We start from the raw sequence: 71,505 nt of genomic DNA on the forward strand, positions 1-71,505 counted from the left end.
ATTTGGCATTTGGGACCACACTCTCCTAAAGGGCATCAGGAAATTTAGATAGAGGCTGATGTTCCGGCCAGGGTGAGATGGACGTGGGCCTAGGCTGCAGGCCCCCACGTGCCGGGAGTCAACTCTGGATGCCGGGCTGTGGGGCGGCGTGGAGGGGCTGCTGGGGTGGGCACTAGGGGAGCTCAGGGCAGCAGCCATTCACCAACCTAGGAACTGTTTCTGTACAGTAGCAACTGATGCTGCCGTCCCAGTGCCAACTGCCTGAACAGCAGCTCTGCCTGCCACTTTCTATAAACGCAACTCAATAAAAACAGGACATTATGGGCACACTGTTTCATTAGTTTATTAGAAAAGAAAAACAGTTCCCACAGACACAATATACAACATTCTAATTTCTAAATCCTTTTGCATTGTTTTTTAATCTACTGAGACTAAACACCCTTCACAACCCCTCCCCATGGTTTGCTCTGTTCACACTAGAACCCAACTCCTTGCTCCTAGTTGCACAAGTCAGAGGTTCCAACAACCCGGACCACAGCCATCACAGTGGAACCGCTCTCTAAAGCGGTTGAGCCCTTTGATAAACTTAAACAGCTGCTAACTCATTCTAACTAAACAGTGGATGGATTGTGTCTGCCTGTAAGATTAAATGCCACACATCTGATGCTCACACTCAGATCTTCCTATTACCACTTGACACCGAGAAAGTATGGTGGAATATTCACCGATGTGTTAATCCTATGAGTGCTACTTGTGATCCAGAGTCAAAATAAATAGTCAGGGTGTCTTCTAAAAAGCCCATGATGGCCCTTTTGGCTGTGTTGCCAGTCAGTGCCTGGACACTGCTTATGTGCTCCAGGGCTGTTTTGACCATCTGGTCTCTTTCCTGGGGGCTGTGGGGTGCTCCAGTGTCATCTCCCTCTGCTCCTGACTTTAAAAACTGTAGGATATAGGACTGGATCATGTCCCCATTCAGTTCAAGGGTTTCTTTGATGGAGGGCAGGTCTGAGGTGCTGGCCAAGCTCAGGAGGTGAATCAGTGCCTGGCAGATTTGGGTCCGCAGGCTGGCACAGTACTTGAATTCCAGAAAGTCTGTGGTGTCTTCACTCTTCTGTAAGGCAGTGACCAATGCGTTCCAGATCTGAGCGTACTGGTCAACAGACCCATAATGCTCCCTCTTGCCCGGAATGGAAAGGGCAGTGGCAGATCTGATGCGCACTTTGAAGTTCTTGCATGATGTCACAACGGATGTCAGGGCGTTGTAGGCCTGGGAGGTCCACGGGGCTGTTCCTGGAAAGAATCCATAGTCATTAAAACAAATGAAGGCTTAGAAATAAGTGAGGGGTAGTGGGACAGAAGGAAACACGCATTTGTGCTCAAGTTAGAAAAATCTTATGTTTTCATTTAATACTCACAGTAATCCTGTCAGATCAGAGTGGTGAGTGACTAACTGCCAGATCCTAAGGAAGTGGCTGAGTCCTGACTCCCAAGCCTCCCTCTGTCCCCAGACAGGCCTGCTGCAGGCTCAGGGCCTCTGCTACCCTAAACAGGGACTCTGGCGACTTTGAAAGAAGCTTCTTCTCTGGGAGGATACTGTCTCGAGGGCTGAGGCTTGACGGGAGAAGCATGGACTGAACTGCAGCCACACCTGTCCCCTCAGTTGGGTGCTTCAGAGCAGTGCACAAACTGCACAACTGTGCGCCCAGCCCTGTTCATGCTGGCAAAAGAATATTTCCTCACCTGGCTTAGCATCTAGACCCTGCTCTGGCCACAGCATGTCATGGATTTTATTGCAAAGAAAAGGAAAACACTATCTAGGCAGTGACTGGGGAACAGCATACTCAGATTAACTGAAAGCTCAATTTGCTGATTCTGAGAAGATGGTGCCCAGATTTCTGTCTTCTCTCCCTTCCTGCTGGCCCCAGGAAATCAGCCTGCTGTCCTCCTTGTCAGAGCTACCACTACCCACCAGCCACTCCATTTGGGGGGGTTCTTATTCCTCAAGATGGGCAGCAGAGTAAAACGCAGCTTCCCTACTCTCCCAGCCCTTCCCAACTCTTTGCTGATTCCAGAGAGGAAGGAAGACGCCCACCTCAATGAGCGCCAACCCCAAAGGTCACCTTAGGCTATTCCCTCAGTGGAAAAAGCCACCAGGCTGCTTCTCCACCAGCTCCCGGCTGACTGGTCTGCGTGGACGCTCTTGACAAGAAAGGAGAGCACAGCCAGCTTCCTGCATGCTCTGCTGGTCCAGAATGATTTTTTCCCTCCAAGAACACAGGCTTATGTTTCAAATCTTGTCACAGAGACAAACGTGTAAGGCAAATGCTGGCAATTGAAGTGAAAGGGATTTGGAGGCTGTGATCCACACACCTAAGCAGCTGTCAGCCTCTGGTGACACACCAAGGTGCACGGCATGTGCCACTGCTCCGAGACAGCTGCCCTCCCCACGCACAGCGCGCCACTGCAGTTCAGGATTTCCAATGGCACCCTCCCTCTCCCACGCCAGTTTTCTCCTTTATTTTTTTCCTGATTGTTAAAACAACATATGCTTATTGTAGAAAATTTAGAAAATGAAAGCAGAAAAAATATCCTGCTATTCCTCCCATCCAGAGGCAACCACTGTTGACAATTAGGCTCCTTTCCTTTCAGTCTTTTTTCTACCTATTTACTGAGATCATACGGTAGAAACAATTTCATATCCTGTTAGAGTTTGCTTAACATCAGAAGCATTTTGCCACATTATCAAAACTTTTTGCAAACACAATTTTAAATGGCCACAAAATATCCATTGAATATATATACAAATCATGATTTCCCTCAGCACATCCTACACTTGGTGTTCTATATGTTTCCATTTTTTCTAACCTTGTGACGAACATCTTTAATAACAATGCAGACTGGCGTGTGCTGTCCAAGGAGGCCGTCCACCAGGGAGAAGAGGGGTGCTCTCTTACCTAACGGAAGAGCAGGATTTTTAAACACATTTCCCAGTGCGTAACAAGCATTCCAGCGGACTTTCATGGCAGCCTCAGTCAGAACAGTAGAAATCAAGGCCTGGAGAGACTCCTCAATGATTTCAGCAAATCTGGGTTTTTGTATATGAGACGGTTGCAGAAAATGAAGCAAATTTCCAAGGGCCCGGACTGCATTGCTTTTCACCTAGAATAACATGTAAAAGTATTAGAAATCTGTTTTGCCAAAGAGATGTGTCAGAAAGTATAATTTCAGCTTTAAAAGCCCAGGCAGTCCCAGACATCCTAAAGCAAGAGAGCTAATGAAAAACGTGGCCAGTAAAGGTGCAAGTCCTCGGATCTCCGCCAGGTCTGGTGTGGTTAACGTTCCGAGCCACCAGAGAGGTGAAGTTCCAGAGCTCCTCGCCATGATTTCTCAGTGAGACTGGACCTCAGAGACGTCCATCTTCACTGTTTCACAGAGATGGCGTCTAAGGCCCAGGGGCGGCAGGACATGGCTGGTTTGCACAAGGTAAGGAGGAGAAGCTGGGTTTCATGATTCCAGTCCAAAACTTTTCTGCTAGAGTCTCAACCTTTGCAGCATTAACAGAATCATCTGGGGAGCTTTCTTTTTCAAAACAAATTCCCAGGCCCTAACCCTGGAAATTCTGATTGAATTAGCCTGCAGTCGGGTTTCCCAGGTTTTCAGAGCCACTGTAGTAAATTAAGCACCTGGTGCAGGTCAGGTACTATGCCAGGCGCTTTAACATAAGGCATCTCAGAATCCAGTGAGGTATGTGTGATGACGTCCATGTTAGATGAGGAAACTCACCTTCAGAGAAGTTAAATCATGCACCAAAGGCTTCCCGGCTACTAAAGGGACAGCCAGGATGTGAACCGTGTCTGCCTGACCCTAAAGCTCGGGTCTACGCTTTTTAAACTTATTAGTGTAACAGGGGATATTCAAAGCCAAGCTGCTCATCTTTCTGACTGGTCAATTCTACTTAAGGATTTTTTACAAAAAAGCAAATTAACATTAAAACAAACATGGACATATCATGGGGTATTACAAATGGCACTGATATTTTTCGTGAGATGGGAGACAGGAAAGAAACTGCCCAAGAGCGGGCCACCTGATACTCTGCGCACACTCTCCATCTCCTCTGAACAGGGATATACTTAGTGGCATAAAACGATAATACGCGAAGCAGCTAACTGAGGAACACTGGGTTTGCTGTCTGTCTACCTTGTCTTTGTCCTTCGATGCCTCTATGGCTGACCGCAACATCTTCAAGAGCAGGAGACCAGAGAACTCTTCCTGGAAACTTGGGTCCGGTGTTTCCCTATTCCACCCAAAGGAGGCAAAACATGTTGAAAGGTAAAACCCTTTAAATATACACCTATATGAATATATTCACCTAGTATAACTAAAAACACTTTAGGAAAACAGCTCCACAACTCTGTTCAGAGAATACCAAGGACTTACAGTTTACACCTAGCCCACATCTAGGAATGTAACCCAAAGGAGTATATCAAAATGGAGATGTCATGCGTAAAAACGTTCAGGGCATGTGAATGCCTCAAACAACAGAAACGTTCAACAGCAGGGCAAGGGTTAAATGATCATCACATAGTGATGACTGGGTAATAATAAAAAACGATTTATAAGAGTCAGGAGAAGTCAGCAGAATGCTCATACATGTCACATGTTAGAGTTAAGTGACAAAAAGCAAGACACTTGTGTATGAATAGCAACAGTTGCCTCTGGGGAGGGGCCCTAGGGGATTAAGGCAGGAGAAAGGCTTTACACCGAGCACGCTTTGTACTGTCTGAATTTTCTTTTTACCTGTGAATATATTACTTAAAAAAATACAAATACGATATTTAAAAAGTAGGGCAACCATTACTAAGGTTTTGGACTTCTACTTTTCTACTTCCCACATTTTCTATAATGTGGATGTATTACTTATATCAGCATACAGTATTTTTTATACATACATGATAAGAACAGCTTACGAATCTTCTTACTTCAAGAAATAAAAAATAAAACAAAGCAGGAAGATTGACTACATAATTTAGGGGAATTACTGCTAATTCTTGGGATCAAAGATACCCTCTTGGGACCTCAGCCTCAGAAGCAACCCGGGGAAACGAGCTGTGACACCTACATGTTGACAATCAGGGTGTCTGTCAGGTTGCCCAGGGACCAGGCTGCTTTGGCGCGGACATTTAGAGACTTGTCCTGAAGTGACATCAATATTGCATTTGCTGTGTCTGCAACAAATATGACATCCTGTAAGAGAAACAAAACAAAACACTGTAGTTACTTTACGAGTTCACGCTGCTACCCTGGAAATTCTGAAATTTGTTTTCCGATAAAAGCGATATGCCTTTACTATGAATTTCTATTTGGAAATAAAAATTCATTTATTCAGTCAATTTACTATTCTTCTTACATGTTACAATTTGGACACTCAAAGTCTAGGGGAAGGTCCCCCGAGATTCTGGTGTGTGCCAGGCACCCCTGAGGAGCCTGGGGAGTCTGCCTGTGCGAACAGCTTAGAACCCGGCCTGCGACGGTTATCTGTGAACTCTGGGCTTGGACTATTTCCACCTCAGGAAATGATGCTGACAATGAAGCGCATTTCCAAAATACCTCCTATTCACTTACACACCTCTCAGTGAGAGAAGTGTCACAAGCAAGAGTGAAGGAGAAATACATTTCCTTCATAGTAAACACTCTCAGTTTTCTAAATTATTACTATTACATGGTAATGTCCCGTTTAATTTTTTTTCAATTATCCATTAATTTAAACATTTACTGGGCAAGCAGGATCCTAGGCAGTGTGCTAAGTAACTAAAAGTAAATGAACTACAAGCATGACCATATTTTAGTAGCAATTAAGGAAACCAGATTACAGAGCAATTTAATTTCCTTTACTGTCCAACCCTACAGCTCGACAGCCACCACGGGCTCTCCGAGAGGCACGGAGCAGCTCCGCGGGCCACCCTCACCTGTCTGAGACAGGGAAAGAGCACGTAGACTCCCAGGGCCCGCGAGGTCGCAGCTTTCACTAAACGGTTCTTGCTGTCGTTCAGCCCAAGCAGCAGAGTGATGCACAGGATCTGCCTGTCGCTCTGCAACGAGAAAGGATGGCAAGGGACAGTGAGGATGGAATAACTTCGCCACCATCTGCGCCAAGGGACTGTGACGTGTCACGTGCTTGAGTCCACATTCAGGAGTTGAACACAACTGGGACCTGGAGGCCCCCGTGGTAGAGAGCAGAGGGTCTCTGCTCAGACGCAGCTACTACCTGAGGGCCAGCTGGCGCAGGGCGCACACAGCATCTGGGATCACATTTAACCCTTACCACTGTGTGAAGTAGGTCATTTTATTCTCCTACTTTATTAAAGATGCCTTCTTTATAAAACCTAATTTACATAAATAAGAGCAGATGCAAACGCCATTGAGGCCTAAAGGAGCGGAGGGCTCTGAACACTGTATGTGTTGGGCACCAGCTAAGTATTTTCACTGACTTCGTGTTATTACTCACATCACTCCCACTTGTAGACGAGAAAACTCAGTTTTGCAGAAGATAATCAAAGAGCTAGAACACGGAACAGCTGGGATTTAAAGGCGGGTTTTTCTAACGCTGGGTTTGAAATCTCTCTGACGTCAAACCCTCCGCTACCCCTACTTCTCCCACCTGCTTTCTAAGCACAGGGAGGAAAGCTCTCCAAAGACACTGAGATTTTAAGTTTCCTACTGCCCTCGCCCCACACTCAGGGAGAATAAGCACCTTCTCCTCAGAGATGATGGGAAATGCTGGTTCAAAATGAAAAAGAATCAAAATCAAACTCAAGCTCTGATGCTCAGGGGCACGACTTAAGGATGAGAAAACGCCCCAGGTTACCGGCAGGCTGCTGAAGGCTGCCGGCAAGATGGAAGACAGGGCATCGCAGGCGCTCGCCTGGAGGGTCGGGTGCTCTGAATTCTGCAGGGCTCTCGGCAAAGGACCGTTCAGCATCATAGTCCAGAACATCACCACCTGGAAGAGGGGCGCAGTTAAAACCACGGCCGGAGGGACGACAGCGGAACCAACCGATGCTAAGCTACGAGAAGTGACCATGGTAATGAAACATTTTTCTTTAAAGTAGTGGCCTTTTGTAAATACTTTCACTGGTTCTTCTTCCAGAGATGAAAGAACTTTAGAAAACTACTAACTGAATCCTTCCATTTTATCGATTAGAAAACTACAGTCTGCTCCAGTCAAGCAGCAATAGTGATGAGGAAGAGGAAGAAGGTGATGATGACAGTAACAGCAGTAGCAGTAGCAGCTAACGTTCTTCAGAGAGCTTATATGCCAGGCGCTGCTCTCAGTGCTTTACACATAGCAACCCAGTTTAATCCTCAGCAGAGCTGAATTAAATATATCATTATCTCCATTTTCACACAAGGAAACTGAGGCATGAAGAGAGAATGTAACTTGCTAGCAGGCAGCAGAGCTGGACTCGAGTTCAGATCAACTGACACCCAGCTAGGGCTCTTTCCCCTGATCCCTTGTGGGCTCAGGGTCCTGGGGTAGCCGGGAGGCTGTGTGCCGGTGTCCAAAGAGCACAGGATCTGGAGGCAGAGCTGGGACTGTCTTTCGGCTGCTACTTCCTGTCTCTCCAGCCTCGGGTGAGTCACTGGACCTGTCTAAGCTTTGGGTCCTCTTCAGTAAAATAGGACAAAGACATCTGTTTGGCAGAGTTTGTGTGATAATGCACTGTAACGCTGTGTGTAAAGTTCCTAGCACGGTGCCTGGTGCACAGTGGAGACTCTTAAATTGGGCAGTCGGCTCTGTTTTAAGCACTTTGAAGGATTATCTCACTTCAAAGCCCCTTAAGGTGGCATCTGAAGAGTACCCTTAACAGTTTCCTTCCCATGCTTTATAAAAATCCTGGGATTTCACATGCATTTGCAGATCTGCCTGGGGTTTTGGTGTCTTCACTTTCTGCTCCCTGGACTGGGTCCTGAGTTGGGCCGTGTATCCCATGCATCAGTTCTGTCCTCCCCACAGTCCTAGCTCCTGGAAACCCAGTCTGGGTTCTCCCTGCTCCAAACCAGAAGACTGTGGACAAGGGTGAAAGCCAGCCTCCAAGATGGCCCATGATGATTCTTGCCTCTTAATGTTTAGGAGGCAGCCCCCTCCCACACTGACTCGGGCTGACCTGTGTAACTAATAGGATATTGTGGAAATGACAGTGTGAAACTTCCGAAGCTGGGTCATAAAAACCCCGCAGCTCTGTCTTGCTCTCTCTCTCGACTCACTTGCTGTGGGGGAAGCCAGCTGCCATGTCAAGAGAATACTCAAGCAGCCCTCTGGAGAGGTCCTCTGGGGAGGAACTGAGTGAGACTTGCTGCCAACAGCCAGCACTAACTTGCTGGGCACACGAGTGGCCAGGTGGGAAGAGCCTCCAACCCCTGTCAAGTCTGGCTGACTGAACCTCACGAGAGACTTGAGCCAGAACCACCCAGCTAAGGTGCTCTCAATTCTCGACTCACGGAAAATATATGAGAATAAATGAATATTGTTTTAAACTGCTAAGTGTTTAGGATAATTTATTACTCAACAAGAGATAAGTAATACAGAAAAGTATATCCCTTTCTAAAAGATGAAACAATACCTGAGTGTGAACAGTTAAGACTTGCCTAAAGTCACTTGATGAGTAAGGGGAGAAGTTTGGATTCAAAACCAGGTCTGTGATAGCAAAGCTCAACTCATCTCCCTGCGAATGGAGACATTTCAGCTTTCGTGGCAGTCTAAGAAAGGAAGTAGAGCTAGACATTCTTAACTCACTGCAAGGATGATGGAAATTATGAAGGGAAAAGAATAGGGAGAATGAGGAGGGCAGAGGGAGAAAACACCATGAACGTTGAGCTAATTTTGCTTTTGGCACTAAGCAGAGCCTTTTTTAGTGAGGTCATGTGTTCCTCTTTCAAAGAACTGGCACAGTGTAAGGGCAACAGAAACAACCTAAGACCACAGGAATTTAATAGGAATCGGGGGGTGGGGTGTGGCGGTGAGGGAGCTAAGGGAATTAACATTCATTGACCATTTACTATTTGTCAGTATCTTTACATTTCATTCAATCTTACAATAGCTCTATGAGTTAAGAATTTTTATTTCTCTTTACAAGAAGAAACTATGCTCAAAATCACATCCATTAAGTGGTGATCCCTAGATTTGATCTCCTGCCTTCTAACTCCAAGTACTTGGCTTTTCCCACCATTCTAGGGTGAGTAACCAAACTAGGTTTTATGCAAAATAAATACTGGTTTTTCCATTGCTGACTGTATGTTACACATAATCCTACCACATACTCAACTGCAAATAAACTGAAATGCAAATAATACTTATTTATGCAAGTATCAAATCATCCTAGATTATAAACCATAATTTTTGACATTGGAAGAAACCATATTACTCCACTTTATCACTGAGCCTCAAAATAAAAATGACTGAAGCACTAAGAAAAGAGCAAACTATGAACTGACGTTTGCTTACCAAGGTGACGGGCACTCTCTGATCAGGTGCGACGCTGGAATCTCGTTTATACTGTTGTATTAAGCCTGTACCCACTTCTTCCAGAAGCTGCCAAGATAAATAGCCTATCAAAGCAGAGTATTAGAACCATGGAGGAGGTAAAAAAACCACTTTGGTCTGGAGATGATCTCAAATCAAGAGGAAAAATAATTTCCAAATGATTTCCCTTCTTTTCTCAGTAACTCCTATGTCAGAGGCATTCTTTCCAGGAGCAAAATCACCAGCTATATATTGTTCATTTATTACCAAGTCAATTCTTTGGGCTTATACGTAGAGCTGAAAATAGAGGAATGTATGACTTCCCTATCTGAAACCTCTCAAAGAAACCTCAGAACTGATGGACATGCAGCAGAGGGAAGAACATAAAGGGAAGAGAAGAAAAAAGCATGTGGCTTTTGAGGAAAATTACCTTGGCTCCATGAAGCTGAATGGATGGATCTGCTTCGCCCATGCACTTGCAAATCACCTCTCCAAGCTCCATCAGGTAGACCTGAGCCATTGAGAAGTAGCCTCTTGCCAAATGAGCCAACACCTGCAAGGAGAACAGAGGATCAACCCCCGACCCGAATGCAGGGCTGCAATATCCAGAAAGCGCTTCGGTATTTCAGAAATCGCTCACACTTTGCAAGGGCTGAAATCTGACGTGGAATGAAATGGAAAACAACCATTATCTTTCTTTTATGACTAAAATAAACTATATCACACAATTTTATAGCGCTTTATAGTTTATGAAATGTGTTTCATTAAGATTATCAGTATCATCTCCTTTAAGCCTAGGAACCATTTTTTGAGGTAGGTATTAACTGAACATTTCAACTGAAGAAAATAGGGCTGAAAAAGTGAAAGGTTAAAGAGGTTAAAGGACATGTGTAATATTAACCAGACAATTAGCAGCAGACGCCAGGAGCAAACCCAGGTCTTAGATCATATTTGAGTACAGAAAAAGAAAATACTTTAACCTAGGGTTGCTTTCTTCCTTTGTAGCAGCAATTATTTTGTCTCTAACCAAAGAGAAGTCTATGGAAAATTAAACATTTATTTAACTTTAAGTTGCAGAAATCAAAGATCAGCTCTATAATTTCTTTCAGAATTATTACAGAATTTAGTATACCCACCTGTCATCTAATAACTGAGGTGACTAAAATGGCTTGCAACACAAAGGCCTGAACCTGACATTTTATAAGCAGGTTTTCCATGATTTTCATGGACTCACTCCTCGCATCATTGTATAAAGGAAGAACGATTACTGCCACTTCAGAGATGAGCCAATGAAACCTCCTACCTGTAAGGCCTCCAATCGCATGGGGGACGGTTCATAGGTGCTTCCTGCTGCAGACGCAGCATCACCACCTGAGCAGGAATCCTCCTTGGGCAGCACAACAATGGAAATGCAAAGTCGAATGAGCCAGCAGGGCTCTGAAGAGCCCTTAGGGGAGCTAACTGATGCCTCTTCCAGAAAGGGTCCCGAGCTGCCTTTCTTCCACCAGTCAGCAGGGCTGAGGTGAGGAGTCGCTGAATTGCTATTGCTGAGTCCAGAAGAACAGGGCTGTTGTAAAAGTAGCTGGACTTCAGGTAAAGGTGCGTGAGTGGAAACTACGGCTCCCAGGAGAGTGAGGCTTGACACTCGAACATTAACATCTGTCACAGGAAACAATAAGAACCTGTCACTGTGGGAACAGCTATCGTAAGGATCATAATTATCGCTGCAGGCAATTAAGAATTATGGTGTCTCGTTTAACTTGAATCTAACGAAACCTCTAGACCTAACTTCCAGTTTATAGGAAATACATGGGACAGAAATACAAGTTACCACCATAAAGAAACGACCCAACAAACTGAGAATGTGAGACATGCTACAAGACAACTGGCTTGGACTCTCCCAAAAATCAGTATGGTGAAAGAGAAAAAAAAGGGTGGGGAGACTATTCTAGATTAAAAAAGACTAAAGAGACATATAATAACTAAATGCAGTGCATGAACCTTGAATGAACCCCAGTTTTTTTAAAAAAAAGCTATAAAAGACTTTTTGGGACACATGGGGAAATTTGAACACGAATTAATATCAGACAATATTATGGAATTAATTCAATTTTTTTAGGTACAAGAATAATATTTTGTTTTTTAGGAGATTATCTAATCTTAGGAGATGAATACTGAGGTATTTAGGGTAAAATATCATGTCCGTAATTTACTTTCAAATGGTTCAAGGGAAAAAAATCTATATAAATACATATACATACACAAAAATATACATATGCACACATATGCATACATACATGCACAGACACACATATGTAGAAAGAGAGACAGAAAGCAAACATGACAAATGTTAACTGTTAAGTCTAGGTAGAGGCATACAGGTGTGCAGTGTATAATTCTTTCAAGTTTCCTATGGATTTGAACATTTTAATAATAAAAAGTTGCTGGAGGACAAAGCCAGACACTTGAAAGGGACCTCTGAGATATGGTCCACTCCCCTCGGTTTGCAGCTGAAGAAAAGCCAGTGCAGTGGAACGAGCAGGGGACTGAGCCAGGAGACCTGGGTTGTTTTAATCTTACTTCTCCCACTAACGTGATGAGACACCTTAAGGCAAGATTTATCTTTCTGGGTTCCGTTTCATACACTGGTGAAAGGAGTGAACTGACTTAGTTTACACATCATTATCTCCTGTAAGCCTCAAAAATCTTATGCGGTAGGTATAATTCCTCTTGTTAGGAGGAAATTAGGGTTCAGGGAGAGCATGACTATGAGGTGGCAGAAATGAGAGAAAAAAGAGTGGGCTGCAGACCCTGGACTGGCTCCGGGTCCAGTATCCCTTCCATGATGTCACAAAAAACATCCACGCCTCCTTCAACTTCTTTAATTCTGACTGAAAAACTCGACTTGTCAGAAAGTGGTCTGATCCTAAAGCTTGCAAACAAAAGAAAACAAATGTCTACAGCACATATATATGATGTGTGGGCATAAGTTAGGAAATAAACAATAAGACTCTGTAGTGAGTGGGGATTTGAGGTTCTGGAATATTCAGAGGAGATAATGCTAAAGAAGTTAGGTTTTATATTCCAGTTTTTCTTTCCAAAAAGAGATGATGTCTGTCTATCTGACTGTCCAACCAGCCTCTCCTTATGCCTAGAGACGGACTATTATATACTAGAGGGGGACCTCTTGTGCCTGGCTCAGTCCTAATTCTAAAGGAATACTCTGGCTACTGCACAGAAGCACTGAAGGGGCATTCAACTACACTGCTGCCCAGCTCACTTTCTTCCGATGGTGCCCACTGGGGCTGCAGGGGGCAAACTGGGGTTCTAGCAGTTGTTAGTTCACCCAGAAACTTGAGGAGAATAAGTAGAGATATCTTTGAGCCATAAAAATGCTCTGAATATTGCTTTAACTAATAATCTAGATTTGATATAGAGAACAATCAGTTTTAAATGACCACCAACCTCTGTGGCGGAGATAAGGCTTTATCTGGTTCCAGACTTTGGTCAGCAGGCTGAGTTTCAGACGGTTGTAAGGCGAATTGGATACTAAATTTGCAAGGCACTGCAAAACACAAGAACAGCTCATCAACATGCCTGATTAAGTCACAGCACAGAGACGAAATTTTATAGCATTTAATTAACAAGAAAAGTCTTTACACCTATTTGAAAGTCAGTCTTTTTCTTTTTTGTCTTCTTTTTTAGGTTGGGGGGCGGGAACAGCACTTGTATTCTCATGGTACAACTAAGATAAAGGAGTATTTTTAGTAAATCATTTATTTGGACCTACAGAGATTATAAGTAAGATCACACAAGTAGGTATAGACTTCCAAATAGGACATATTTAAATAAAATTACTACTTGGTTATATTCTTAAGTCAAGTTACTTTTGGGAAACGTAAAGCATTACACAAAATTGAAACAGAAACCCTCTGTGGAACCTACGGATCACTTGGCATATTTACCTTAATTATCTGAGTAAGGGTCTGTGAGGATGACTCAGCCACCAAAGCTAACAACAGACATCTGTGCAACTCTCTAATGCTGGAAGCAATCATCACAGAGAAGGGGGTGAAAGCCCTTCTGTGGTCGCTGGTATCTTCAGCAACAGAAAGAAACTGCTTTGAGCCTTCTAAGATGGCCGATAAAACTTGCAGAGCACAGGCACGCGTCTGAAATTTCAGGACGATTTGCATCAGTTAGTTAAAAATCAGGAGTCGGATCCCCTTCTTCCCATATATATTCTTAATTTTCAAAGTACTTAGGATCATTTTAATTAAAAGAATAAAAGCAATGGGATTATCTAACAGTCCTAAGAGTAGCCATGAATTAGGCTACTTGCACCCCACACTTAAAATCTTAAATCACATTGCTGTTAGGTTTTCCTACAGTAAGGAATAAGTCTAAGCTACACCATAGTACAAAAACCTGAAATCGTGGGCATGAGAATAATTTAGAGATTAGACGCCTAGTTTATTCAAGCACAAGGCCAACTGAAAAGAGAGAGCTACACAGCCCATATGTATGCGTCTAGAGTCTGTTTCATATCAAAGTTCCCAAGGACATTCTGCTGTATACTCCACCCTGAAGCATCTACCAGTGCTCAATGTTAATGAAACGGGATATGAGGAACTCTGCAAATTCAACTTGGCAGGCACCATTAGCGATCCAACTTTTTACAAACACTCGTAGGTGGTGGAAATAACATTGCCTGCAGGGAAAGTCTTCGATAATCAAAGAAAGAAATACCATGAAAAATAACTTCCTGGGTGGAAGGAAACCCGTGCACCTTTGTCAGTGGACTGCTGCATCTGTCAGGAAAAGTGTCACTGCATCAAGATTTTCTTTACACGATTGAAAGACTACTTCCAACTGATACTGTGATGATTTTGTGGTATTAAAAATCAGAAAAGAAAAAAAAAAAAGACAAGAAAGCCAATTTAACCAAAATGGAATGTGGGTGATAAATGCAGGACTAGTAACATGAAACAATACTGTACCCCCTTTGTCCAGCACACCCAAAAATGCCAAGTAAACACTTTCAGTCAAAAAGCAGAGAATCAATATTATAATTCTAGGATCTAATCTAAATATTTACTCAAAGCATATCTGGGTTTGGTGCGAAAAAGGTTTTCCAGAAAGTCTTCAACTACGTTATCTCCAAGTAAGCAAAGAACAAAGCAGTCCTCCACGCTTTGTGTAGAATGGAATCATACACAAAAAACTAAAGAGTTATTGCTTTGAGAACAAACTTGTAGTATAGCAGTATGCTTCTTTGGAAGTAAGCATAATCACTCAAGTTAGGAAGTTGATAATGTACTAGGAAACTGTGTGTGTGTGTGAGAGAGAGAGACACAGAGAGAGAGAGAGGGAGAACGTGCACTCATGCAGTCAGCTGATGCTAGAAGAACTTAGATCAAGGGCTAGCAGTACATAATTTATATTTTAGACTTTTTTTTTTTTAAAGATTTTTTATTTTTTCCTTTTTCTCCCCAAAGCCCCCAGGTACATAGTTGTATATTCTTTGTTGTGGGTCCTTCTAGTTGTGGCATGTGGGACGCTGCCTCAGCGTGGTTTGATGAGCAGTGTCATGTCCGCGCCCAGGATTCGAACCAACGAAACACTGGGCCGCCTGGAGAGGAGCGCGAGAACTTAACCGCTCGGCCACGGGGCCAGCCCCTTATATTTTAGACTTTGTAGGCGACAGTCTCTGGCACAACCGCTGAACTCTGCCATGGTAGCACAGACACTATATAAAGAAATAAATGTGACTGTGTTCCAACAAAATTTTACTTATGGACAATGAAATCTGAATTTCATGTAATTTTCACATGTATTGAAATCTTCTTCTTTTGATTTAAAAAAAAAAACATTTAAAAGCATAAAAGCCAATCTTAGCTTATGGGTCATAGAAAAACAAATAGTGGGCCAAATTTGGCCCAGAGGCCGTAGTCTGCCAACACCTGATTAGACAGCTGGCTGGTCTGAACTGAAAAAGGCAGATGTTACGCTAAACCTCCATTTCTTTAGAAGGCTATTAAAAATCACAATTCCCAAAGCTCACAAACCAAATAAAATTAAAAACTAAGTTGTGGAAAGAAATGAACTGATATTTAAAAATTTCCAGCTCATTTAACTTTGGTACCCTAACACAGAAAAAGCACCCATGACTATCACAGATGAAAACAAAAGGAAAGTCATTGAAATTGGTTATTTTTCACCACTGAGGTATAAAATCTATACAGAAATATGATACTATATCAAATTATACCTCATAGTTCTGATTTAATTTCCCTTAAATCCTGTTTAATACATCTGTTGTAAAAATGCTATTTATGACACTAAATCTAATCAAAGTTCTGCTTCACTTATTCTTATATCAATATTTAATATACTGTTTACCAGTTCTAATCAGCACTTTAAGCAGAAATTACTGAAATTATGGTTTGTGCAAGCAAACCATAAGAGGTGCAGCTCTCCAGAGAGCTCATTTAGTTGATTCAGTTTCTGTTGTCTGAATATTTCCAATGATAGATGACTTTTCAATCCTATAAACATCAGTGTGCTCAGTTTCACTGGCGGGTAGTTCCCCCTCCTTGGACATGAACACTTGTTCTAAGGTAATGAAACAGGAAAGCACTTTTCCTTTTTTGCTACTTAACAAGGTAGCAGAAATGTTTGCTGAGGTAGCTCGCTCAATCCCTATTTTCCCCTTTTTTATGCATGTTTGGTCTCAGAATATTTCTGGGAGGGGGATGAAGAAGTCACTGCCGGGAGAGGGTGCCACTGAGGTTTCGATGCAGGGCCCCCGGCTGTTGTCTTCTTTGGCTCTAAGTACTGATTCTTCTTCACACACGTTCACCGTTAATCCCTTGCTCACACTCCTAAAGCTAGCTGTATTTTGGGTGGAGGCATTTGAACACTGGGTCAGGGTCTCCAGATTCGGAGACACCCCAGCAAAGGTCATCTGTTCTTCACCACAGAATTCGAAAGTCAGCATAATTCTCAAGGTACGAAGAGGAAAGTTTGTCATATAGTTTGATCAAATCTTGTGGATATATCTACATAATCTACCTTTGTAACACCTGAGGAAATCATATACAAGAAATCTGTAAATTAGTCACGCTATTTTTATTGATAATTTGCTCCATGCCCCCTGGAAACATAAAGGATGTGCTTTCTGAAGCACAATTCCAACACGTAACCACGTCACAATTTCCTAAGTACTGCCACACTGCCAAATCCTAGAGGAAATTTCTAAGTTTCCTCCTTCACAAGGAACCATTCTAGCATTTTATATTTCAATTTCCTGGAAGTGATCTCTGTCTACTGTTGGTGTTCTGAATGGAAGAGTCCACTCACCTCCCTTCTGCCCATTTCTGTTTGGAAAATTTCTCAGTATGTCAATGAAAACTGTGCTTCCAGCTGAATCTACCACAGGGCATATCAGAGCTGCCATGAACTCAAAACTATCATCACTGTGCACTTCGATGACAAGATGCTCTATTGTTGTCTTGTCATGTTTCATCCTAAGAGAAACTTCAGTCATCCAACTCTACACTCACAGTGAGCACCTGAGATGACCACTCAGCCTTTACACATTCTATGCCTTTTAATCTACCTCTGATCATTCCAGAATCCTGTTCCATTCCATTTACATAAACCAGCACTTTTAATTTTTGCACATAACTTTCTGGAAGTCTTTATAAAAAGCCTCTCTCGCTGACATCATCTACCAAACGCTTTCTTCTAGTGTGTGTCTTGGTGAACAATTAATTATACTATGGACAGTCTGCAGAGGTGTGCTCCAAGCCTCGTGGGGGACAATACTCACCACACTTATTTACACCCTTCTAAACCAAGCATCTGCTAAGAATCTATTGAGTATAATCATTTCACTTGCCACTGCACTGAAATGATGAATTTTGATCATTATTTTGATCTTTTTCAATCCTCTTTAAGAATGGTGACTGGTTTCCCATGTCTCCAGGCCCTTCATGCAGCTTTTGTCCAGGATGTAAGACATCTCCAGAGGGAAGGTCTGTATTTTTTCACTCATCACATTTCTTGCATTCACTGAAGTTAAACAACAGGAACATATCTAAAAGGTACCCAAATCAAGGAGGACCACTTTGCAATATGTAAAATCTCTTTTGGCACTCTAAGCCAAATGTAAACATTTAAAAAATATAAAGATGAAAACATAAAATTATTTCAATCGCCTTCCCTCAGATATGACTTCATAACCTCTCTGTCTTCATATCCCAAACTCACACGTCCCACATCCCCTTCGCTGGGCAGCTGCAGTGCTGGGCAGCTGGCCCGCTACTTGCTCCAAAGCACCATCTCCGTGGCTACTTAGGGCAGCTCCTCTCAGGTGGAGGGTCTTCAAATGTGTGTGTGCGTGCGTGTGTGTGTATATTTTTTAACTTTTATAGTTTTCCTTTCAATTACTAGAAGAGCTTCATTACTGATTTATTTGCCACCATTCATTTTCCATTTTTCTCTCAGATTCTTACTCGCTATTGAGTCAGTCAACCTGAAAAATTTCTACTGGTTTAACTACTCGGGATACTGGGTATTTGAAATATGCTAGAAGACATTTTTTGTGTATAATTGAGGCTATTTTATTTTTCTTTATCCTGTAAAGCTTTTGAAGGGTCATTTAGAAGTTTTCTTATATAGCCATTAGCCATCAAGGAGATGATCACACGGAGTTCCAATGTATTGTGGATTACTAGGGCTCCTCCTTATTTTTAAGGGAAAATAGAAAAGGAATAATACTGTTGGCCTCATCAACCCTCTTCACTGTGAGAGGGTAGTTGGCTACCTAAGGACACCCAGACGGCATTCAGCATAACTTTGTAATGTTACTGTAAGGGGAATCTAAGCAGCAGACCAGTTTCCTGACTGGGCAAGAGGTGAACTTCTGGAGAGGAGGTTAACATATTCAAGAAGAGGCAAATATCTGATCAGCCAGAGCTACCTTGCTGTAGCTATCCATGACTGCCAAGTTATTTTTTTCTTTTTTAAAAATAAGTTATTCTCACTAAACTATGTAAATATTTATTACATGTGATTTGAAAGATATGAAAAAGTTGAAAGAAAAAAACATCGTTGGGATCATTTAATTCTATATCCTGTACTTTCATAAAACAGCATAAGCATTTTTCTAAGCCATACACATCCCTCATAACCACGATGTACCATGATATTCCAGAGTACTTAAGCCATTTTTAAATTTTTTCCTATTATAAATATCAGGGCAATAAACATTTTCATAAAAGAGAGCGAAACACAGCTTTTTCAATGGAGCTCAAAGGGGACACTGAAGCAGTAACTCAGCATGCTGAGGCTTCAAGCAAGCCTGGGGCAGGAGGTGCCCTCAGTGTGGCTCTCGACCTGTTACTCACATAAGCCCGTTTCCTACTCCTGCCCATCTCGTGGTTCTCAAGTCAGGACTCGGGTCAGTACTAACAAGAGCTGGGTTCGGATATGATCCAACAGGGCAGAGAAAACAACACAGACTCATAAAGCTTTTCTTCCTAGCGTAACTAAGCAGAATTCAAATGCTCTTACCTTTGGAGAAGGATCTTTTAATGTAAGAGTCATCAAGGACACAGACTGTGGGCTTCCGAGTTCAGGGGTATCAGGAACAAAGGCTGACCAGTAGCCATAAAGAACTTTTTTTTCTATCGATTTTATAGTAGAAAGAAAACAAGCTAATGCTCCCTGGCGAACTTTGGCTTGGTAAGACCTTTAATAACCAAGAGAAGGAAGAAAAAGTCTTTTAATACGAAATGCTATTTATTACAGCCAACTCAAATGATACACTGAAAAAGTCAACATTCTAAGTAAGTCCTAAAGATGCCAACATGATATCAAAAAAGTTATTTTTCAAAATATGATCAAAACATGTTAAAGCAATTTGTTTATATAACAAGTTAATAAAATTGACAATTAAAAAAACCCAACTAGATAAAGAATAAGAGGGCAACACGCTGATGTTAGGAAACTAGTGTTAGATATGAGACACTGAGAGAATCCATTCATCCAACTGACAGGTCCTGAGTGTCCTCATGCACGTGCCAGGCGTGTGCCAAGGCTGGAAGATGTAAACTAAGCCCGTGCTGTTGACGAGCTTATTAATGGCAGAGACAGCCAGTTAAAGAGATAACTGCAGCAAGTTATGATCACCCTAAGGCAGAGACAGGTGAAAGGGCCACACAGGACAGGTACCTAAGCCAGAATGGGGGGTCAGAAAAGGCTCCTCAGAGGATATGATTGCTGAGCTCATACTGAAGATGAGTAGTGGTTAACAAGGAGAAAAAAGTGAAAGAAGGAATATTCCAGGCACGGGAACCACATGTACAAAGACAGATTTAGAGAACAAGGCAAAATGCAGAGTAACGCAAAGTCCCACATAAATCAGAATCTTCAAGTTAAATCACATGCAGTAGAAGGGTTTTTAAGCAAAGTTATAAACTTACATGCAACTTAGAATACAAGGCATAAAAACACAACAAAATACTACTACCTCATTTTACTCTGCATGCCTCCTTCAGCATCAGAATAGTCTGACTCACTACTGCTGACCCTTTTCCAGCTGGAAGAGCTGAGGGGTGAGGAGGCTCGCTCTTTTCCTGCAGCACCACTTCCATTGAACGGCAAACTCTGGACACCCGCGGAGGGGGGACACTGAGGGCTCCCTTCACGCAGGTTCGCTCTGCCTGAGCCAGTGACCGAGGCTGCTTCTCTTTCACCGCTGGGTTCTTCCTCCTCCTCATCTTCTCCTTGCTGGGTTTTCTTTGGTTTTACTTTTGATTTTTTCTTTCTATTCTGATGTTAGGAGCAAATGGAAACATATGTACGATAACTATTTCAAAATATTTTTTAACTGAATCATTGGTACTTTCTCATTTGATAATTACTAAATATGTCCCTGACATGTAGTCTGAAGAAAAGAGGAGAAGAGAAAAAAGTGGCACTTACTTAATCCCCTGTGTGTCAGGAACTGTGTTAAGTGCTCACACATACACTACAGGACTACTAAGAAGCAAGGTATGAAACACGCGGGACAGAACAAAACTTATGGCCTGGGTTTAAATTCTACCACTGTGACCCTGGGCAAATCACTTAGGCTCTCTGAGCCTGAACTTCCTCAGCTCTAAGCACAAGGGGAATCCCACCCACCTTGCACAGTTGTGGAAGCACTCAGCCTTCTCAACTGGGGTTCCGCAAGGGAATTAAGGTCTACAGAAAATGGCTTGAGAGACTATTTTCTCAGTTCTCCCAAATAAGATACATAGTTAGTACCACTCTAGATGCCCAGGAGAAACTTGAACCCATTACATACAATGCATGTTTTAGGGCAATGGGGCTTTTTAGATGTAGACAGTAAGTAAACGCCAGTTTCTTTCTTTTCTCCTACTTTCTTCTTTCTGGCATCCAAGTATCTTTGGAACCTGTGCCCTCCTCTGCACTCTCAGTCTCTGGGCTTAGGGAAGGAAGATCCTCATCACTTCTACTTTAGATTATTAACGTGGCTCCCGACTCAGACCCTTTTACTTGCTACCACAGTGATTTTTCTAAAATGCAAATCTGATCATACTATTCCCCTACATAAGATTCTTCAGTGAATCTCCACCACCTATACAACAAAAACCCAAACTCCTGAGCATACTATATAGGACCCTTATGATTTGGCCTCTGCTACATATTTGTCCCACCCTTTCCCTCAGTGCACCTGACACTCTAGCCCTGCTGGTTAACAATGGGCTACAGGCACTCTCATTCTCTGTCTTTATGCACCTTCTGTTCCCTTGGAATAAAACACAGTCCTTCCCTCTCTGTACTGCTACTCATTCTTGAGTCTCAGGTTAGCCAGCACTTTTTTTTTTTTTTTTTCCTGGTGAGGAAGATTGGCCCTTAGCTAACATCCGTTGCCAATCTTCCTCTTTTTGGTTGAGGAAGTTTGTTGCTGAGCTACAATCTTCCTCCATTTCATGTGGGATACCGCCACAGCGTGGCTCGATGAGCAGCACTAGGTCCAAGCCTGGGATCTGAAGCTGTGAACCCCAGGCTGCTGAAGTGGAGCACATGAACTCAACCACTATGCCACCAGCCCAGCCCTGCCACCATACCTTTTAAAAAGTCTCCTTACTCCTCTATTTGGACTGGGTCCCCTGACTGTGTTCCCAGAGTACCCTGTGAATATTCTGATGAAAGAAATCACAATATTGCATTGTAGCTGTTTGTTTATCCAGCTTTGCCTTCTCCTCCAAACTCCTAAAAACACTTAGGAGTCTATATCCTTAATGCTCAGCACAATGTCTGGGATACAGCAGATGTTTGGTAAATATTGAATAAGTGAACAAGTGAAAGAATTCCTAATTATAAGCATTTTTACCAGGTATTATATTTCTAGATGTAATACCTTTGGCCCTATATCTGTATATTCTAGGTTCTCCAACAGAAACATGAGGGAGATGGCAGCTATCAGGAAAGGCTGGGAAACTTGGGAATGTAAGGCGTGTGGAGACAGTGAGCTGACTGGTAGGTGGGTTCCTAACGATCTAGAGAGGGGTTGGTGAATTGCAGTCTGAAGGCCAAATTCAGCCCAGTGCCCAGCCTGTATCTGTAAATAAAGTTTTACTGGAACACAGCCATACCCATTTGTTAACATAGGGTCTATGGCTGACTTTGCACTAGGAGGACAGAGTTGGCAGTTGTAAGAGACCTAAAATATTTACCAGGTGGTCTTTTAAAGAAAAAATTTGCTGACCTGTAGTCTTGAGCATTTGAGAGATGAGGATGCTTGGCTTTGGGTGTAAAGTGAATGCCCATTTTTATAGCTGTTACACTGCCTACAAGTAACTAAAAGATGCTCTAACTTGTATTTTAGCAGTGTGATGAATTTAAATTTACTATGCTAAAACCTCTAAATTAAATCAAATCCAAGGTAAGTCTTTGGTGCAGTAGTGATGTAAATCATTGAAAACACACATAGCAAGCAATTAAAAACAGTCCACAACTTAAATCTAGAGACATAAATGTACCACAGTTGGTCGAGAAGCACTGGATTCCGATTGCTGTGGTTTGTCGGGTGGTCGCCCATCATACTGAGGAAGTGGAGTGGGGTATAACACCGTAGGCATCTCTATGCTCAGTCCAGGGAGTCCATGAAACATGGATTTCTATTCATGGTGATTAAGGAGACACACACCCACAAAACATAAATCAAAATACAATGATTCATCATGTTCTGGATCACACAAACAGATTAAGTTTAGAAGTTTATTAAAGGAAATAAAAATGGAAATAGATAGCTTAAAGATTTAGGGCTTAAAGAAGAGTGTAATCTCATCCAGCCTCCAGCTGGATCTGGTTTGGCCAGATCAGGTTAGGTTTGATTTTAGTTTATTTACTTATTACTTTTATTTATTAATTTTTAAAATTTATCGTCATTTTTATCCAATTATTTTATCTACCTATAAATTTTTTACAAATCTATTATTTTTATTTAGCTTATCTATATCCACATCTAGCTATCGTCTATCTATTTGGGAGTAGGAGACACGGCAGAGGGAAAGAATTAAAATCTTAGTCTTGATAAAGCTAGGTTATCCATGGCTTTGACCGGGGCAGGCACAAAGCTTCTTACCATTTCCTGGCTGAAATGAAAACCTCCGGGTTCCCTGAGAGGCTGCCCTAACCTTCCCACTGACTGGCAGGCTCAGAAACCTAAGGATAGCAGCCCACTGACACACGTCTTGACTGGCCTACGCGGGAGAGAGCCAAGGGAAGCCCTGATTCTTCTTTCAAGTACAAACAGGTTCAAGATAATCTAAAATTAGATAATCTACCAATCATATCTCACAACTTAGTCCCTTCCTAGATAAAATTTTAAAATTTTAGAATGATACATTTCCTAAATCAAGGTTTATTATTTCTGGTTCTTAATTTTAAGTATGCTTGAATATGAACATTTTATTCTTCCCTCTTAAAATACGATACCTGAAAGCTAGCCTTGGAGTGATGACATAAAGTGGTCCTTAGGCCTGGGGTTTAAAACAGGAAAGACACTACCCATAACGAGGCCTTGGGGTTTCAACGGGCAACGCCTTACCTTTAGCACAGCTAGCAGGGCTCCAAGTTCATCAGTCTGCGTCAGTTTCATCTTCCCACCATTTAGAAGAGACTGTATACCTTTTAATGCATTTTGTAACAACTAGGGGAAAAAAGGAGACCAACTTAAAAGGTAAAGGAAATTTCATTGTCCAGGGATCAACTTTCCAGCACTACTTAGGACAGAGGAGAAAAAGTCTTCAGATGATGAAAAAACCTTTAGACAGGGGAAAAAAAAAGCAGAGATGAAGATCCAGAGAAGAAATCAGATAAACTACTACTAATTATTTTCTAAAAGAAAACAATACTCTTATTGAATAAGAGTGGTCTTATTGTATATGTTTATAAACCAGCATGTACAAATAGTGAGCAAGAAAAAAAAGAAGAGACACCTAGTGGGGAAAATGTGATAGGAATGAAAAAGTGGCAGCAGAGATGAGAAGTGGGGAATCTCTAACATGGCAACCTCGGTGGTTCTTAAGGCAAAGGAATGTATCTGGGAGCAGGTTTCTGAAAGGTAATTCTGATCAAGACTAGTTTTGTGACTCAGTAATCTCATTTCCAGGATTCTTTCCTTAAGAAACACTTCCCAGGGCTGGTCTGATGGCATAGTGTTAAGTTCACGCATTCTGCTTCGGTGGCCTGGGGTTCGTGGGTTCAGATCCTGGGCACAGACCCACACATCGCTCATCAAGCCATGCTGTGGCAGCGTCCCACATAAAAAATAGAGGAAGATTGGCACTGACGTTAGCTCAGAGGCAATCTTCCTCGAGCAAAAAGAGCAAGATTGGCAAAAGATGTTAGCTCAGGGCCAATTGCTTCTCACCAAAAAAAAAAAAAAAAAGTAACATTCCCTATATGGAGAGGATGTGAACTGTAGCCTTGTTTGAAATCATGGAAACATCGAAAAAACTTCAATTTCCATCAATTATGACAATGATTACATAAGAAGCTAACCTCTGCTACATGTGAAACTCAACAATAACAGCAAGCACTCTGCCAAGGACTTTAAATGCTTTATTTTATATACTCCTCACAAGACCCCTATGAGGTAGTTATACCATTTGGCCCTTTTCAGAGAAGGAGAACCTGAATGTTCAAGAAGTTAACTTGTGCAAGGTCTTCCAGCTACAGCAGTTGGAAAGCGTGAGGCACATCAACAGGTACTGAAAATATCAACTACTGAAGATACTAAGTTTAAAAAGGAGAGAAAATTGCGAAACAGCATATTTAATATGATCCCACTTAAAAGTTATAAATATACTCATTTACATGGGGAAAAAAATCTAGGGGCAAGGAGAACAAATTGTTCCCAGTGGTCATAACTGAAAGTCCATATAAGGAACTGTCACCATCTTAGATATGTAATTTTTGAAATGTGTCACTCTGAATTTAAAACATGCTAACAAATTGTCATATTTACATCAGATTTTTAAAAAAAGAAATAAAATATTGCAGGTATTGTTGAACTCTACTCCTTCCCTTCCAACTAAAAGATAGTCGCTAGTCTGTTTTTATAGTCAGGAGGGAAAAAATATAGTTTTCTTTAAAAACCTCAAATTGCAAAACAAAAACAACAGCAAAACAAAACAAACACACACAGTTTCTTGCAATTTAAACTTGAAAGCTATGACTTCAGTCTTTTTAGGTTCTAAACATTCCACTTATGCCTCCACCTCTAGACAAACTAGTACGGCAACCAAATTAGACTCTTTAGTAAGAGCCCCTGTTCTGCTGCGGCTTCCAGACACATGGGTAACGTTCACAAGAGTAGCGGTAGTCCCACCTACCATGCAAAATGTGATATCATCCATATCAGATGACTTTGGAGACTGTAAAGTGGTCAAGAAAGCCTGGAAGCAGATATTTTGGTAGGGCTCCTCCAAGTACGGCTGTCCTGGTACACTAAAACACACAGAGAGAAAGCAACTCACACTCAGTCTCCTTTGAAATGGGGCTTGCAAAAAAATAAGAATTAAAAATAGCAACAATACAGACTAATGGAGTTGGAATACACCCTTGGACGAAACTGTATAATGGAAGATTATGTACTTTGGTTAATTAATTACTGCTGTGGGGCAGGCACAAGACTAGAATAGGAAGAAGGACGGATGGTTTCCCTAAGGAAAAGTTATGGAAGTTTGTGGTGGAAGAAGTATGGAGAGGGAGAAATTCTGCTTTCTGGTTCTTAGAGGGAAATAGTGCAGACAGGTCCCATCAAGCTAGAGCCACACAGCTGAACGCTGGACAATACTGCAATGGAGAGACGAGATGTCATACATCAGTTCCAGCCCGTGCTGCTCATCTTCTACTGCGTGAATCTAGAATGGGGCAGCTGAGATGGGTTCCATTTTCTTAGAAGAAATCGGCTTTGACAGATAAATCTCACCAAAGCTTAAATTCATATGAATGTATCCTTCTAAAAGACTTAGCATGGTTATAATTTAAACCAATAGAAAACGAAACCTTGACATACTGCACACATATACTTTACCATATTTTAGGGATTAAGGTCCTAGTCTATTTTCGCCTTCACTTTTTTATAAGCTTTCTTTACAAGCAATATTAAAAATAAAAATAAAAAATATAAGAAGATCTTATTAGCAAAGAACACAGAAAATGCAAAGTAGGTTATTTTTATAAGTCTCTGGCTTCAGACAGAGGGAACCACCTACCAAGAGCCCATGAGAGGCCCTATCTGATTACAACTGGGGCATCTGATGGATCCACATACCTGAGACATAGGTTTGCCATACAATGCACTGCAGCTCTCCTAACTTCAGGGTCCGACTGAGACGAGTCACTCAACTTCATCAAGAGTCCACTCTTGCCTAGCAAGTCTGGGAGGTACTAAGACAAAATAATAGCCAATGGTTCTTGAAGAAAAGCTTCTAGGAAAACAACACTCTTTAGACAGATTTCATTTTTTTAACTAAAGGGTAGTTAAGTACCAAAAACTAGCTGCTAGGTAAACCTTTCAGATGGGCATGCAAAGATACACCAAAAAACATCAGTAGGGGTCATCACTCCCAGCGTAGGTAGTTGCTGAAGCTCTTTGTTCTCGGCTGCCTAGCTGAAGGGTAGTGATAATAATAATAACGGCTACTATTTACTGAGCACTCAGCACTTTACGAGTACTGTCCCACTTCATCCTCAGAGGAACTATTTTACACATGAGGAAACGAGGCTCAGAGTGGTTGAGTAAGGGTTGCTCAAGGTTACATATCCAATTAATGACAGGATAAAAATCTCAATAGCGGTCTGTTGGTTCAGAGCCTGTGCTCCCGACCTTTCAAGGAAAGACACAACACAGTTTAAACTACCTTTTGACATTTCGAGCCATTGCAGTAAACCAGAGCTGCCAGGGCTTGAAGAACTTCCACATGTGTCCAGGAACTGCACTGTTGAATAGCAGAAATGGTATATGCCAACAGGAAATCCAAGTTCTGTTCATCAACAATGACCTATTGATAGAAGAAAAAACAAATATGATCTAACTTCTAAAAAAATATTTTCATCCTTTTCAGACATGCATACTCACCTGAATTGAGTTGTGTAAAAGCAAGAAAGTGTGTGTGTCCATCATTTTTGTGTCAAAAAGATCAGCTGTAAAGGCCCTGAAAGTTTGATCAAGACAGGGCCTTCTCTTTACTTTCCCCTTTACTCCCTCCACTAAAGGAGAATCTAGCAAAGTCCTTGTAACTTTTCCTTGAAATAGCCAGACACTGGCAGCTGTAAATACACAGATATGTAAGACTCAATCCACTGAAATATCTTAATTCAACTAAATTGCCCTCCACATAGTAAATGTTTGCTCAACAAATATATTGTGAATAAATATGCCTGCTAAATAGCTACCCTGTCTCTACTATGATGTCGGGAATACAAGAGGAAGAGATGGCTAGCCCCGTCCTCAAGGAGTTTATAATCGTGTTGGGACAAAGTAGGCTAATCCAAGTATCGATTCATGGACAATTGAGATAAACGGTCATCAAATGCTGGAAAGTCGGTTAAGGGCTGTAGGTGCCACAGGTGATGAGGAACTTTTCCAACTGCCAGTGTTAACAAAGAAGATATACGTGAGAATAGTAAACAATCAGAAGCCACCGTATCAGTTTGGAAAATTCTAAACTTGAAAACGGCCCTATTTCACTTAGGAAGTCACATGTAGCAGACATTGTTGCTTACCTACCAGCACTCATCTCCTGTTTCCTTGCTGCCAGAGTACTGATTTTACTTGGGTGCCTACCCCTCCCACAGGAGACCTGAGGGTACATCCTAATTAGTCTAAGACAGTGGTTCTCTACCAGGGGCAATCTTGCCCCCCAGGGAACATCTGGCAATGTCTGTAGACATTTTTGATTGTCACAATTGGAGGGATGCTACTGGTCTCTAGTGGGTAGAGCTCAAGAATGCCCCTAAACATCCTACAACGCACAAGACAGCCCCCCACAACAAAGAATTATCCATTCCAAAATATCGATGGTGCCAAGGTTGAGAAACCCTGATGTAAGGGATGAGCTGCACGTTATAATCTTCAAGGGAGCTTAAGCGCTCCAGGGGATTCTAATGTATAGTCAAGGCTGAAACTTCTGGTTTAAGCCACTTAGGTTAAGGCCACTCCCCTGATGAGACTGGTGTAGAGGGGTTCTCATATGACCTAGCTCTCCCCAGCCAGCTATCAGGGGAGCTCTGCTGGAGAGTCTGTGGGACACGTTTCCTCATTTTGAAATAAAAGAGACACAAAATAAACAGGTCTTTTGCTTCTGCTGGATGTTATTTATTTTGCATGGGATGCGTGCACTTGAGGCAGCCATCCTATGACTGTGAGAGATGCCAGCTGAGAACCCATATACTGAGGAGGGCAGGATGGAAAGATGCCAGTAAGCCTCTTATTATTAAGTGCCCTTGGAGTTGCCTCCCTTGGGGCTTGCAATGGGAGATAATTTTTTTAAAAAACTGTTTAGCTATTCTGGGTAGGCTTCTCTGTTTCTTGCAGCCAAAAGCATCCTAGATTACATAATGCTAATTGACAAGTTTCGTGCTACCTACATTCACATAATCATATGGTATCTTAGGGTAACAGCCTTGATTTTTGAACTGTTCCTAAAAAGATACTAGATTTATTCAGCATGTTGGAAGAGGTTCTGGAGAGAGGGGAGCTATAGTATGACCTTGATATAAATAACAGGGGTCTTTTTAACCAGTGTCCTCTTGCCCCCAAGCTACTTATGTTTTATGAAGAACAAAAGTAGACTACAAAGATGGTAGCTTTGGGAAAGGGGAAAAATATTGGTAGAAAAGGAGCAGGAGTAGATTTCAATTTATTCTTAGATAGATCTCAGTCAAATACACCTTCCATGAAGAATTCCAAGACTCGGGGGCTTGAATGATAATGGTTACTAGAACCAAACAGAAAGGAATACCTCTAATGGACAAACTTCTAGAATTGTGCAGCATATTTTTTTTGTCAGTTATATTTGTTTTAATATCATTCTTAGTAAGGCACCTGCTGTTTTTATAGCTTCTCAAAAGACTGGGCTGTCATACCTACCACAGATGTAGTAGTTCAAAGGTACTTACTTATTCTCAAAGTTCATGATCTGAATGCTAAAGGTACACACATGATTACCTGTAATCTGTTAAGTAAATGGTGGATCAGCTGAGACACTTTGCTGACAAGATGATTCTGATTAGGAGGCACCAGTCGGCAAGCTTGGACAAGAAGAGTACTGACATCCTACCAAAAAAAAAAGAAAAAGACAATGAAAAGGTGACGTATCTACTAGTCAGGTAAAGACTCCCTAAACACAACCGAATGGGAAAATAAAAGTGAATATTCACACTCAAAATAGGGAAAGATGAAATTTGAGGCAGCAAGCAGGAAAAAAACGAAATAATAGCACAAAAATAGGATGTGCTAAATAAGAAGGAAAAGAATCAACATCAACATGGCTTAGTTTTTGTTTTTGTTTTTTGTGAGGAAGACTGGCCCTGAGCTAAGATTTGTTGCCAATCTTCCTCTTTTTGCTTGAGGAAGATTGTCACTGAGCTAACATCCCTGCCAGTCTTCCTCTATTTTCTGTGGGATGCCACCACAGTGTGGCTTCACAAGCCGTGCCAGGTTCACACCGGGCCTGTGAACCCTGGCCTGCCGAAGCGGAGCATGCAAACTTAACCACTACGCCACTGGGCTGGCCCCTCTACATGGCTTTTATCAGGCTAAAGACTCTAGAGTCTCTACAGATGTAGACACTATAATTAAATAACCAAAGAAAGGCTTCCAGAATATAAAAGCACACAGTGAAGTTAAAAATACCAAAAAGTGAGTGAACCAGACTTTCAATGCCACTGGGAAATTCAGAAATGACACTTGTATGAATTTACTGTGAAATTAGGGAATTCTTAAAAAAAAAAAAAGAAAAAAAAGAGGACCCTATTTGCAAATCACCCTATTTGCAAATGGATGTTCGTTCATCCATTGATGTTTATTGAATTAAAAGGCTCCGAGCAGGACTACGTGCCAGGCAGTATGCTACGTCTTTGAGGTTCACATGTGAACAAACATATTCCTGAATCTCAAAGAGCTCACCATCTAGTGAGGGAGATAGAAATGCAAATAATTAAAGTGATTTACATGCTGAAAGAACTATGTACAAACCATCGGGAAACGGGAATTAGAGAGGTCTTGTGGAGGTGATTTTTAAGCAGAATCTGGAATGATTTGAAGGATGAGTAAAAACCTGCCAGACAGACAAGGCACTGAAAGATACTGCAAGCAAAGGGAACAGAGTGTGCAAAAACTTGGAACACCAGGAGGTGTGAAACACCGGTAGGTGCCTGAGGAGCTGCAAGTTTTAAATGACTGCACACAGGGCACAAAAGGAGGAGCGACAGGACAGGAGACTGGAAAGGCACACATTTTTGGTGCAAATATATCAAATTACACAAATATGGCAAAAGTTCCTGACTACTCCCTTAATTCCACTCTGCTCCCTAGGGACACACACTATCACGTTGTTGTAAACTCTTACATACATTGTTGTGAACTCTTTCCATGTATAAACGTATATTTATCTTTAAACTCTCCCTGCCCTATATTGGTCTCATACTGTATGAACTGTTCTGTAACTTGCTTTGACCATTTACCAATACGTCCTGAAGATCTTCCCAAATTAGATTTTTTTCCATGAAAGAAAAGATCACGCTAGCAGCAGAGCAAGGCTCAGTTCGGAGAAGGGCTGGACTGGAGGCCGGAGATTAGTTAGAGAGGAGTGGAATCGACCAGGAAAAAGTCACCTTGCCTGAGGGCCTAAGGCATTGGCAGTGGGTATAGAAAGGAGGGGATGGACTGAGAAATATTTATGAGATAGATTCTGAAGAATCCAGATTGGATAGGATCTGGGAGGAAGGAAGGAGAAATCAATGTTTGTTCCTGTGTGACTTGGCAGACTGTGCATGCTTGTGTGTGTTGAGGGGGTGGGAGGGTTGGGGATGGAGTGTGTGTATGTAGCTAATGTACTCATTTTTAGGAACTGTCAAGTTTGAGGTGCCTGAGAGCACCAGAAGGCAGTGGTATGACCGGGTCAAGAGTTCAGGGAATTAAGTTAGTCATCTCCAAGGCCTGATATGTGTGAATAGTATCAAACACTTCTGAAGAGGAGGCAGAGGGGGGAAGCTAGCACGCAGGAACAGAAAATGGCAAGGACGTTGTGACGGACTTAGGTTCCAATTCTAGCTCTGCCTTTTGCCAGCAATATGACATTGGATCTTTACGAGCCTCAGTATTTTTATCAGTAAAATAGCCCCAATAATACCCACTTTCTAAGATTCCTGGAACTGTGTCCGGTAAAGTACAGTAGTGGCCCGCGTACCACGCACTCAGTAAATGGTAGTAGCGAACGTTATATACAAATTGTTTTGGATGCAGAGCGTGGAACAGGGTTGGGGGTGGGGGGGACGGAAAGGTGGGACTAGAGATGACACCTGCGGCGTTATCAGAGCAGAAGTCACCAAGTTGGGTTCTGAAAGACGCGAGTTTGCCCAGTACTACTGCAGGGTCTCCGGGATAGAGGAGGGCAGAGAATGTGCCACGGGCAGAGAGGGCAAACGAGCCTGGAACGGAGTCATGGGACGCGGGGGTGGGAAAAGCCCTCCCGGGGAGAGGCAGGCGGGAGCTACCAGCTAGCATCCTGGAAGGGTGGGCCGGGGCCAGCAGGCGCGGCCCGCGTCGGCCCCACCCGGCGCGCCGCCTACCTCGGGGGCCACACCGCCGCCCTCGCTGTAGTTCTCAGAGATGAGCTGGTCGAAGAGCAGGTGGATCTCGGTGCGGGCGGAGCTGCTGTCATCCGGACGCAGGGCGCGGAGGCGGGCTGACAAGCAGCGGAACCCGTTGCCCTGCTCGGGGGGTGGCTCCCGCGGCGCCTGCCGCTGCTGCCCGCCGGGCAAGGAGCCGGCGACTTGCACTGCCGCCATTTTTCCTACGTAGGACAACGGGGAAACACTTCCGGGGCATCCCCAGTCTCCTCCCGCCAGTTCCGGAAATGCCTTATTTGGACCAGTTTCCCTCCCCGGGTGGTGTTCCAAGACTACGGGGCTGGTGCGCTGCGAATACTTGTCAGAAATCCCCTTGCAGACTTTGTCGCCGCCCACCTCTCCTTGAGCCCTGTCGGAAAAGTGGGGACTCTGTCCTCCCAGAAAATTTGTTCCTGGGCGGGGCTGACATCACTGTTTAGTACTTCAGATTCGGGCTGGGGTTGGAGAGGAGACACTGTGGATGGCAGTGGCAGAAACTGCTAGTTCTATGACATCCTTCTACTCTTCTTACGTAGTATTAGAGCTCCTGATTTTTTCCCGAGGTACAAAACCACCCTGAATAAAGGTTACACTCCCCAGTATTACTTACAGCTGGCTTTGGCCAAGTGATTTAAATCTGGCCAATGGAATGTAGGGCAGCATTCAGGTACTTAAGCGACACTGACCGCCTGCACTCTTTGTTCCCATTTCTCCCCTTTTCCCCGCGAAAATCCTCCTGTGCATCTTGAGGCTCCTCACCCCACAAGACAAGTAATTTGGGCGTTCAAACCGAACCATTGATAAGAACTTTGAGTTTTGTAAATATAAAGCAAATTCTCACTCACGGTTCTTAAGGAAAACCTTGAAGGCCCCTGGTGTACATGGTGAATCCTGAGAATAAGACACTTCTGTTCAGCAATGAAAATTGAGGGTATGCTTTAGCAGAACTAGTTCTCGGAAGACTTTGGGCTTCCTTGGGGAGAAATGTTTATTTTTTGTTTGAATTTAGATTTCACTGCACTTGTATATTATTGCTTATTCTTGGGATGTGTGTATATGTACGTTATGTGTGTGTATGTATTTGTGATATTCAAGCACTTGCTTAGAGAAGATCAGGAGCTGAGACCTAGTCACTGATGTTTTAGTCTGAGTTCTCCTAAAGCAGAGCCTTAGACAAGGTTGATATGTGAGTGATATATTCAGAAACGAGCAGGGAAGGAAGGAAAATCAATACAAATATGTGCTATGGAGTGTCTGTTGCAAGGGGTGAGTGATTGCTCAACCCTCAGGACTTTTTGAGAAGCCTTATGGAATGCTCTCAGAATCCCCTTCCTGAATGGAATGGAAGGGGGAAGTATATATCTGTCAACCTTTGACCTCTGTTGTCAAGCATTACCCCACCAAGCACTAATACTTCAGCACTTCTGAGTTAAGCATGAGTCAGCAGTGTGCCTGGTTCCTACACGAATCTCGCTGTATAGTCTAAGAATCCCTGGGGCAAAGATGAGAGGTGTAGAGTACTAGAGTACAAGTCCAAGGCAAGGTTCTGACAAGTTACCTTGTGCTAAGTTAGTAGATGCCTGCGACAAACTGGTTACTGTAGCAATGGTTAGAATAAGAGTGTAAGGCCAAGAATATTTGAAGCAGTGCCTAAGAGACATTGAACACACTGGGCTAGAAGGATGTGAGGCCTGGATATCACCACAGTGGTGGAAGTGTGAAAAAGACTATGGAAAGAACCTGGGTTTGATGGGGCTCATCTTAGGTTGCAACATCAGTGACTCACACATGGTGTTATTCAAGACTGAATGACCCAGATATTGTAAAATATACTGACACAGTCTGTTGAGTTCTGATGGAATATACCCTGGTGGATGGCAGTGTGGTTTCTCCAAGGAAATGAATGTGCCTACTCTATGGTGATCACCAACTGAAGGAAACATATGTCAAGCTCCCAGGGAGGCCTTTGAAGATTCCCCTTCATTGGCTTGTGTTTAGATGGTAACCCTCAAACTGTGCAAACTCACAATTTGGCAAAATCTCTCCCAAGAGAATCTCCTCACATATCCTCATTCTCAATATTTTTAGTCTTACTGTGACTGGGGGGTTTAAGGGATGCTAAGTAAGTTCACAGCCATTTCCTTCTCTAAATTCTGCATAATGTAGTCCGGAGCCTTCCTCTGGAATTTCACTTTTTTCATGTTTTGGAACCCTGTCAAGACTTCATTTTCATCACTTCGTTAGAGTCTGGATCAACCTAACCAAAGTAGACTTGACTTCATCTCCGCCTCCCCTTCCAATTCACATCTTGGTTTGTTTCCTTAAGAACATTTACCATAATCTGTAGTTATCTCCTTTATTTGTTTACTTGTTTATTATCTGTTTCTTCCTCCAGAATGTGAGCCTCATGAAGGCACAGATCCCGTCTGTCTGGTTTGCTGTTGTATCCCCAGTGCTAGCACAGTGCCTGGACGTGGTAGGCACCCACAATACTTTTTGACAGAATAAATGACTTCACTATTATTTACTCAGAGCCCTCTATTTGCCATCTGTTGGTTGATGTGAAACTCAAATGGGATGTTTGGGAAAATGCTTTGTAAGCTGTAAAGTTCTATAAATCTTAGCATCCAAGTGAGTTAGATATTACTATTTTCCCCTTTGTACAGCTAAGAAAAGTTTAAGTGGTTTAAAGAGAGAAAGTTTAAAGAGTTTAAATGATTTGTCAAGGGGCACACAGGCAGTAAATTGTCAAAATTAGACTACAACCCAGGCCAGTTGAATCTTAGTTCTGCAATTGTGAAGAGTATAGGCAAGAAATTGTAAATCTATTTTTACCTCCCACATTTTGTAATGAGGAAAGCCAGAAGAGCGGGGCTGGCTTGCACTATCCAGATGAACTAGGAGAGGCTAGGAAGGAGGATTGGCCTTGGGTTCTGTTCTAGAGTCTTAGAAAATTAGAACTAAGGGCCATTAGTCCATCTATTTGGTAATAATAATAATCATTGCTGTTAGCAATTATTGAATGTTTTCTGTATGTCAAGCACCATGCCAAGCACTTTACATGAACTAACCTCTTTTATGCTTGCAGCTCTGTGCAGTATGTACCATTATACAGATGAGGAAACTGAAGTGCACAAAGATTAGGACGCTTACTGAAGATCACACAGTTGTGTGGTGGGCCTGGGTTTGCAATTCAGAGTTGGAGCTCCCAACCACTACGCTATCATGCATAGGCCTTAGAGGTTGACATGAAATTATAGTTAAGGCCCTGACACTTATCTGCTATGTGACACTGAGCAAATTACTCCATCTCTCCAGACCTCAGTGTCCATGTAGAAGTGTAGTGATAATAAGCGTAGTCACTAGGTTGTCATAAGGAGAACCTAGATGATATCTGTGGAGACTCTAATGCAGTTTTATATTATATTGTTGCATAGCAAGTACTCAACAAATGCCATATGTTGCCCCCCTTCTTCTCCTCCTCCTGCCCCTCATCACCCCTAACCAAATAACTCAAGTAGTATGGATACTTTTGATGATGATTTATTAAAAGAAGCAATTCTTTTTCCTTCACTCCCACATCCCTTGTAATCTCCATTCATAAGCTTCCATTTTCATCTGTCTTCCTGAGCAGGAGCTCCAAACAATCACATCTTTGAAGATAGAAACTCCAGGAAGGGATGAGCAATAGAAAGGGATGACCCTTAAGATAAGTCTTCATCTGAGAAATGGACAAGAAAGTCATGTGTGAGACTTGCTGTTTTGGGGACCTGGATCCACAGAATACAATTGAGAGGTAATGGTTCCCAGTTCTGGGAATCAATAAGGACCTGCAAAAAGCCAGCAAAGCCAAAGGTGTCCCAAGGATCATGGGTGGATTGGAGAAATAATATGTCCTGAACACAAATGGTTTTTTTTTAAAGTATATGTTGATTCCATTGTGTTTAATACAACTTGATTTATAATCAAAACTTAATCATGGTAGCTTTCAATTATCCTTTTTTTCCCTTCCATTTATTGGCTACTAGAAATAAAGAAACCACTATGTGAGGACCCTGAAATATTTTTACAGGAACGGGGTTCTCATAGGTCAATATGGTGACGTGCATCAAAGGCTTAAAATGAGCATACTCTTTGGTCATCACTTATACTTCTTAGAATTTATCCCAAGGAAATTCATAAGGGCATGTACAACAATTTAGTAATTATTACAGCCGTATTGATGATATAAAGAATAATAAATATATTGAATGTGTATTAATGGATGTTAAGTATATGAGCATACATGATGGACTTCTATGAGGTTATTAAAGATGATGGCATAGAAGCATCTGAACTGATATTAAAAGTTGTTCATTGGGCCAGCCCTGTGGCAGAGTGGTTGGGTTCGAGCACTCTACTTCCGCAGCCCAGGGTTTCACCGGTTCGAATCCTGGGCACGGACATGGCACCACTCATCAGGCAATGCTGAGGTGGCATCCCACATGCCATAACTGGGAGGACCCACAACTGAAAAACACACAACTATGTACTGGGGGGGCTTTTGGAGAAAAAGGAATAAAAATTAAAAATCTAAAAAGAAAAAAATTTCACTAGATTTCTAAGTGAACTAATCAAGAAATCAAGAGAGCTACAAGATGATCTCACTTTTATGTAAATATTGTATGTTAATATAAGGTAGCATGTATTTTTAAAATATGCACCAGTGTCAAGCAGACATCATTTTGGAGTAGGGGATTATGGGTGATTTTTCTCCTTCTTTTGCTCATATAAATAGTCTGACTTCTCTCCAGGATATACTGGGTAAGGAAATTACTTTAAAGGTTTGGAAACCACCATCCTGTGACAGATGCTTCTTTTTCTTAGGAAGGGTGTGTGAAGAGGGAAAGGCCACAGAGAAACAGGCTTCTGTCCCACCCATTTCTGGAAAGTCCCGTCCAGGCCGGTGTACAGCCTGCCTGGCTTGGACAATGTTTGAGGAAGCAGGGAAGGGCCTGATGTTTTTACCTGTCCTTAGACTGAAGCACAGATGTGGCCACAGCCGTTGCTGACACAGCGCTCCTCTGGGCCACAGTCCCAGTCACCGCTGCAGAGCTCAACACAGGCGCCTGCGTTAGAACAGACCAGCTGAAAACCGCCAAGCTTTCGGCACAGGTGCTGGAGAGGACAGCCTTTGAGTAAGGAGCCAGTCCCACGTTTTTTCTTTTGGTTGAATACATAATGTAGTTTATAAATGATAACTCACAGAATAATACTCATTAACATCTTATATATTTCAGTTAAAAACAGCGCAGTCATACAATCCCAATAAAGCAAGGCCTACTTTAACGATGAGGGTGATTGTGGTTGTGGAGGGGAAGTGGAAAGAAACCCCCTTAAATGTCCTCACTTCCCCCTCTGCAGGGAAAGGAGTGGGGAAGGGAGACTCACATTTACCAAATACCGTCGAGGGTGCCTGGCAGTCACCCTGCGCAGTGAGTCTCGATAGCCCCATTTTACAGGTGTGGCGGCTGGGGCTCACAGAGGTGACTCGCCCACTAGTAAGTACAGAAGCGGGATTCAACCCAGACCAAGCTGGCCCCTAGTCCCAGCTCCCTGTGCAGTCCCACATGCTGAAACTGACCCTGACATGGAGAGCACATCTCCTAATAACAAGGAGTCACTCCTGACCTGAGTGCAGGCTCCCCATTTTCCTAGAGCCTCTAAGGAAGTCTTTGAGGATCAATGAAGTAAGTCCAAGAAGCTGGTTAGGACCCTACAGGATCTTCTGGGAAAATGTATGCAGAGCTCTGGACTAATGTGTGCTGTGCTTGGTTGGCTACTCAGTTGTTATCAGGAGGTTACTAGGTGATTCTGTCTCTGGACCTCTCTGGGTCTCTGTTTCCTCACATGTGAAATGGAGCCCTTGGATCCAGCAGGGGAAAGGAAGTTCATTCTCCAGTGTCAACTCCAATCCATAGAGATGGCTGTCAGATGCTGTGTTGAGAAGGCTGGGAGGCCTTGTCCAGGCTCCAAGAGAATGAGTGCTAGGATTGATTAGCAATGTAAGGTAAGGAGGGGGAAAGGTGGGATGTCCACATGGACTTGCAGACCTCAGAGCAGATCAGCACGATTCCCCATATTTCTATTAGCTGTTGTTAGTTTATGGTGAGAGGGTTGAAGACTTCGTGTCCCCACTCACAGCATTTTGGTCACTCATTTTATCCGTTGATTTCTTACTCTGTGTAAAGCACAGAGGAGAGTTATTCAGGAAATACAAAGATATAAGAGAGGGTCATTACCTTCAAGAAGCTTAGGGAGTAACAATAGAGATAAGACTTACGTTTAAAGTACTAGAAATAAGACTGTGAGAAGTGTCCCAAGAGAGGTACATCCAAAGGACTAAAGGGACTCAGAGGAGAGAAGGCATTTCTTCCAATGGGATTAATTAGAAAAGGTGAGTCTTGAAGTACAGGGATTTTTTTTTAAGGCAGAAATGAGGAGGGTAGTAGAATGTTGTGAAGAGAGAAAAGAATTACTAGCTAAAGTTCACAAGGGGAAAATGCAACAGGTTGAGACCAGGGAGAGGCACATGAGTCATGTAGGGCAATAAATTTAACGAGGCGCTTGCACAACCCTGAGAATGAACATCTGCTTCAATTTTGCACCTGAGGCACTTCATCTCGTCACTCCACACCCTGAAATACAAGGAATCCAGGGGAAATGGCAAATGGAAGGCTGATAAATACTAGGGAAGAGTTGGAAGTTGAGCAGGAAAAGTAGGCAGGAGGTAAAGTTACATTAGGCAGATCTTGAGGACCTGAGGAGTGTGGATTTCATTTGGGAGGCCAAGAGAGGGATATGGTTGCAGTTTACTTATGAAGATCATTCTGGAAGGAGGGCAGAGAATGGATTAGGATTCAACGAGCAAGTCAAATCAGAAGGAAGAGAGGGCAGGGAGAGCTGCTGGGAAGAGATTGTGCTGGCCCAAGCATGGTGTAATCAGGGCTGGAAATACAATGTGGCTATGGAGTAAGAGAGGAAGGAACACCTGCAAGAGATGATTTCAAAGAGTGGATGGATTTGGTAATCAGTTTAAGGTAGGGGAAGGAGACCAAAGAAGGAGAGAAGTAAGAGTTGAATGCAGTAATCTTTAGGGAGAAGAAAAAGATCTAGTGAGGAGAATCCAGAAGAGAAGAAAGTTTGAGAATTGATGAAGTGGGAAACAATGTCGGATGCTATAAAGGATAAAGACTTTGGCTCCTGAGGAGACTCAAGAGATTTGTCAACAGGACCTGTGAGAGAAGTTTTAGGAGAATGGTGGGGGCAGGAATGACTATAATCAGTCTTCAAGGGTTTCAGGAATGAGTCATGGAGAAGTATGGGCAGAGAATTAAGTTTAGTTCTTTGAGAATGTTGGTGGTAAAAGGAAAAGAAGAGATTGAGATGATTCATGGCCAGCATGATTAATAAAATATTTTCTTTAAGCCCTCCATTCTGTTTGTAGCAAGAGACAAAGAAACTGGTGGAGAGGGAGACACAGAAGAGATGGAGCCTGGCTGATGAGGGAGCAAAGTGAGTAGTGGAGACTCCAGATGGAAGGATGACCCAGGGAAAGGAGGGGACACAGTGGAGGCAGAAGAAGAGAGATTCTACAGTCAAGTTGGGTCCCTGCGGTGGCTCCTTGACTAGAATATCTTCCCTTCTCTCTTTTCTTCCCCTCCCGCCTCTGCACGCACTGGTCCCTGATGTCCAACTGTCTGGCTCCTTCATTCAAAGAAGAAGGGGTTGCCTTATCCCTGGACTTACCCAAAATATGAAAGGGTCTCACTGCAGCCTGAAGCTCCTGTACCTCCAAGCTGAGGGTGATGAGGGTCACAAGGAGGAGGAGGCCTCCCAACTTCATGTTGCTGTTGGAAGTCTTTGGTAAAGGTGCAGCAGGACTGAGAACAGGAATTTATGCCCTTCCACCCAGTGAGCTGCAATGCAAGGCCAGGGGTGGGAGGGACTAGGGACTCTAGGAGCCTAAGCCCTGCCCAGAAACTGACATTTCTGGAGAAGGCACACCCCACACGGTGTCTACGTGGGGTAATGCCACGTTGTTACCTAAGCAAGACTCTGAGCCAAGGGAACATCCTCCTCTGACAGATGAATAAAACTGCTAAACTAGGAAAACCTTGAATCACTGAGAAAGGATGTGGGGGTGGGCACTAACTTTTATTCTGTACTTTCATTCACTCATTCGTTTTTCAACACAAGTAACAAATGTATTCTCTGGGCTGGTCATGTGGTAGGCATGAGGAATATGTCCTTATAGACATTACAATCTAGGAACTGGGTGCTGGCTGACGAGGGAGAAGTCCACGCTTTCACCTCCCCCCTCCCTGCTCTGGGCCTCAGCACCTCTGGTACTGGGGGCAGGGAGAGGCAGGAGGAGAGCTAGCAGGGATCCACCCAGGTCATGCTGGTGATGAGGAAGTGACCTTGGTCTACTTCTGGCTTGGCTGATTCTCTTTACTGCTGGGCACCTAGGCAGGTGCGGTGGTCTTTGCCTATAGGATACATGTAAGTTTCTCGGGATAGTGTGGCATTTTGTCTTGTCCACCTTCATTTCTGAGAACCCAAGCTCCTGATATACACATTAAGTGCTTCCAGGATGTCTGTCTTCACGCAGTACTGGGGTGGGAGTGGGGCGGTGCTGCAGTAACCAACCAGCTGGGGAGTAATATTTTATTTCCCCTTTCTTGTAGGCATTTCTCATGTAGATGAGTGCTTTTCTGAATCACACACTCCCCTCAGTTCTTTGGAGGAATATGCCCATTTCCCTCCCCAATGACAGCGGGGCTAGGAGGAGGCATGTATAAAATTTGGCCATGTACATGTGTCCCATAAGATGTCTTACTTCATGTGAAATAAGGATGACTGGATTGGGTGGGAACGGCAAGACCAGTTTGCAGCCTCCTAATATGGCTTTGGGGAGATGGTTGACTTCTCTTTAGAAAGTGAGGGGGCTTGATGTTTCATCAGTGGCCTGGTTCCTAATTCTGGTGCTACTGGAAGAGACTCTCCAGTTATACTTAATTTGTTACAGTCCCTGAAATGCCACCATTTGGAGGTCCTTTGGGCAAACAACTGACCTCACTAACTGCTAATACCCCCAGGTGGGATAAGGGGTACAGTTATAGGTTATTTCCAAAGGAATTTTGCAAACTGCCTTAACTCAATCCTGCCTATCTCAAAGCTGACCTTGGGGTTGGTGTCTGATTTCTATAATCTGGTCAGATTGCAGAAATCTTTCTGGTCAGAGCCAGGAAGAAATTTTTGAGATCCTAAACACTGAAAAGTGTACTGTAGTGATATTCTTCATATGTAATTCCAAATGTTCAAAAAAGCTACGTATTTTTTGAAATTGCACAAACTGATAGGCATGTTGAAATTCAGTTTGTTCTTTGTCAATGTCCTCTTTTCACATCTTATTTTGGGTCCCTGTTCTGCTGGAGCCCTCAGCACGTGCTTCGTTGGTCCTTTGGGTTACTCAGGCCTGAGCGGGGCCTTCAGAGCCCTGGCAATGGGCCCCAGGCACTCCCAGCTCCTCCCTTGCTCCTCAGTCCGGGTCCCCAACCACCCAGGCACTCCGGGCTGCTCTATTGCTGCCCCTCGTCAAGGACTTCATGCTTCTCAGCTGCAGTTCAGGCTGCTCCTTGAACTTGGAATTCTTTTCCCTTTCTTTCTCTACCCTATGTAACAAGGCACCAATGTCACCCTCTGTTCTTCCTCAACACTCATCCCTGGGAGAGTTAACTTTTTTTTGTACTTGTCTGGTCATACCACTTAGCACACTATGTTGTAATTAATTTTATTTATTAATTTATTGAGGTCACTTCGGTTTATAACAGTCCCACACCCACTGAGAGCCTTTGCAAGGTGGGGGGCTCATTCTCAGCAATGACTAGTGAATATTCACCTGCCACAAACACCAGCTCTGCTCTTCCCTGTGCTCTGAGTCTAGAGCGTGAATCTGAGGTTGAGGTGACTGGCAGGGACCGCAGGGTAAGATCTGGCACCAGGAACATGTTAAGCGTGTGTCCTCCCACCTAGACATCTCTGTGCTGAACCAGACCTAGAGATGTAGCAGGAAGAGTCTGAGCTCAGGAGCCCGACCCCTGGGTCAGATCCCGACTCCAAGATGGTAGCTGTGGGACTCTGGACAAGTCACTGAACCTTGTGAGGCTCTGTGTCCTCCCCTGTAAGATAAAGATAAAAATAGTACCTGCTCCTCAGTGCTGGGGTGAGAATTCAATGAGATAATTATATTCAGAACTCAACACAATGCCTGGGAGAGAGCAAGCACCCAATAAACATTGCTGTTTTCAGAATTGATGATAGTATTATTTAAAAAAGGAAATCTTACTTACAACTAAATGCACCAGGTCTAAAACTGAGAGTCACCACTGTGTGGCCTTGGGTAAGTCATGCCCTCTCTCTGCGTGAGACTCAAGTTTTCTCAATTGTAAGAAGAGCTGTTAGTTTAAACCTGCACTGATGTGACAGCTTTCCCTTCACATGGACACAAGAGAGGATACTTCTTCTTTAAAGGAAATGAACCTGTGTTCTGGGTATTATTGAGCATTTCTATGCATCTAGAAGGCATCATGGTGAATACAGCAAGTGCAGGAGCAGAGGAGGCCCAGGGCAGAGTGTGAAGTGCAGCTGGAGGGGGATGCTTCGGAAAAGAAGAGGAGAGCCTGGGAACAGATGCAGAGGTGGCACTGGAGATGTCCCCCTGCACTTCTTCATGTGGAATGTCTTGTATCCCCTGCCCTCCCTACTCCCTTCCCCTTCTTCCCATCTTTGTACACACTGGGCCCCTGACATCCTTCCATCTAGTTCCTCTTCCTGATACTAACACACCTTTGCTGCCTGGACTTGCCAATCACCTTGTGAGTTTTGAGGGCAGGCCCTGAGCTCTGTGCTGAGTGGGGAGGGCTGCAAGGAGGAGGAAGCCCCTCATGTCATGTTGCTGAGTGGAGTCTCCATTGGTGACAACACAGATGCAAGAGATGGGCTGCTATTCTGTCTTCCTCCTGCTGAGCTGAGCAGCATGTGGAACCTGGGTCAAGACACGGGGATTTGGAAGCTTAAGCCCTGACAGGCAGCTGACCTTTCTGGATGACCTAGGCCTGTGTTTACCATTGAGTAATAATGTATTTTCAAACAAGTCTCTGAGTCAAGAAAAATAGCTTCTTCTGCCTAATAATCAAGACTATTGAAGACTGGAGGGCACTTTGAATGACAGGGGAAATGGGGTGAGGAGACAGGGACCTGGTATTTGTTGGACACTTTGTGTGCCAGATTTTACAACACACAGATTTTACGCAACGCAGCTGCCTGCCCAGGTAGCATCACGTAGCCTTTAGACTCCAGAGGCATTGCAAGCCACTGTCAGGGGATATAGTGCTATTCTCATAACCTTCCCTTAGCAGTCCCCTCTTTACCTCTCAAAGTTACAGGAGGAGCCAAGACCCATAGGCTTGATTTTAGGGACTGTTCAATCAGCTTGGCCCAGAGTCTGTATAATTGAATCAAGTCTTTTGAATTCATGGTCTCCCAAATGTTAACTGAGATCCTGGAACAAGTCACTAACCAAGTGTTAGGAAACCCTTTAGTTTCGATTCCTAAGGCCCCAACACTACATGTGCTTGTCATTGCGGGAGAGTGGTGAGTACAACACTTGCAGAGTGGTTGACTGGAATTAAATTCCCAGATAAACCTATGTCCTGCATTTTCATTGTTGGAGGTAATATAGTATAAGGAAAAAGAGTTTAGTAGCCGTGAATATCTGGATTTAAATGCAGGTTCTACTACTACATTGGCAATGTGATCTTGACAATTAATCTCTCTAGGTTTCTTCATCAAGAATTAGAGACTACTGGTACTATGAATAGAAGGACTACAATTTAGTTGTCATTACCTTGGGCATCATCCTTTAGACCAGAGGCCAAACAGAGCCCCCAGCAATTGTACTAGCTGCTGAGATCATTCATGTTGGGGTGTGCTAACATTCCGTCCCTTGTCCCCTGCTCAGAGGGTTCCAGTATGAGGTGACGTTCAGGCTACGTAAGTGGCATTAGCTAAGTTCCAGTGTGTGGTAGACCAGAGGAGGCTTGGCTGGAGTTAAGGGGAGGTGGAAGTTGAAGCCAATCACAGGGAAGTGGGAGATGTGCTCCTGGAGGAATGAATGGGGATGGGCAGGGGTGAGGAGGCAGAGAAGCAAGTCCCGACACACAGGGTGGCTGGGATTTCAGCTGTGGAGTGGATGGAAGCTGGATTGAAGAATGGAGTCAAGGCATAGTTGTATGGCAGTTGTGGACTGATCCAGGAGCAAGGGAGACATCTATGATATTGGAGGTAATAATTATGGAAGTGAAATACTTGATTAGATAAGAAGGGGTATTATCCAAAATGTAAATGGAGGGGTTTGACTTAAATAGGAGGAGTGATCATTTTTTCCTTTATTACAGAGGATAAAGCAGAGTCAATGGGTACAAATAGGGAATTTTTGCAGACTTGCAACTATTTTCTCAATGAAGGATGTGATAAGATAGCCACTGAGACCTGCATGGCAGAGTTTAGAGTGAGCTGGAGATTTGAGGAAAGAGAAGAAGTATGAAGTAGTCTCTGAAGGTAGGAAATGAATTTTCTAGGGAAATGTGGTGAGATTTCCAGGAAGTATTGAGTGCCTGGACTGGTCCTTGAATTAGGAGATGGATGAAATAGGTAGGGTGGAGCCAAGTCCCCCCAGCCAACCCCACCTGAATCAGCCAAACTTAGATTCATGAGTCCAGCCCAGATCAGCAGAGTTTCCCAGTTGAGCCCAGCCTAGAATCGTTGACCCCTGGCTGATTCACAGATCTGGGAGAATGATTGTTATTTTAGACCAATGAGTTTTGGTATAGTTTGTTATACATTGTTGTTGTGACTATAAATATCTGATATAAGGGCTAAAGATATAGGGGACAGAGAGGATTTGAGGGGTGATGGATAATGGAAAAGAGACAGATTCCATGGGTTGGGGTTAAATACTTGTTGGAGATGGAGGTACTAATGTAAGTGAGCTAGAATCTTACACAGAAATAGCAACTCAGGTTGGCTAATGCCACAGAAATAATTTTATGTAGAAGAAGGGTAATCTTGGAAACAGTTACCCCATGATTCCTCAAACAATTGCCAGACTGAACACTGAAGCCAAAGTTATTTTAGGTCCTCATCCTGTGATACTGGGGTTCCAGGAATAGAGAGCAGCCAGGAAAAGATAGTAGGAAAGCCCTTTCTCCTCCAAGGTATTAGAATAAAGATGACTTTTGGGAAAGGTCACTGAATGAATTGAAGATTCATTGATCATCCAAATGGATAATGAAGGCTTCCTCCTAAAACACAATGGTAATTATGACACTTTCCAGAAATTCCTGCTCTTTGCTACCAACCAGCTTTCTCTATGTGTCATCCAGACTTCAGTGAGCAGAGGGGCGGATGGGATCCTGACTGTGCTACAGCAGGGACCCATGCTTCCCATAAGCAACTCTCTGTCTTATACTCATGTCTTTTACAGCAGTTTGGCAGGAGTGGCCACAACCGTGGCTGCAGCATTTTTGTTTCCCAGGTCAAGATTCGTCTCCACTACACAATTCAACACAAGGTCCAATAGTTTCTGGAGGCAGTCCTGGACAAGTTCCAGGTTTTGATTTCTCTGAAAAACAAAACAGTCTTTCTAGAACCCAGACCGGTTCTATAGAGGGAGTGGGACCCGGTGTTGAGAGAGAGAGGGCTGAAGTGCCTTGGTCCCTGGTGGACCTTTAGCCTCTTCCCTCCTTGACACCCCAAATCTTCTCCTCTCCCAACCTTGAAGGCACACAGTAGTGTTTTGTCTGCTGGAAAACATACTGATGGCCAGCAGCTGAAGCACTCTGGGAGGAGAGGAGAGACCTTTGCTGCTAACCTCCTTCTTTTTGTTTTTTACTGAATTAGGTAATTAAATCCCAGAACACAAAGAGAGCCAGCCTCCCATCAATTCTATGTGCCTTCAGGTGCTAATTAACACTGAATCCCATAGCCTAGCCTTGCTCCCAGCCTGAAAGAGAACCCAATCCTGTAATTTTTGTCCCCATTCCTGACTTCCAATCCCTCCTACTCTGTTCCCTCACCAGAGGTAACACCTATTATAATTTCTTGGGTTTTATTCTAGAGATAGTCTCTATATCTATCTATCTATCATCTCCTTATTTGTGTGTGTATGTATTTAGATAGTATTCTGAAAGTATTTTTACTTAATGTTTAGATAAATGTCAAGACCATTTGGAATGTATATTTGGCCTGATACATATTTGCCAAAATTTATGATACATATTTGGGCTGTTTACTGATCTTCTCTTTGTATAATTCTTTTATATCTGTTTTATTTCTGTTCTTTATTTTAACATATGGCATATAATTTTATGCTAATTGCAGAGACAGGCAAATAAAAATTTGCACTTCTTAGCATCACAGTGAGTCCTTGTTGATAAGCACACGTAATTACATGAAACACTGGTCTATTCATCAGTAATTTACCTTCAATCACCCTCATCTCTGTAATGTCCTTGCTCTGATACACCATTGGTAGAACACAATCAGGTAGTGAGGCAGCAAAGGTTGTAATCGATTCCACATCATTTTGGCAGAGTTGCAACAATATTGTCCCATACTCTGATCCAGTAGAGATATAAGATCGATTGCTGTATTGTACTTGCATTTGAAATTTCTTCCTCTGCTTTTACTCTGAATGCTTATTTTCTACCAGTTGTAACATCATAACATTGATTGGTGCAAGTAATGTATTATTCACGCCATCTAGTTTAATTCCATAAGTGCTGTCAACATTAGTATTCATTCTAAAGAGATACCATTATGTCAAGAGCTCTCCACATCAGCTTGTCTTGTTTTGAGGAATCTGCCTGGCCCCTAGGCCCAAGCTCCCTCTGCAGTCTCAGATGGTGAAACAGACCCTGCCATGAAGAGCACATCTCCAAATTTCAAGGAGTCACTCCTGACCTGAGTGGACGTGCCTCAGGTTCCCAGAACCTCAGAGTTAGTCTTTGAGGACCAATGAAGAAGGTCCAAGAAGCTGGTTAGGCCCCACAGGGACTTCTGGCAAAATGTATGCAGAGCTCTGGATGAATGTGTGCTGTGCTTGGTTGGCTACTTAGCTGTTATCAGGAGGTTCTCTACCTGATTCTGACCCTGGACCTCTCTGGGCCTTTGTTTCCTCATATGTAAAATGGAGCCCTTGGATCCAGGAGGGGAAATGACGTTTATTTTCCAGTGTCAACTCCAACCATAGAGATGGCTGTCTGATGCTGTGTTGAGAAGGCTGGGAAGCCTTGTCCAGGCTCCCAGGGAAAGAGTGCTAGGATTGATTAGCAATGTCTGAGAGTGTAAGAAGAGGGGCTGGTGGGATGTCTGCGATATACTCGCAGACCCTGGACAAAATCAGTATGATCCCTCATGTCTGTTAGCTGTTGTTAGTTTATGGTGAGGTGGTTGAAGACTTCTTGTCCCCACTCACAGCAGTTTGGTCACTCATCATATCTGTTGATTTCTTACTACATTTAAAGCACAGAGGAAAGTTATTCAGAAAATACAAAGACGTAAGAGAGGGTCATTACCTTCAAGAAGCTTAGAGTCTAACAATGAAGATAAGACTTACGTTTAAAGTACTAGAAACAAAGCCATTTGTGAGAAGTGTCCCAAAAGAAGTACATCCAAAGGACTAAAGGGACTCAGAGGAGAGAAGACATTTCCTCTAATGGGATTAATTAGAAAAGATGAGTCTTGAGGTACAGGGAGTTTTTTTTAAGGCAGAATTGAGGAGGGTAGTAGAGTGTTGTGAGAAGATACAAGAATTACTAGCAAAAGTTACAAGGCGAAAATGCAACAGAGCAGGAATAGGGAGAAGTGAATGGGGCATGTAGGGTACCAAATTTAAAGAGCTGAGTGCACAATCCTGAGAGTGAACACCCTCCATTTTGCACCCTAGTCACCTCATCTCGTCACTCCACACCCTGAAATAAAGGAATCCACGAGGAATGGCCAACGGAAGGCTGGATAAATACTAGGGAAGAGTCGGAAGTTGAGCTGGAAATGTCAGCAGGATGTAAAGTTACAGCAGGTGGATCTTGAGGACCTGAGGAGTGTGGATTTCATTTGGGAGGCCACGAGAAGGATATGGTTGCAGTTTACTTGTGAAAATTATTCTGATAGGAGAGCAGAGAATAGACCAGGTTCCAACAAGCAAGCAAAGTTCAGAAGGAAGAAAGGGGCAGGGAGAGCTGCTGGAGAGTGATTTTGTGGGTCCAAGCAAGGTAATCAGGGCCAGAAATAGACTGTGGCTGTGGGGGTGGAGAGGAAGGAACACATGCAAGAGACAATTACAAAGAATAGATGGAATTGGGCAACCAGTTTAATGTAGGGGAAGGAGAGCAAAGAAGGGAGAGAAGTAAAGATTGAATGCAATAGTCTTAAGGGAGAGGAATCCAGGAGAGAAGAAAGTTTGAGGATTGATGAAGTGGGAAACAATGGAGGATGCTGCAGAAGATAAAGACTTTGGCTCCTGAGGAGAGTCAAGAGATTTGTCAACAGGACCCGGAAGAGAAGTTTCAGGAGAGGGCTGGGGGCAGGAATGACCAAAGTTAGTCTTCAGGCGGTTCAGGAATGAGTCATGGGGAAGTAAAGGCAGAGAATTCAGTTTAGTCCGTTAAGAACGTTGGTGGTAAAAAAAAAAAAAAAAAAAGAGATAGAGGTGATTTGTATTTCACATGATTAAGAAGATATCTCTAAGCAGTCCAACGTATTTGTAGCAAGAGACAAACAAGCTGGTGGAGAGGTAGATGCAGGGGTGAGGGAGGGTGGCTGAAGAAGGGGCAAAGGGGGAAGGGTGGAGAGTTCAGAAGGAGGAGTGACCCAGGGAAAGGAGCGGAGAAAGTGGAGACAGAAGAAGAGAGATTATGCAGTCAAGGTGGTTTCTTGCAATGGCTCCTTGACTAGAATATCTTTTCTTCTTGCTTTCCCTCCTGCCCCTGCACACACTGTTCCCTGATAATCCTACTTTCTGGCTTCCTCATATAAGAAGATGGGGCTGCCTTCTGCTGGACTCAACTCACCCAAACGTTGGAAGGGTCTCACTGCAGCCTGAAGCTCCTGTACCTCTAAGCTGAGGGTGATGAGGGTCACAAGGAGGAGGAGGCCTCCCAACTTCATGTTGCTGTTGGAAGTCTTTGGTATAAAAGCAGCAGGGCTGAGAAGAGAGGAAATTTATGTGCTTCCACTCACGGAGCTGCAATGCAAGGCCAGGGTGGGAGGGACTGTGGACTGTGGGAGCCTCAGCCCTGCCCTGAAACTGATATTTCAGGACAATGCACACGGCACACCATGTGTACACTGGGTAATCACATTGTTACCTAAACAAGTCTCCAAGCCAAGAGAACACCTGACCAATAAATTAGATTCTTAAACTAGGAAAACCTTGATTGACTGAGAAAGGAGGTAGGGATAGGCACTAACTCTTATTCTGTAATTTCATTCATTCACTCATTTTTCAAAGTAAGTGACAAATGTCTTTTCTGGCATGAGCTAGGCATGAGAAATATATCCTTACAGAAATTACAATTTAGGGACTAGGTGCTGGCTGGCGAGGGAACATTCGGCTCTTTCATTTCTCCCCTCCCTGCTCTGGGCCCCAGCACCTCTGGTACTGGGGGCAGGGAGAGGCAGGAGGAGAGCCAGCAGGGGTGTTCCGAAGTCACCTGCTGGTGGTGAGGAGGTGACCTTGGTCTCCTTCTGGCTGGTCTGATTATCTCTACTGCTGGGCACCTAGCAGGTGCCGTGGTCTTTGCCTACAGGACACATGTAGGTTTCTGGGGATAGTGTGGCATTTTGTCTTGTCCATGTTCATTTCTGAGAACCCAAGCTCCTGATAAACACATTAAGCTCTTCCAGGATGTCTGTCTTCTTGCAGCACTGGGGTGGGAGTGGGGCGGGGCTGCAGTAACCAACCAGCTGGGGAGTAAGATTTTATTTCCCCTTTCTTGTAGGCATTTCTCATGTAGATGAGTGCTTTTCTGAATCACACACTTCCTTTGTTTTTTTGGAGGAATACGCCTTCTTCCCTCCCCAATGACAGCGGAGATGGGGGTGGCATGTATAACTTTTGGCCATGTACACTGCGGCACATTTGATGTCTTCCTTCATGTGTGGTAAGGATGACTAGGCTGGTTGGTAATGGCAAGACCAGTTAGCCACCTCTTAATCAGGCCCTGGGGAGATGGTTGACTTCTCTTTAGAAAGTGGGGGACTTGAAGTTTGAGCAGGGACCCTGGTTCCTAATTCTGGGGTTACAGAAAGAGACTCTCCAGTTATACTTAATTTGTCACAATCCCTGAAATGCCACCATTTGGAGGTCCTTTGGGCAAACAACTGACCTCATACAATACTAACACCCCTAGGTGTGTTAAGGGGTACTGTTGTAGGTTATTTACAAAGCAGTTTTGCAAACTGTGTTAACTCAATCCTGCTTATATCAAAGCTGAGAGTGGTTGGTATCTAATTTCTGTAACAGGGGTCAGAGACAGAGAGAAACTTTTAGAGGTCCTAAACACTAAAAAGATTATTGTGATATTCTCCATGTGTAATTCCAAACTTTCATAAGTTTTAAATCTGCTAGGGCCCGCCCCTGTGGCCTGGTGGTTAAGTCTGGTGTACTCTGCTTCAGTGGCCTGGATTTGGTTACCAGGCTCAGACCTACACCACTCGTCAGTTGCCATGCTGTGGTGGCAGCTCACAGACAAAAAGAGGAAGTTTGGCAACAGATATCAGCTCAGGCTGAATCTTCCTAAGCAAAAAAGAAAAGACAAGAAAAGAAAAAAGCTAAATATTTTTTGAAATTGCACAAACTCACAGCATGTTGAAATTCAGTTCATTCTTTGTCGATGTCCTCTTTTCTCATCTTATTTTGGGTCCCTGTTCTGCTGGAGCCCTCAGCACGTGCTTAGTTTGTCCTTTGGGTTACTCAGGGCTGAGTGGGGCCTTCAGAGCCCTGGCAATGGGGCCCAGCCGCTTCCAGCTCCTCCCTTGCTCCTCACCTCGGGTCCCCAACCACCCAGGCACTCCAGGCTGCTCTATTGCTGCCCCTCGTCAAGGACTTCATGCTTCTCAGCTGCAGTTCAGGCTGTTGCTTAAACTTGGAATCCCTTTTCCCTTTCTTTCTCTGCCCTATGTAACAAGGCTCAGCGCCAATGTCACCTCTGAAACTTTCCTCAACCCCTATCCCTGGGAGCTTTAACTGTGTTTTGTTCTTGTCATAGCACTGAACACAATATATTGTAATTAATTCTTTTATTTATTTATTTCTTTATTGAGGTCACATTGGTTTATAACATTCCTGCTCCCACTGAGAGCCTTTGCAAGGTGAGGGGCTCGTTCTCAGCAATGACGAGTGAATAATCAGCTGCTCCAAATACCAGCTCTGCAGCTCCCTGTGCTCTGAGTCTAGAGCGTGAGTCCAAGGTTGAGGTGACTGGTAGGGACCGCAGGGTAAGATCTGGACACCAGGAACATGTTAAGCGTGTGTCCTCCCACCTAGACCTCTCTGTGCTGAACCAGACCTAGAGATGTAGCAGGAAGAGTCTGAGCTCAGGAGCCCGACCCCTGGGTCAGATCCCGACTCCAAGATAGTAGCTGTGGGACCCTGGACAAGTCACTGAACCTTGTGAGGCTCTGTGTCCTCCCCTGTAAGATAAAGATAAGAATAGTACCTGCCCCCCAGTGTTGGGGTGAGAATTCAATGAGATAATTATATTCAGAACTCAGCACAATGCCTGGAAGGGAGCAAGCACCCAATAAATATTACTGTTTTCAGGATTAATGATAGTATTTTTTAAAAAGAAAATCTTACTTATAACTAAATGCACCAGATTTCAGCCTCAAAGTCACTGCTGTGTGACCTTGGATAAGTCAAGTCCTCTCTACGAATAGGACTCAAGCTTCCTCATGTCTAAGAAGAGTTGTTAGATTAAAACTGCACTGATGTGAGAGCTTTCCCTTCACATGGACATGAGAGAGGATTCTTCTCCTTGAAAGGAAATGAACTCGGTATTATTGAGCTCTTCTTACATGTGCAGAAGGCATCATGGTGAATACAGCGAGTGCAGGAGCAGAGGAAGCCCAGGGCAGGGTGGGGAGTGCAGCTAAGGGGCGAGCTTTGGAAAAGAAGAGGAGAGCCTGGGAGCAGATGCAGAGGTGGCACTGGAGACGTCCCCCTGCCCTTCTTCAAGTGGAATGTTTTTGCCCCCTGCCCTCCCCACTCCCTTCCCCTTCTTCCCATCTGTGTACACACTGGCCCTCACTTCCTTCTATCTGGCTTTTCCTTCTGATGTTAACCCACTTTTGCTGGCTGGACTCGCCAATCACTTTGCCAGTTTTGAGGGCAGCCCCTGAGCTCTGCTGAGTGGGAAGGGCTGCAAGGAGGAGGAAGCCCCCATGACACGTTGCTGAGTGGAGTCTCCATTGGTGACAACACAGATGAAAGAGATGGGCTGCGATTCTATCTTCCTCCCACTGAGCTGGGCAGCATGTGGAACCTGGGTCAAGACACGGGGATTTGGCAGCTTAAACCCTGACAGGCAGCTGACCTTTCTGGATGACATGGGCCTGTGTTTACCATTGAGTAATGATGTAGTTTCAAATAAGTCTCTGAACTGAAGACTGGAGGCCACTGTGAATGACAGGTGCAAAGGGGGTGAGGAGACGGGGGCCTGGTATTTATTGAGCACTTCTGTGTGCCAGATTTTACAACATACAGATACACAAATCTTTTACATATATAGTTTTAAATAATATATTTAATTATATAAATATATTATCTCCACCCTTTTTAAAGATAAAGTCCTCTCAGGGGTCATCTCCACTTCACACCGGAGGAGACAGTAACTCCCTGGGTTACACAGCTTCTTCATTACCCAAGTCTTCCTGACTCCGAATCCATGCTCTCTCCTCCGCGTGACAGTTTATGCCCTTCCCTTCCACACTCTCATTCACAAGATTTCAGATCCAAACGTTAATATTACAGGATTCAGGCCTGTCTAGGAACAGGTACTAGTATCCTCTCTTTTTCTCCCCCCAATCTCCGCAGAACTTTCTAGAATTCCTCTTTCGGTCACACTATCTGAAATGCAAACAAAGAGAGATTCCTTTGGGTAAATAAGTGTCCAGCCATATTCTGATGCGGGGAAAACCCCATACCTGAGTATCATAACATTTTTCCTCCTTCTGCCTTGTGCAGAATCCCTAAGCCTTCCCTTATTATGGTCTCAGAAATGTTGATTCACCTTTTAATTACAAGTTTTGTTGTTTCTTTTGCAAAGCTGTTTGGAAGAACATTCATTTTACAAAGGGTGACTCTGTGGAATGTTGGTCAATAAGGACAGGTCTGTTCAACCTTGGCCACAATCGGGAAGGCCAGCCTCTATATGAGCGGCAGACTGACTGACCAAACTCGTTTCTTCTTCCTGAGAGCACAGCAGATTACAGGTCCCAGCTTTCCTTGCAGGTACCTATGGCTGTGAGACTGAGTTCTAGGCAATGGAATGTGAGCAGAAGCGCTGTGTACCATTTCTGGGGCGAAGATCCTAACTCCCCTCCCCCACCCCTGCACATTCCTCCATTCTCTCCTTCCTGTTGCTAGGCTGAAGCACATACATAGGCAGATGGTCCTGGAAGCCAAGTGTTGTTGGTGGTGAATACCACAAGATAGAAGGAGGCTGAACCCCAAATTTCCACTTGGAGGAAAGCTGCCTGCTGTTCAAGAAGACCCATTTTGGATTTTGTACCAGGGAGGAATAAAACTCAATTGAGTTAAGCCAGTGAGATTTAGGGGGTTTATTTTTTGTAGCAGCTAATTCATATAATGTGAACTCTAGTTAGTCAAATCACTTTTGACAAATCAGTTTGATCCCTCTCTCCCATTCACCTACCCCTCCCCATGACTGCATTCCTAAAGAGAGTGGATACTCTTTGGGAATTCTAATTTCTTGAAGTCAGTATTAATTTTTCCTGAATAATGGTGGTAGTGCAGCTGTTATAGAATAGTATATATTTTTTTCTTTTCTTTTTTGGTTGAGGAAGATTGGCCCTGAGCTAACACCCATACCAATCTTCCTCTATTTTGTATGTGGGGTACCACCACAGCAAGGCTTGATGAGCGGTGTGTATGTCCACACCTGGGATCTGAACCCACAAACTCTGGGACACCAAAGCCAAGTGTACAAACCCAACCACCATGCCACTGGGGGACCCTGGAATACTACATTCTTATTGATTTAAGGCATGCCAGCCCAGGCTGTAACTCAGATGTAATTTTATTCCTTCTTTACAGGCTGGTGAGGCTCAGGACTTTGGGGTTACAGCACTGTGCATTTGATTGGCACAGGAGAAGAAATATTTGAGAGCCCTGGGATTTCAGCATGAGACGGAGGTAGTATAGGATAGGAAAAAGAACGAGTTTTGGAGCCCTGAAAATCTGGATTTAAATGCGGGTTCTACTACATGCTGGCAATGTGATCTTGACAATTAATCTCTCCAGGTTTCTTCACCAAGAATTAGAGGCTGAGAATGCTCAACTCCTGGGCTGTTGTAAGCATGAGGAAATAATGCAAGGAAAGTGTCTAACACCTAGTGATATATCAGATAAATATTTTCCTTCTCCTTCCGATGTGTTCCTTACCCTCAGTTAGCTTTTAAACACCCAAAAGCCAAAAGCTATTGTTTACAACCTCTATGGAGCACTGGTACTATGAATAGAACCACAATTTAGTTGTCATTACCTTGGGCATTGTTCTCCAGACCAGAGACCCAACTGGGCCCTCACCCACTTTACTAGCTCTTGAGATCATTAGTGTTGGGGTGTCCCAGTGTTTCCTTCCTTGTGCCTTGCTCAGAAGGTTCCTGTATGAGGCGAGTTTCAGTCTATGTGAGTGGTATTAGCCAAGTTCCAGTGTGTGGTAGACCAGAGGAAGCTTGACTGGAGTGCTGGAGTGAGGGGAGGTGGCAGTTGGAGCCAATCACAGGGAAGAGGGAGGCGTGCTCCCTGAGGAGAGAATGGGTTTAGGGGTGAGGAAGTGGAGAAACAAGTATGCATCTGGGATTTCAGCTGTGGAGTGGATGGTAGCTGGATTGAAGCATGGAGTCAAGGCATAGTTGTATAACAATTGTGGACTGAACCAGGAGCAAGGGAGACATCTATGATACTGGAGGTACTAATTAGGGAAGTGAAGTCTTTGATTAGATAAGAAACATCCAAAATGTAAGTGGAGGGGTGGACTTAAATAGGAGGAGGGATCATTTTTTCTGTTATTACAGCGGATAAAGTAGAGTCAAGGGGTACAAATAGATGGGGATAGAATAGGAGGGAATTTTTTCATACTTGCAACTATTTTCTCAGTGAAGGATGTGAGGGGATAGCCAGCGCAACCCGCATGATGGAGGTTGGAGCGAGAGGCAGATGAGATGGAGACTTGAGGAAAGAGAAGAAGAATGAAAGAATCATCTTGGAAGGTAGGAAGTGAATTTTTTAGGGAAATGTTAGATTTGGTGAGATTTCCAAGCAGTATTGAGTGCCTGGGCTGGTCTTTGAATGGAGAAGGATGAAATGGGTGGGGTGGAGCCATGTTACCCCTGCCAACCCCAGTTGAATCAGCCAACCTCAGACGCATGAGTGAGTCCAGCTCAGATCAGCAGAGTTGCCCAGTTAAGCCCAGCCTAGATCCATTGACCCCCTAGCCAAATCACAGATCTGGGAGACTGATTGTTATTTTAGGTCAAAGACTTTTGGGGTAGCTTGTTATCCATTGTTATTGTCACTATAAATATCTGGTACAGGGAGTAAGGATAAGGGAAACAGAGAGGATATGAGGGGTGATGGATAATGGAAACATTCAGGTTCCATGGGCTGAGGTTAAATGCTTGTTGGAGGTGGAGATACTAATGTAAGTGAGCTGAAATCTTACATAGAAATAATGACTCAGGTTGGCTAATGCCACAGAAATAATTTTATTCAGAAGAAGGATAATTTTGGAAGCAGTAACCCCGTGATTCTCAAACAATTGCCAGAACTGAATGCTCAAGTTATTTTAGATCCTCATCATGTGGTACTGGAGTTCTAGGAATAGAGAGCAGCCAGGAAATGTAGTAGGAAAGCCCACTCTCCTCCAAGGTATTAGAATAAAGATGACATTTGGGAGTGGTCACTGAAGGAGGCTAAGGTTCCTTGATCATCCAGACGGTAAGGAAGTCTTCCTCCTACAACACAAAGGTAATCATGACACTTTCCAGAAATTCCTGCTACCAACAAGCTTCTGTGCTGCAAAGGCTGGCAGGGACCCATGCTTCCCGTAAGCAGCTGTCTATCTCATACTCACGTTTTAAACAGCGATTTGGCAGGAGTGGCCACAACCATTACTGCAGCATTTTTGTCCCCTGGGACAAGACCCATCTCCGCTACACAGTTCAGCACAAACTCCAGCACTTCCTTCAGGCAGCTGTGGACAGCTTCTGGGTCTTGATCCAACTGAAAAAGCAATCAGTCTTTTTAGAACTCAGACTGGCTCTGTAGAGCGAGTGGGACCCGGTGTTGAGAGAGAGAGGGCTGAAGTGCCTTGGTCCCTGGTGGACCTTTAGCCTCTTCCTTTCTTGACACCCCCAATCTTCTCCCTCTCAATCGTCAAGGCACAATGTATTGTTTTGTCTGCGGGAAAATGTACGGATGGCCAGCAGCGGCTGCATCCTGGGAGAAGAGGAGATCACATACATTGCTGTTAACTCCTTTCTTTTCATTTCTTCTGGGCCTAGATAATTAAATCCCAGATCACAAAGAGAGGCAGCCTCCCGCCAATTCTATGTGCCTTCAGGTGCCAATTAACAGAGTTCCATAGCCTGCCCCTGCTCCCTGCCTGAATGAGAACCCCAATTATGTAGTTTTCCTCCCCATACTTAACTTCCAAACCCTGTTCCCTGTCCAGAGAGAACGCCCATTATAAGTTCTTGGTTTTCCTTCTAGAGATAGTCTATCTGTCTATCTATCTATCTATCTATCTATCTATCATCTATCTATCTGTCATTTATGTGTACGCATATTTTGATAATATTCTGAAAATATTTTAAATTCATGTTTAGATAAATGTCAATACCATTTGGAATGTATATTTGGCCTGTTACATAATTGGTTAAATTGAAGATACAAATTTGGTCTGTTTTCTGATCTTTCCATTGTGTAACTTTTTATATTTATTTCTGTTCTTTGCTTTATCATATGGCATATAATTTTATACTAGTTGCAGAAATGGGCCATTAAAAATTTGCGATTCCTAGCATCACAATGAGTCCTTGTTGATAGGCATGCATAGTTACCTGAAACACAGGCCTATTCACCAGTAATTTACCTTCAATCATCATTGTTTTTATGTCTTTCCTCTGATACGCTTTTGGTAGAACACAATTTGGCAGTGAGGAAGCAAACATTGTAATCGATTCTGCATCATTTTGGCAGAGTTGCAACAATATTGTTCCATACCCTGATCCAGTAGAGATATTAGATGAATTTCTGTATTGTACTTGCTTTTAGAATTTCTTCCTCTGTTTTTACTCTGAGTCTCTATTTCCTACCAACTTGTAACATCATGACATTGATCGGTGCAAGTAAGGTATTTCATACCATCTGGTTTAGTAGCATTAGTGCTGTCAGCATTAGTATTCAGTCTAAAGAGATATCGTTATGTCAAGAGCCCTCTGCCTCAGCTTGTCTTGTTTTGCAGAACCTGCCTGGCTCCCAGGCCCAGGCTCCCTCCGCAGTCCCATACGGTGAAGCAGACACTGACATGAAGAGCACATCTCCAAATTTCAAGGAGTCACTCCTGACCTGAGTGGAGGCTTCCCAGGTTCCCAGAGCCTCAAAATTAGTCTTTGAGCATCAGTGAAGTAGGTCCAAGAAGCTGGTTAAGACCCTACAGGGACTTCTGGGGAAACGTACATAGAGCTCTGGATGAAGGTGTGCTGTGCTTCAGTTGGCTACTCAGCTACTATCAGGAGGTTCTCTACCTGATTCTGACCCTGGAGGTCTCTGGGCCTTTGTTTCCTCATACGTAAAATGGAGCCCTTTTATCCAGGAGGGGAAATGACGTTTATTCTCCAGTGTCAACTCCAATTCACAGAGATGGCTGTGTGATGCTGTGTTGAGAAGGCTGGGAAGCCTTGTCCAGGCTCCAAGAGAAAGAGTGCTAGGATTGATTAGCAATGTCTGAGAGTGTAAGAAGGGGGCCTGGTGGGATGTCTGCAATGTACTTGCTGACCTTGGACAAAATCAGTATGATCCCTCCATGTTTCTGTTAGCTGTTGTTAGTTTATGGTGGGAGGGTTGAAAGCTTCTTGTCCTCACTCATAGCAGTTTGGTACTCACTATATTTATTGATTTCTCACCACATTTAAAGCGCAGATGAAAGTTATTCAGAAAGCACAAAGATGTAAGATAGAGTCATCACCTTCGAGCAGCTTAGAATCTAACAATGAAGCTAGGACTTATGTGTAAGGTACTAGAAATAGCAGTTTGTGAGAAGTTTCCTGAGAGAGGTTCATCTGAGGGACTAAAGGGGCTCAGAGGAGAGAAGATATCACTTCAATTGGATTAATGAGAAAGGTGACTCTTGAAGTACACGGACTTTTTTAAGGCAAGGGGAGGTGGTAGAGTGTGGTGAGGACAGAAAAGAATTACTAGCAGAAGTTCCCTAGGGGAAAATGCAACAGGGTGGGACCAGGGAGAGATGCACGAGGCTCATAGGGTACAAAACTTAAGAAATGGCTTGCATAACCTTAGGAGTGAACACTTTTTTCAATTTTGCACCTGAGGTGTCTCATCTCCACACCTCTCAACCTGAAATACAGGGAATCCAGGAAGAATGACCAATGGAAGGCTGGATGAGTATTAGAGAAGAGTTGAAAGTTGAGCAGGAAAAGTAGGCAGGAGACAAAGTTTCAGTGGGCAGATCTTGAGGACCTGGGGAGTGTGGATTTCATTTGGGAGGCCAAATGAGGGATATGATTGCAGTTTGCTTATGAAGATTATTCTGGTAGGAGAACAGAGAATGGACCAGGATTCAACAAGCAGGCAAACTTCAGAAGGAAGGGAGGGGCAGGGAGAGCATCTGGGAAGCCATTGTGCTGTCCAAGATGGGGAAGTCTGGGCTTGAAATACAGTGTGGCCATGTGGGTGGAGAGGAAGGAACACACACAAGAGACAATTTCTAAGAATGGATGGAATTTGGCAACTAGTTTAATGTAGGGGAAGGAGAGCAAAGAAGGGAGAGGAGTAAGAGTTTAATGTAATACTCTTTGGGGAGAAGAAAAAAATACAGTGAAAAGAATCCAGGAGAGAAGAATGTTGGGAGATTGATGAAGTTGGAAACAATATCAGATACCTCAGAGAGTAAAGACTTTGGCTGCTGAGGAGAGCCAAGAGATTTGTCAATAAGACCTGGGAGAGAAGTTTCAGGAGAGTGCAGGGGGCAGCAATGACTATAGTCAGTCTTCAAGGGGATAAGGAATGAGTATGGGGAAGTAAGGATGACAATTCAGTTTAGTCCTTTGAGAATGTTGGTGGTAAAAGAAAAAAAAGAGATTGAGATGATTCGTGTTTAACACTATTAGGAAAATATTTTTTCTACGTGATCCAATATATTTCATTCAGGAGACAAACAAACTGGTGGAGAGCAAGACACAGGGGAGATGGAGGGTGGCTGATGAGGTGGCAAAAGGGGAATAGTGGAGAGTCCAGATGGAGGGGTGACCCAGGGAAAGGAGGGGAGAAAGCGGAGGCAGAAGAAGAGAGATTCTGCAGTCAAGGTGGGTCCCTGCAGTGGCTCCTTGGCTAGAATATCTTTCCTTCCCTTCTTTCTGCCCCTGCACGCACTGCTCCCTGATAATCCCACTTTCTGGCTCCCTCATTCAAAGAAGAAGGGGGCTGCCTCTTGTCTGGACTCACCCAAACGTTGGAAGGGTCTCAGTGCAGCCTGAAGCTCCTGTACCTCTAAGCTGAGGGTGATGAGGCTCACAAGGAGGAGGAGGCCTCCCAACTTCATGTTGCTGTTGGAAGTCTCTGGTAAAAATGCAGCAGGGCTGAGAACAGTGGAAATTTATATGCTTCTGTCCACTGAGCTGTAATGCAATGTCAGGGGTGGGAGGAACTAGGGACAGTGGGAGCCTCAGCTCTGCCTGGAAACTGACGTTTCTGGAGATACACAGCATGTGTACCCTGAGTAAATGCCACGTTGTTACCTAAACAAGTCTCCGAGCCAAGGGAACATCCTCCTCTGACCAAAAATTAAGACTCCTAAGCCAGGAAAGCCTTGATTGACTGAGAAAGGAGGTGGGGGTGGGCACTAACTCTTATTATGTATTTTAATTCACTCATTCATATTTCAGAACAAGTAACAAAGTCTTCTCTGGGCCAGGCACATGGTGGGTATGAGGAATACATCCTTATCGAAATTGCAATTTAGGGACTGGGTGCTGGCTGGCGAGGGCACAGTCCACTCTTCCACTTCTCCCCTCCCTGCTCTGGGCCCCAGCACCTCCAGCACTGAGGGCAGAGAGGGGTGGTAGGAGAACTAGCAGGGGTGCTCCCAGGTCACTTGCTGGTGGTAAGGGGGTGACTTGGTCTCCTTCTGGCTGGTCTGATTCTCTCTACCACTGGGCACCTAGGCAGGTGCAGTGGTCTTTGCCTGTAGGACACATGTAGGTTTCTGGGGATAGTGTGGCATTTTGTCTTGTCCACCTTCATATCTGAGAACCCAAACTCCTGATATACATGTTAACTCTTCCAGGATGTCTGTCTTCATGCAGCACTGGGGTGGGAGTGGGGCGGGGCTGCAGTAGCCAACCAGCTGGAGGGTGAGATTTCAGTCCCCCTTCTTGTAGATACTCCTTATCCAGATAGCGATTTTCTGAATCACACACTCCCCTTGGTTTTTTGGAGGCATATGCCTTTTTCCCTCCCCAATGACAGTGGGGATAGGAGGAGGAATGTATAACTTTTGGCCATGTACACTGCCCCATAAGATGTCTTACTTCATGTGAGATAAGGATGGCTGGGCTGGTTGGGAATGGCAGGACCAGTGTGCAGCCTCTTCATAAGGCGCTGGGGAGATGGTTGACTTCTCTTTAGAAAGTGGGTCACTTGATGTTTCGCCAGGAGCTCTGGTTTCTGATTCTGGGGTTACAGTAAGAGACTCTCCCTGCTATACTTCATTTGTCAGTCCCTGTAATGTCGCCATTTAGAGGTCCTTTGTGCAAACAACTGACCTCATACATTGGTAACACCTCCAGGTGGGATAAAGGTACAGTTATAGGTTATTCACAAGGGAATTTTGCAAACTTCCTTAGCTCAGTCTTACCTTCTCAAAGTTTCGATTGGTTGGTGTCTAATTTCTATAACAAGGTCCAGGCCAGAAAGAAACTTTTAGACATCCTAAACACTGAAATGAGAACTGCAGTGATACCCTCCACATATAATTCCAAATTTTCAAAAATGCTATACAGATTTTTTAAAAGGGCACCAACTCACAGGCATGTTGAAATTCAGTTTGTTCTTTGTCGATGTTCTCTTTTCTCACCTTATTTTGGGTCCCTGTTCTGCTGGAATCCTTAGCACGTGCTCAGTTTGTCCTTTGGGTTACTCAGGGCTGAGCGGGGCCCTCAGAGCCTGGCAATGGGGCCCAGCTGCTCCCTGCTCCTCCCTTGCTCCTCACCCCGGGTCCCCAGCCACCCAGGCACTCCGGGCTGCTCTGATTGCTGCCCCTCGTCAAGGACTTCATGCTTCTCAATCGCAGTCCAGGCTGCTCCTTGAACTTGGAATCCCTTTTCCCTTTCTTTCTCTGCCCTATGTAACAAGGCTCCGCGCCAATGTCACCTCTGAAAGTTCCAACTCCCACGCCCGAGAGAGTTAACTTCCTTTTTGTACTTATTTGGTCATAGCCCTTAGCACACTATATTGCAATTAATTTCTGTATATTTTATTATTATTTTTATTAAGGTCACATTGGTTTATAACATTCCCACTCCCACTGAGAGCCTTTGCAAGGTAGGGGGCTCATTCTCGCAATGACTAGTGAATATTCAGCTGCCCCAAATACCAGCTCTGCTGCTCCCTGTGCTCTGAGACTAGAGCATGAGTCTAAGGTTGAGGTGACTGGCAGGGACCGGAGGGTAAGGTCTGGACACCATGAAGACGTTAAGCCTGTGTCCTCCTGCCTAGGCATCTCTGTGCTGAACCAGACCTAGAGATGTAGCAGGAAGAGTCTGAGCTCAGGAGCCCGACCCCTGGGTCAGATGCCGACTCCAAGATAGTAGCTGTGAAACCCTGGACAAGTCACTGAACTTTTTGAGGCTCTGTGTCCTCCCCTGTAAGATAAAGATAAGAATAGTACCTGCCCCCCAGTGTTGGGGTGAGAATTCAATGAGATAATTATATTCAGAACTCAGCACAATGCCTTGGAGAGAGCAAGCACCCAATAAATGCTGCCGCTTTCAGGATTGATGATAGCATTATTTAAAAAAGGAAATCTTACTTACAACTAATGTAGCAGGTTTTAGCCTCAGAGTCACCACTGTGTGACCTTGGATAAGTTATGTCCTCTCTATGAATAGGACTCAAGCTTCTTCATGTCTAAGAAGAGTTGTTACATTAAAACTTCACTGATGTGAGAGCTTTCCCTTCACATGGACACAAGAAAGGACACTTCTCCTTTAAAGGAAATGAACTTACGTTATTGGTATTATTGAGCATTTCCATGCGTCTAGAAGGCACCATGGTGAATACAGTGAGTGCAGGAGCAGAGGAGGCTGTGGGCAGGGTGGGGAGTGCAGCTGGAGCGGCGAGCTTTGGAAAAGAAGAGGAGAGCCTGGGAGCAGATGCGGAGGTGGCACTGGAGATGTCCCCCTACACTTCCTCATGTGGAATGTCTTGTGTCCCCTGCCCTCCCCACTTCCTTCCCCTTCTTCCCATCTTTGTACACACTGGGCCCTCACTTCCTTCTATCTAGTTCCTTCTCCTGACATTAACACGCCTTTGCTGCCTGGACTCATCAATCACCTTGTGAGTTTTGAGGGCGGCCCCTGAGCTCTGTGCTGAGTGGGAAGGGCTGAAAGGAGGAGGAAGCCCTCATGTCATGTTGCTGAGTGGAGTCTCCTTTGGTGACAACACAGATGCAAGAGATGGGCTGCGATTCTATCTTCCTCCCACTGAGCTGGGCAGTATGTGGAACCTGGGTCAAGACACGGGGATTTGGCAGCTCAGCCCTGACAGGCAGTTGACCTTCTGGATGCCATGGGCCTGTGTTTACCACTGAGTATGATGTATTTTCAAACAAGTCTCTGAGCCAAGAGAAATAGCTTCTTCACCTAATACTCAAGACTACTGAAGACCGGGGGGCACTGCGAATGACAGGAGAAATGGGGTGAGGAGACAGGGCCCTGGTATTTATTGAATGCTTCTGTGTGCCAGATTTTACAACATAGGCATACACAAATCATTTATGTATATACTTTTAAATAATATACTTAATTATATCTATTTATTGCCTTGACCCCTTTTAAAGACCAAAAGTCCTCTAGAGTCATCTCCACTTGACACAGGAGGAGATAATAACTCCCCAGGTTACACAGCTTCTTAATTTCCCAAGTCTTTCTGACTCTAAATCTATGCTGTCTCCTCCATGTGACACTGTTTATGCCTTTTCCTTCCACACTCTCATTCTCCAGATTACAGATCCAAACATAATATTACAGGATCAGTGTTGGTCCAGGAACAGGGATGGTCATCTTCTCCCCCACCCTCCAATCTCTACAGAACTATCCAGAACTCCTCGTTCGGTCACACTACCTGAAATGCTAACAAGGAGAGATTCTCTTGGGTAAACAAGCCTCCTGCCATGTTCCAATGCGGGGAAAACCCCACATCTGAGTATCACAGTTTTCTTTCCTCCTTCTGCCCTGTCCATAATCCTCCAGCCTTCCTTTATTACATGTTCTCAGAAACATTGATTCACCTTTTGATTATAAATTTTATTGTTCCTTTTGCAAAGCTGTTTGAAAGAACATTCATTTTACAAGGGTGGCTCTGTGGAATGTTGGGCCACTAAGGACAGGTCTATTCAACCTTGGCCACAATCAGGAAGGCCAGTGTCCATATGAGCGGTAGGCTGAAGGACTAAACTCATTTCTTCTTCCTGAGAACACAGCAGATTACAGGTCCCAGCTTCCCTTGCAGGTACCTACGGCCGTGAGACTGACTTCTAGGCAATGGAATGTGAGCAGAAGTGCTGTGCAGCACTGCTAGGGTGAGGCCCCTAACTCCCCTCCCCCACCCCTGCACACTCCTCCATTCTCTTCCTATTGCTAGGCTCAAGTGTATACATAGGCAAATGGTCCTGGAAGCCAAGTGTCGACGTGGGTGAACACTGCAAGATAGAAAGAGACTGGTCCCCAAATTTCCACTTGGAGGAAAGCTGTCTGGTGTTCAAGAAGACCCGTTTTGGATTTCACACCGTGCAAGAATAAACCTCAATTTGAGTTAAGTCAGTAAGATTTGAGGGGTTTATTTGTTGCAGCAGCTAATTCATATAATATGATCTCTAATTAGTCCCATCACTTTTGACAAATCCGTTTGATCTCTTGTTCCCATCCATCAACCCCCTACCCCGCCCCCCCCGCCCCCCCCCCCCCCCACAGACATACGCACACACACTGTACTCCTTAAGAAAGTGGGTACTTTTTGGGAATCCTAATTTCTTGAAGTCACTATTAATTTTTCCTGAATAATGGTGGTGGTTATGGAATACTACGTTCTCATTGATTTAAGGCATGCCAACCCAGGCTGTAACTCAGATGTAATTTTATTCCTTCCTTACGGGCTGGTGAGGCTCAGGACTTTGGGGTTATAGCACTGTGCATTTGATTGGCACAGGAGAGGTAATGTTTGAGAGCCCTGGGATTTCAGCATGAGATGGAGAAAGTGAAGCTCAATGAAGAGGAGAAAAGAAAAGGGTAGACCAATGTCTTGGAGTTGGACCAGCTTGAAATAACTACAGGGGCTGCCCAGTGGTGTATTGGTTAAGTCTGTGCGCTCTGCTTTGACTGCCTAGGGTTTGCATGTTCAGATCTGGGGCACAGACCTGTACACTGCTCATGAAGCCATGCTGTGGCAGCATCCCACATACAAAATAGAGGAAGATTGGTACAGATGTTAGCTCAGGAACAATCTTCCTCTGCATAAAAAAAAAAAAGAAGAAAAAGAAAAAACAAGAAAGAAATACAGATTCATGGTCTGCCAGTGATTTTCATTGCCTGGATCCAAATACACCAGTCAGAAAGCAGCTGCCTCCCCAGTTAGCATCATTGTCAGGGAAGATGGTGGTATTCTCACAAGCCCCGCCTTCGAGGTCCCTCTTTATGTCTCAAAGTTTCAGGAGGAGCCAAGACTGGTAACCTCTATTTTAGGGACTGTTCAATCAGCTTGGCACACAGACTGTATCATTGATCCAGGTCGTTCAAGCTCTTGGTCCCCCAAACATTACCCAGAATCCTGTAACAAGTCCCTAACCAAGTGTTAGGAAACCCTTCAGTGTCAGGTCCTAAGCCCCCAACACTGCACATGGTTCCCACTGTGGGAGAGTGGTCAGTACAACCGCTTTCAAAGTGGTTGACTGGAGTTAAATTCCCAGATAAATATACATCCTGCATTTTTATTGTTTGAGGTAGTAGTGTATAGGGAAAAGAGGGGGTTTTTGGAGCCCTGAAAATCTGTATTTAAATGCATGTTCTACTGCATCCTGGCAATGTGACCTTGACAATTAATCTCTCCAGGTTTCTTCATCAAGAATCAGAGGCTCAGATTGCTCAACTCCTGGACTGTTGTAAGCATGAGGAAGTAATGTAGGGAAAGTGTCTAACACCTAATGATATATCAGCTAAAACATTTTCTTTCTTCTTCCGGTGTGTTGCTTATCCTCATGTTTTAAACTCCCAAGGTAAAAGGCTATTCTTTACAACCTCTCTGGAGTGCTGGTACTGTGACTAGAACCACAATTTAGTTGTCACTACCTTGGGTATCATCCTCCAGATCAGAGGCCAACGGGGACCCCAGCCACTCTACTAGCTCCTGAGATCATTTGTGTTGGGGTGTGCTAGGGTTCCGTTCCTTGTGCCCTGCTCAGAGGGATCTGGTATGAAGTGACTTTCATGCTATGTAAGCCAAGTTTCAGTGTGTGGTAGACCAGAAAAATCTCGGCTGGAGTGAGGGAAGGTGGGGGTTGGAGCCAACCAGAGGGAGCAGGGATGCGTGCTCCCTAAGGAGAGAATGTGGGTAGGCAGAGGTGGGAAGCAGAGAAGCATTTACAGATGAACAGTGGTGTCTGGGATTTCGGCTGTGGAGTGGATGGTAGCTAGATTGAAGCATGGAGTCAAGGCCTAGTTGTATGACAATTGTGGACTGAACCAGGAGCAAGGGAGACATCTATGATACTGGAGACAATAATTAAAGAAGTGAAGGCTTTGACTAGATAAGAAGCATCCAAAATGTAAGTGGAAGGGTTGGACTTAAATAGGAGGAATTGTTCTTTCCATTATTATAGAGGATAAAGCAGAGTCAATGGGTACAAATAGATAGGGATAGAAAAGCAGCAAACTTTGGTAGACTTGCAAGTATTTTTCTCAATGAAGGATGTGATGAGGTAGCCAGTAAGACCTGCATGGTGGTGGTTGGAGTGAGAGGTAGATGAAACGGAGATTTGAGGAAAGAGAAGGTGTATGAAAGAGTCATCTTGGAGGGTAGGAAGCGAGTTTTCTAGGGAAATGTCATGAGATTTCCAGGCAGTATTGAGGGCCTGGGCTGGTCTTTGGCTTAGGAGAAGGATGAAATGGGTGGGGTGGAGCCAAGTCACCCCAGCCAACCCAGTTGAATCAGCCAACCTCAGACGCATGAGTGAGTCCAGCCAAGATAAGCAGAGTTACCCAGTTAAGCCCAGCCTAGAATCATTGACCCCCTAGCCAATTCACAGGTCTGGGAGAATGATTGCTATTTTAAGCCAATGAGTTTTGAATGTAGCTTGTTATACATTGTTATTGTCACTATAAATATCTCCTACAAGGAGTAAGGATAAGGGTGACAGAGATGATATGAGGGCTGAGGGATAAAGAAACAGAGACAGGTTCCACTGGTTGGGGTTAAATACTTGTTGGGGGTGGAGGTACTAATGTAAATTAGCTGAAGTCTTACACAGAAATGATGATTCAGGTTGGCTAATGCCACAGAAATAATTTTATTCAGAAGAAGGATTATTTTGGAAGCATTCACCCCATGATTTCTGAAGTAATTGCCAGAACTGAACACTGATGCCAAAGTTATTACAGATCCTAATCATATGGTACTGGGGTTCCAGGAATAGAAAGTAGCCAGGAAAAGATAGTAGAAAGCCCAACACCAGGTACCGGCATAAAGGTGACATTTGGGAATGGTCACTGAAGGAGGCTAAGGTTGATTAATCATCCAAACGGATAAGGAAATCTTCCTCCTACAACACCAAGATATTCACGACACTTTCCAGAAATTCCTGCTCTTTGCTACCAACCAGCTTTCTCCACATGCCACCCAGACTTCAGTGAGCAGAGGGGCGGATGGGTTCCCTTCTGTGCTGTAAAGATCAGCAGAGACCCATGCTTCCGGTAAACAGCTCTCTATCTTATACTGATGTCTTGAATAGCGATTTGGCAGGTGTGGCCACCACCACCATGGCTGCAGCATTTCTGTCCCCTGGGACAAGCTTCATCTCCTCTACACATTTCATCACAAAGTCCATTAGTTCCTGGAGGCAACCTTGGACAAGTTCTGGGTCTTGATCCATCTGAAAAACAGTCTTTTCAGAACTGGGCTGGCTCTGTAGAGGGAGTGGGACCTGGTGTTGAGACAGAGAGAGAGAGGGCTGAAGTGCCTCAGTACCTGGCGGATCGTCAGCCTCTTCCCTTTTGACATCCCCAATCTTCTCCCCTCTCAACCTTGAAGGCACACAGTACTGTTTTGTCCATGGGGAAACATACCAATGGCCAACAGCCGCAGCATCCTGGGAGAAGAGGAGATCGAATTGCTGCTAACCCCCTTTTTGTTTCTTCTGTAACTAGATAATTAAATCCCAGATCACAAACAGCGCCAGACTCCCACCAATTCTATGTGCTTTCAGGTGCCAATTAACACTAAGCCCCACAGCCTGACCCTGCTCCCTGCCTAAAAAGAGAACCCCAAACTTACACCTAGTGCTACTCAAAGTGGGTTCCATGAGCCAGCAGCATCAGCATCCCCTGGGAGCTTGTTATAAACTCAGCTTCCTGAGCCCCACCCCAGACCTACTGACACAAGATCTATGGAGCTGTGTTCCAGCCCTCTGGAGTTTCATAAGACCCCAGGTGATTCTTATGCATGTTGCTGTTGGAGAACTCCTGTCATACAACACCGCTGAAAAGGTCTACCCTATCAAGTTAGGGGCATGGCAAATGCAGGCTGGCTCTTACACTTGTGAGGCAAGTGAAGCAGATCTGGTGGATGATAATTCTCTACCATGCGGGGGAGAGAACTCCTTCATCTGTGGGATTCCCTTACACACTCCTCCACCCCCTGTAGCCCACCTCCTAAAATGTCTGAGTTTGGCCCTTGAGCCTGAGATAACATAGAGGTGTGTTAGGAAGTGTTGTTTGGCTGATGCACACAGTCCTAACTCCTCAACACCCCACTAGTTCCCAGTCCATTTTAATGCACCCACCAAATTTGTGGTGGTTTCGATCAATCCCTGCCTTTCAGTCAAGGCAGTAAGGAAATGAAGTTTCTGTGATGAATAACAGCTCCCAGCCACTGTTGGCAAGAATCAGTCTGGGAAGGCATAAAGATTGATGGAATGAATGAACAGACCTGTGTATTTCACACCAGTGCAGACATATGTTTGGGTACAAGATACAGGCTAAGTTGTCCATAACCATGTTCTCTCTAGCCCTTGCTGAGGAATAATTTGGTACCTTAATGATATTTAATTTTTATGAGCATTTCCAGCTTTTTCAAGTTCACAAATACTTCTAAAACAAGATATTATTAATCTGTCTTCATGGTCTTCTAGCCCTGGAGGAAAGAGCATCTTTTCTAACTCTCACAGAGGCTACCACTGGCCTCAACTGTATCCACCTTTTCTGTGCAAGGGGCCTGGCAGCCATGTCCCGGCAGGGCTAAGCATTCAGTGGGTCAGGGATGCAGAAGGCAGGACTTGCTGCTTTTACCTTGGTCTTGGGCTGGCCGGCAGACACGGCCACATCCATTGCTGACACATAGACGTCCTACAGCACAGTCTCGGTGACTTTGGCATTCTTCCACACAGACACCTGCCACGAGAAAAATTCAGCTGAAAACTGCTAAGCCTGGCAGGATAGCAGGGGAGGACTGCGAGGGGGCTTCTCTGTTTTAAACTTTTGTTCAATTCAAAATATGTACATATGGCTTCTACATAGTTTTCACTTTTTAAGTGTGATACGTTTTTATTTTTAAAAGACAAAATGTACACAACTATATAAAATAAAAAGTGAGTCTCCCGTCCCTCAGTCCATCGAGTCCACTTCCCAGGGGGTAGCTTCTGTTTCCTGTGGCTCCTTCCGGAATTTACAAATATACGTATAAGCACATCAACAACGCACACATATGCATACGCGAAATGTTAGTAGATGTTTGTCTGCTAAATTACAAATACGTGGGCTGAGGCCATACAATTTTTTGGTGTTGAAAAAAATCTTCGTTAGGCAGTTTAGCAACATCCCTCAGAAGATTTCAAATGCAAATTTGGCTATTCCACCTTTGGAGATATATCCTAAAGAAATATGATTTAGCTCAAGGACATTTATCTTGGACTCTTTTTTAAAAAGTAGCCCAAAAAGTGACAGGTTCTCTCAGTCTGTAAGAGGAGAAGGAGGTGTGGAAAATAAGGCACATCCCTCTACTGGAAAGCAGTGAAGCCATTTAAAATGTGTGGTAGAGTTCTATTTATTGATTAGGGATGATGTATGATACCTTGTAAAATTTGTGTACATATGCTATTTTCCTAGTTTTTTGTTGGTTTCTATGTTTATCTCTATCGCCATATGGTGTCTAGTGGTTACGATCTGGTGCTCTCACCACAGTGGTTCTGGTTCGTTTTCCACTCAGGGAACCACAGCATTCATCTGTTGCTTGTTGTACTTTGGTGGCGCATGTTGCTGTGATGCTGGAAGCTATGCCACCAGCATTTCAAATACCAGCAGGGTCACCCCTAGTGGACAGGTTTCAGTGGAGCTTCCAGACTAAGACAGGCTAGGAGGAAGGAGCTGGCCACCCACTTCAGAAAAATTGGTCATGAACACCCTGTGACTAGCAGCAGAGCATTGTTTGATACAGCGCCAGAGGTGAGAGGAAGGCGCAGAAAACCAGGCCAGGTTCTGCTCTGTTGTACACGGGGTCGCTACGAGTCAGAATCAACTGGATGCCTCTTATAACTATTACTGTAAGATCTTTAAGGACATAGACCTCTCCTTATTTCTCTCCAGCACTCAGCACAGGGCCAGGCATTCGGTAACCAAGAAATAATCATTTATCTGTTGTTAACTCTGAAAAAGTGTGTATCTGGGGGTATGGGTGGATTATGGAAACTTTTCTTTAAAATGGTTATCTAGGCAGTGGAATCATGGATAATTTATCTTTTTATTAGTATCCCTGAGTTTTCTATAATGAGCAGGCATTCCTTGCACAAAAAAATAAGAGAGGAGGGTTCTGTGCTCCAAAAGTCGGGACACATGGCTCTGTGACATGCTCTTCCCTCAGGAAGGACAAGCCTGGAAGCAGAGACCACAGGATTAAGCCCCTGAGGGAGGCAGTCTGGGCAGAGCTAAGCCACAGTCTCGCTGGGTTGTGTGGGGTTTGGAGCCGTGGGCAGGCCGAGGGGATTTTACCTGGTCCCAGGGCTGGAGCGCAGGTTCGACGACATCCCACCATGATACACTGCTGTCCAGTCCCACAGTCCGGGTCTCGTTGGCAGCGGTCCACACAGATTCCTAACGTTAGAAAAGACGCATGAACACAAAGAAGCCCCAGGTGTGGGTATCGGGAAGCGGTGGTGATTGGGCAATGGGCCCACTTCTACTTGGTATATATTGCATAGAGGAGCGGCATATGAAACAAGACATCATAGAAAAATAAGCACCTATTAGCATATTCGTAGAGGAAATTAAGATAATGTTTACCCAATTGTTAATGGTGATTATTTCAAGCGGAGGGAACTGCAGACAGATTTAGCCCTTTTTGTTTAGATCTATGACATTTTAACTTTTAAAGAGATGTGTAACTTGAATAAACAAAGAACATAAAAATTAAAAAATAAAATTCAGAGAAATAAGCT

The 71,505-nt window shown here is 43.9% G+C and overlaps 1 protein-coding gene and 2 long non-coding RNA genes across 6 annotated transcripts; all 3 read right to left on the reverse strand.

Annotated features, from left to right (window-relative positions):
* Positions 1-318: 318 nt before the first annotated feature.
* Positions 319-32,179, reverse strand: HEATR6 (HEAT repeat containing 6). 4 transcript variants are annotated; one of them, XR_545966.2, is made up of 21 exons: positions 31,904-32,160; positions 29,280-29,387; positions 26,971-27,111; positions 26,382-26,497; positions 25,438-25,552; positions 23,649-23,750; positions 22,579-22,716; positions 20,058-20,359; positions 19,100-19,277; positions 13,486-13,692; positions 12,986-13,085; positions 10,824-11,179; positions 9,951-10,073; positions 9,503-9,589; positions 6,866-7,000; positions 5,967-6,089; positions 5,120-5,244; positions 4,198-4,294; positions 2,955-3,159; positions 2,121-2,325; positions 319-1,290 (listed from the first exon to the last, which is right to left on the reverse strand). XR_545966.2 is itself a non-coding variant. In XM_008526655.2 (20 exons), exons 1-20 carry the CDS (start codon positions 32,120-32,122, stop codon positions 722-724), a joined length of 3,546 nt encoding a protein of 1,181 aa, XP_008524877.2. In that variant the 5' UTR covers positions 32,123-32,179; the 3' UTR covers positions 319-721. The 4 variants fall into 4 exon arrangements, 3 of the variants coding, with proteins under 3 accessions (XP_008524877.2, XP_070416936.1, XP_070416935.1); XM_008526655.2 differs by lacking the exon at positions 2,121-2,325 and having other exon boundaries at positions 31,904-32,179; XM_070560835.1 differs by lacking the exon at positions 2,121-2,325 and having other exon boundaries at positions 2,866-3,159.
* Positions 32,180-35,469: 3,290 nt separating this feature from the next.
* Positions 35,470-39,995, reverse strand: LOC103555243 (uncharacterized). The gene is made up of 3 exons (XR_545969.2): positions 39,731-39,995; positions 36,950-37,050; positions 35,470-35,663 (listed from the first exon to the last, which is right to left on the reverse strand). It is a non-coding gene; the product is annotated as an uncharacterized lncRNA (long non-coding RNA).
* A 16,042-nt stretch (positions 39,996-56,037) lies between these two features.
* LOC103555242 (uncharacterized) lies at positions 56,038-60,229 on the reverse strand. The gene is made up of 3 exons (XR_011523726.1): positions 60,036-60,229; positions 56,425-56,573; positions 56,038-56,305 (listed from the first exon to the last, which is right to left on the reverse strand). It is a non-coding gene; the product is annotated as an uncharacterized lncRNA (long non-coding RNA).
* Positions 60,230-71,505: the final 11,276 nt, after the last annotated feature.

The sequence above is a fragment of the Equus przewalskii genome, chromosome 10 (genome assembly GCF_037783145.1).
Source record: "Equus przewalskii isolate Varuska chromosome 10, EquPr2, whole genome shotgun sequence".
NCBI classification, from domain to species: Eukaryota; Metazoa; Chordata; class Mammalia; order Perissodactyla; family Equidae; genus Equus; species Equus przewalskii.

Bases quoted from the DNA above. Each gene is read 5' to 3' on its own strand.
- HEATR6 (XM_008526655.2), bottom strand. From the start codon at position 32,122: ATGGCGGCAGTGCAAGTCGCCGGCTCCTTGCCCGGCGGGCAGCAGCGG. The intron at 22,717-23,648 runs GTAAGGCGTTGC...CACCATGAATAG, and splicing joins CCCTGCTAGCTGTGCTAAAG to AAATCCATGTTTCATGGACT. The intron at 19,278-20,057 runs GTAGTAGTATTT...TGGTTATTAAAG, and splicing joins GGCATGCAGAGTAAAATGAG to GTCTTACCAAGCCAAAGTTC.